This window comes from Nicotiana sylvestris, chromosome 3 (assembly GCF_000393655.2).
Source record: "Nicotiana sylvestris chromosome 3, ASM39365v2, whole genome shotgun sequence".
In the NCBI taxonomy this organism is placed as follows: domain Eukaryota; kingdom Viridiplantae; phylum Streptophyta; class Magnoliopsida; order Solanales; family Solanaceae; genus Nicotiana; species Nicotiana sylvestris.
This window is the reverse complement of record NC_091059.1, coordinates 162,631,136-162,701,995: the sequence shown is the minus strand read 5'-3', so window position 1 is coordinate 162,701,995 and position 70,860 is coordinate 162,631,136. Positions and strand designations below refer to the sequence as shown.

The 70,860-nt window shown below is 35.6% G+C and overlaps 7 protein-coding genes and 1 non-coding gene across 12 annotated transcripts; 5 read left to right on the top strand and 3 right to left on the bottom strand.

Annotated features, from left to right (window-relative positions):
* Positions 1–18,580: 18,580 nt before the first annotated feature.
* Positions 18,581–21,910, top strand: LOC104227134 (probable arabinose 5-phosphate isomerase). The gene is made up of 3 exons (XM_009779292.2): positions 18,581–19,401; positions 20,158–20,381; positions 21,519–21,910. Exons 1-3 carry the CDS (start codon positions 18,751–18,753, stop codon positions 21,673–21,675), a joined length of 1,032 nt encoding a protein of 343 aa, XP_009777594.1. The 5' UTR covers positions 18,581–18,750; the 3' UTR covers positions 21,676–21,910.
* A 1,496-nt stretch (positions 21,911–23,406) lies between these two features.
* Positions 23,407–24,150, bottom strand: LOC138888274 (uncharacterized). Its single transcript, XM_070170107.1, has one exon. It carries the CDS (start codon positions 24,148–24,150, stop codon positions 23,407–23,409), a length of 744 nt encoding a protein of 247 aa, XP_070026208.1.
* Positions 24,151–24,177: 27 nt separating this feature from the next.
* On the bottom strand, positions 24,178–25,779 carry LOC104227141 (uncharacterized). The gene is made up of 2 exons (XM_070170106.1): positions 25,054–25,779; positions 24,178–24,996 (listed from the first exon to the last, which is right to left on the bottom strand). The coding sequence occupies exons 1-2, from the start codon at positions 25,777–25,779 to the stop codon at positions 24,178–24,180; spliced, it is 1,545 nt and encodes a 514-aa protein (XP_070026207.1).
* A 10,035-nt stretch (positions 25,780–35,814) lies between these two features.
* Positions 35,815–37,020, bottom strand: LOC138888273 (uncharacterized). Its single transcript, XM_070170105.1, has 2 exons — positions 36,587–37,020; positions 35,815–36,532 (listed from the first exon to the last, which is right to left on the bottom strand). Exons 1-2 carry the CDS (start codon positions 37,018–37,020, stop codon positions 35,815–35,817), a joined length of 1,152 nt encoding a protein of 383 aa, XP_070026206.1.
* Positions 37,021–37,607: 587 nt separating this feature from the next.
* Positions 37,608–37,712, top strand: LOC138888900 (small nucleolar RNA R71). The gene has a single exon (XR_011406467.1). It is a non-coding gene; the product is annotated as a small nucleolar RNA R71 (small nucleolar RNA).
* A 3,099-nt stretch (positions 37,713–40,811) lies between these two features.
* Positions 40,812–48,195, top strand: LOC104227135 (uncharacterized). Of its 4 annotated transcripts, none has more exons than XM_070171127.1 (5): positions 40,815–41,146; positions 42,058–42,173; positions 45,252–45,408; positions 46,265–46,427; positions 47,596–48,195. In XM_070171127.1, exons 3-5 carry the CDS (start codon positions 45,274–45,276, stop codon positions 47,736–47,738), a joined length of 441 nt encoding a protein of 146 aa, XP_070027228.1. In that variant the 5' UTR covers positions 40,815–41,146; positions 42,058–42,173; positions 45,252–45,273; the 3' UTR covers positions 47,739–48,195. The 4 variants fall into 4 exon arrangements, 2 of the variants coding, with proteins under 2 accessions (XP_070027228.1, XP_070027229.1); XM_070171128.1 differs by having other exon boundaries at positions 40,815–41,161; XR_011406230.1 differs by lacking the exons at positions 45,252–45,408; positions 47,596–48,195 and having other exon boundaries at positions 40,812–41,146; positions 46,268–46,282.
* Positions 48,196–51,853: 3,658 nt separating this feature from the next.
* LOC104227136 (uncharacterized) lies at positions 51,854–58,969 on the top strand. Of its 2 annotated transcripts, none has more exons than XM_009779298.2 (12): positions 51,854–52,071; positions 52,141–52,225; positions 52,312–52,414; positions 52,525–52,674; positions 53,386–53,517; positions 54,189–54,315; positions 54,396–54,434; positions 54,530–54,604; positions 55,456–55,515; positions 55,953–56,017; positions 57,464–57,554; positions 58,496–58,969. In XM_009779298.2, the coding sequence occupies exons 1-12, from the start codon at positions 51,871–51,873 to the stop codon at positions 58,535–58,537; spliced, it is 1,170 nt and encodes a 389-aa protein (XP_009777600.1). In that variant the 5' UTR covers positions 51,854–51,870; the 3' UTR covers positions 58,538–58,969. The 2 variants fall into 2 exon arrangements, with proteins under 2 accessions (XP_009777600.1, XP_009777605.1); XM_009779303.2 differs by having other exon boundaries at positions 51,977–52,071; positions 52,167–52,225.
* Positions 58,970–59,802: 833 nt separating this feature from the next.
* LOC104227138 (CASP-like protein 4D1) lies at positions 59,803–61,646 on the top strand. Its single transcript, XM_009779306.2, has 3 exons — positions 59,803–59,971; positions 60,330–60,465; positions 61,321–61,646. The coding sequence occupies exons 1-3, from the start codon at positions 59,820–59,822 to the stop codon at positions 61,570–61,572; spliced, it is 540 nt and encodes a 179-aa protein (XP_009777608.1). The 5' UTR covers positions 59,803–59,819; the 3' UTR covers positions 61,573–61,646.
* Positions 61,647–70,860: the final 9,214 nt, after the last annotated feature.

Below are 70,860 nucleotides of genomic sequence, written 5' to 3'. Positions count from 1 at the left end.
GGATAGGTCTCGTACTTGAGTATTAGGCCCTAAGAATCTGCACTGATGCCAAATCCGGCGCACTTTCTCTTCTGGGAAGGCAGCTTTTGGATCTAACTCAATGACTTGCTGGCTCAGATCTTCATCGTGTGGGATGATCTGGTATTGGCCCAACTGACGTAGGACTCTGTGCGGAGCATAAGGCTGGATACTCCGAAGACCCATCAACAGCAAGAAACACACCTCAACCGACATATAGATTATTTCGTTGGCCGTGAGCCACCCGAATGTCCATTCGATCTTATTTGCGGTCAAAGATCTCAAATGAGCATGCCATGCTTCCGTACCATCCGGAAACTCATAACCCTCTACTCACTTTTCATGTTTTTCAATGCACTCAAGATCGGTCATACCGCAATTCAAGTAGCCGAGATGATGGCAAAGATGTTCCTCCATCCATATTTGTAACAGCATATTGCACCCTTCAAAGAACTTTGCTCCTTCTCGATAGAGAGTGAGAGCTCGATAGATTTCTGCCAAGATCAGCGGCACTATAGTCCTATTTGCCTTTTTCATCATAAAGTCGGCTATCCCTACTAGCCCCATCTCTATGTTCCCGTCTTTTCTCGGGCAAACCAAGATACCCAAGAATGCCACTATGAAAGCTAATCCTCTTCGAGATTCCCACTTGTCTTGATTTCCAGCGTGAGTAAGACCGGTATCTGGTGTTTCGAAGCCACGGGGATTCCCGTAACGTCGATACAGAAAGTAGAAGGTACAAAATCCTTTGGCCAGATTTCCGTCTCGGATGTCCCGGCTAATGCTTAACAAATCCAAAAATTTGTGGGGGGTCATTATTCTTGGTGCTACCTGGTAATGACTTCTGAGATTTCCCTCGAAACCGGCATAGCCTGTTATCTCTTCTAGTGTAGGAGTTAACTCGAAATCCGCAAAGTGGAATACATTATGTGCTGGGTCCCAAAACGGTATCAAGGCCTCAATCACGTCTTTTCTAGGCTTGACCTTCAAAAGCCCAATAAGACCGCCCAATGCTTTTGCCACAACTTTCCTGTTGTCGCCTCCCAAATCATGCCACCACATATGTAGCTCCAAAGGGATCTCTTCACGGACTGAGAAAGGTTCATTTTAATTTGTGCTCATCCTGCACATTTATTAAGGTGATTTTAATTAAAAGAACCATGACTCGTTTTGACTTAAGAGAAATGACCATTTTTCAAAATTTCCACAAAACATCCGGCCTTGCCAACACGGCCTTTACGCACTTCGAAAACGAAGATTTTAAGGCTGTGTCAGCTAACCAGCCAAAACCTTTAAAAGTGCCAAAAAGTGGTTGTTCTTGCAAAAACAGCCTTCCGGCGCCCTTTTAGGGACATTCGGCTATTTCTGACAAGAATGGCATCACCCTAAATATTTTCAAATTAAAGTAAAATTTTTGTTCTTTTGGCTACTTTCGCAAAAAGGAAATTGGACCCGATGGGGGTTGCCTACATATCTCACACCCTGTGAAAATCAAACTGGCGTAGTTCGGGCAAATAAAATAAACTATTTTTTATTTGAAAACAAGACTTTTTGTTTTCTTTTTTTTTTCATTTCATTGGCAAAGAAAACTATTTTTGAAAACACCAACTTTTGTTTTTCCTCTTTTTTTTTCCTTTTCGTTTTTGTTTTTATTTTCTCAAAAATTCGGCACGGTTTCGACACTATTTGGACATTGGTTTTTTAGAAGAGGCGATTAACTCTCTTCCGCCCTCATATTGCTATTTCTCTTTCCTCAACTTTTCCCAATATTCATAAGCCGATCAGTATGCAAGTTCGAAGCAAATAAATGCACAAGTAGCAAGTAGGATGCATCAGGATGGTCTTTTGTTCCGGGTGCACCTGTCCTAGACAGACCCAATCCCTTTGTTGAGCCTCCAAAGCCAAAATACACATGATGCAAACAAACGTTCCTACTAGGGATCCGGCATGAGGTATTGTTATACTAGGTTTAAACCTGGGTTTATTTGTTCTAGACCTGGCTTACCCGATCGGACAGCTCGAGCCGGGGGGCAGCGTACCGGGAATACAGAAGCTTCACCGGCTTTGCAACTTGTCCGAACTTCATTCTAAATTTGGGATATGACTCTAATAGAAAAGAAGTCACACGAAGTGCACACTTATTCATGATTTAGAAGACTCAGAGAGAAGAGGGATTTCGCAACAGTTTATATACAGTTCATGGAATATCAAAGCGGTAAAAGCAATCAATTAGCACATTAGGCCCAAATCATGTAACAAATTCAGATAATGGATAAAGCCAACTATAACAATTCATATCAACTCGAATTCTTGAACCCTGAACCAGAGATTCTGGGTTCGGTCCCCAACAGAGTCGCCAGAGCTGTCACACCTCCTTTTTAACCTACACCCTCGTAAAGGGTGTATAAGGGAGTTTTTCCAATTAAAGGACAATCGAATCGGGATTATTTTATGTAAAGATTCAGAGTCGCCACTTGGGATAATTTATGGTGTCCCAAGTCACCGGTTCAAATCCCGAATCGAGGAAAGGATTGACTCTGTATTAAAGTCCGCGAACTAGAAGTCCGAGTAAGGAATTCTGTTAACCCGGGACTTGTATTAGGAATTCCCGAGTTTCGTGGTTCTAGCACGGTCGTTTAACTGTTATATCCAGCTTAACTATCTGATTTTAATCAATTATGAACCCATGTGCCGATTTTAACTTTCTAACCGCTTTTATTTAATTATTAAAGAAGATTGAACGTCGTCTAAAACATGTCTTTAGATCGCACCACATGAAATGCACCCGCAATCCTAAACATATTTTATTCAACATTTTGGGATTTGATTTGGGTCACATGAAATGCACACCCTAGTTTAGGAAGATAATATTATTAAACTAATGTGCCTAAAGCAACTACGCGTTTTAACTTTACGAGGGCCATGGAAAATTCGCTAAATGGTACGCTTCGATTCTAATTTCAAAAGGTGTTTGAACTACTCTTTCGAGGGCCATAAAATGTATGTTTGGCTAATATGACACACCTCAACTAAGTAATGAGCGTAACTAATTGATTAAAAGACATAAGGGAATTCTACTTATTTTAAGCCAATGTTTGAGTTAAACTTTAATAACTAATGAGCTAGTAATAGACAAAACCAATGTTTGATTGTTGAAAGGCCTAGGCTAGCTGTAAGCCCAACGATGGGCTGCCCTTTACTTCCTGCCCAGCATGAGAGATAACTGGGCTCACTCATGAAGCCCAGATTGATAATTTAATAACAGAAGGGGAAGCTGATCGAAACTGGGCCAACGATGGCAGCCCAATTTCAAGATTTAAAACTAATACTTGAAGTAAACTACATTGTTATGGAGATTTAGAGTTTGAACAAACACCAACGACCTTGATCCAATGCAAAACACATTCTTGATGCTAAAATACATGCTGCAATGAAGTTACAGTCCCTGATTATCAACAGCTCATATGCAGGTCGTTTTATCATTGAAAGTCACCAATTTGAGTTTCCAGCAAGGAGAAAACAATTTAAAGTTTCAGAAGGACTTCATTTATTAACAATGGACTTGGAAATGCCTAACTCTAAACCTTGAAAAGAAATCAAACACAGGTTGATTTCACCTAAATCAAATAAGAGATTTTCCTATATTGCAACATAGCACACTTTGTGCTCAAAGAACAACCAATTTTATGCATCTTAAAGTCAGAACTACTACTAATCAACATTGAAACCAAATAGTGGCTTCAGTAGAGTATTACAGCCATTCGAATCAGCTTATCAAAATACAATAACATGCAATGAATTTGTTCAAACGCCTAAACCAAAATCTGGAAGAGGTAAATAACCACAAGTTAATTAACAAGACTACATGATTACAAAACCAAATGATCAAAAATAGACTGTCGTAAAACATGGTATCATCAACATTCTCATTTCCATTTCAATATGTCATTTGAGGTCGAATGAGTACCTGGTTACAGCAAAGATAAACAAAGAGCCGAGAATCAGCTTAAAGCAACACCAGGGTAGCAGGTATAGCGGCAGAGGTCAGCAGTGAAACCAAATCAAACAGTTTCCAAAAAATCCAGCAATTTCAACTCTTTAAACCATTTTACACAGATAAAACCAGAGTTCTTTGAAACTTTTTAAATTCCAGTTGAGACTCAAGGTTAAGGAGCAGATTCAGATCTAATTCCTACCCCAAAAGATGCAGAAATTGCAATGTATTTTCAGAATAACTCCTCTCAGTCGTTTTTGCTTTTCAGTATTTTTCACTTTCAAGTCTCTTGGGTCTGCCTTGAAAGGCAAGAAATGATGCCTTTATAGGCATGAAACAAGGCAACCTTCAGGGTTCAACTTTTTTATTTTAGTCATTTTCAAATTTTCCTTTTAGCTTAGGAGTCCTTATCCAATTTTCCTTTTTGTTTAACTGCCCCTGGTTCAAATTTCAATTTGTTAGGCAGTCCCCCTCCCCAGCTTCCTAGAAGCTTTCCAATTCTATTACTCATAGATTCCCTTCCCCAATTTCCCCAAACTACCCCTCGAGCCATGGTTATTTACTCTAAGAAACCGACCTAGCAGAACACCTATTGATACTTAGACAGACTGAATAGGCCACGGGTCAATTTGGCCCAACTATTCAACCCCAAATGAACCAGAATAGACCCAAAAATCCAACCCTCAATATCAAAGATCTATTCGGGCCAACTAGCAATTATCTGACTACCAAATAACTCAGAACAATTAAACTTTAGCCTAAATGGTTTACTAACTAAACTTTAACCAAACTAACAATTTGACAACTAACCTAACAAGACTCTGATTACTCATGCATGAATGGATAGATTCCGGAACAAATGAAGAATGATTCGAGAAGAGGAGAAGAAACAGAAAATTTGAAAACAAACGAGGGACAGATTAAACCAAAAGAAAGAAAGAGAAATACCTGAGAAAATTCGAAAAATAAAAGGGAAGCCTAGGTCTTCAGATCCTCAGATTTTCCGGCCAAATCTGAGGTTAATCGTGTGCTCTTACGAAGAACACAGGAATAAACTTAGATTCGGCACGAAATTTTGCCAAAACTTGACTTGGGATTTCTGGGGCTCATTTCTGATCTACGATTCGAGGAGCTGGGGCAACATTCGAGGGAAACGGAGTGAGGATTCAGAACAAGGGGGTCAGGGTGGTTCAGTGGTGTGATTTTGGAGGCGTTTGGAGGTGGCGCCGCCACCGGAGGCCGGGGATTTGGGGGCGGCTCAGCTAGGGTTTCGGGGTGTTTCTGGTGGGGTGTTGAGCAAAAGGGGTTCTGGGGGGGAACATGTTTCGGACACTTAAATACTCCCAGGGCTTCAGTTCTGAGCCGTTTGATCAAGGGGAGATCAACGGCTCAGATCACTACTTATTGAAACGGCGTTGTTTCGCTTGGGGGGAAGTCGGACCGGGTTAGGGTGGTTTGGGTCGGGTATTGGGTTGTTTCCATTTGGGCTGGGATGATTAAATTGGGTTTGAGCCCAGGTTTGGATTTCTTTCATTTCTTTCTTTTTCCTTTATCCAATTTCAAAATTCTTTTATTTTTTCAAAATTAAAATAAATCCTACATTAATTTATAATAATTTTTAAACTAAATTAACCTACCTAATTAGATTAATCACTCATCATGGTATTTACAATAATTTATTAAATCCTAAATTTAAAGAAAATTACACAATTCAAAATTAAAAAGTAAAAATGCAAAATGAATTATTTTTTATGATTTTCATTTTTATAAAACAAACTAATTTACTAATTAATCTAAAAATATAAGATTAAATCGCAACATATTTTTTGTATTTTTCATTAATTAAATAAAATAAACGTGCACAGGCAAATGCAAATAATTAACAGAAAATGCCACGAAATCCAACAAAATTGCAAACACTGAAAGAAATTGTTTTGTTTTGAATTTGTTGGAGTGATTCATATAGGGCAAAAATCACGTGCTCACAATTATTATTTTTCTCTCATTACTTTACTTATACAGCATTACTATTACTTATCTGGATGAACCAATGACTGTGACATGCAATGAGACAACGCAACAAACGAACATTGATTCAGAGGAAGATGACATACCAAAAGAGATTGCTAAAAAAGTTGAGAATTTTGAGAATAGACCTAAGTCCAACCTGGACGAGACAAAAGTTGTTAACCTGGGAAATGCAGAAAACGTCAAAGAAACACGAATCAGCATTCACTTATCGCCGTCAGAAAAGAAGGAATACACAGAATTTCTAAGGGAATATGAGGACATATTTGCCTAGTCGTACGATGACATGACTGGTCTGAGTACATCTATTGTGGCTCACAAATTACCAACCGATCCAACATGTCCGCTGGTAAAGCAAAAGCTTAGAAAGTTCAAGCTTGATATGAGTTTGAAAATCAAGGAAGAAGTCACCAAGCAGGTCAAAGCCAAGGTTCTCAGGGTAGTAGAATCCCCGACATGGTTAGACAACATCGTGCCAGTGCCAAAGAATGACGGGAAGGTCAGAGTCTATGACAACTACTGGGACCTCAATCGGGCCAGTCCGAAAGACGACTTCCCTTTGCCAAATATGCACATCTGATTGACAATTGCGCCAAGCATGAGCTGCAGTCATTTGTAGATTGTTTCGCTAGTTATCATCAGATATGGATGGATGAAGAAGATGCTGAGAAAACGGATTTCATTACGCCGTGGGGAATGTACTGTTACAAGATGATGTCGTTTGGGTTAAAGAATGCAGGGGCCACCTACATGAGGGCCATGGCTACTATTTTCCATGATATGATACACAAGGAGATTGAGGTGTATGTGGATAATGTCATCATCAAGTCCAAGAAGGCCACTGATCATATAGAAGATTTGAGGAAGTTCTTCAATAGATTGTGAAGGTACAATCTGAAACTGAATCCCGCAAAGTGCGCATTTGGGGTTCCTACTGGAAAATTTCTTGGGTTTATTGTGAGTCACCGAGGAATAGAATTGGATCCATCAAAAGTTAAAGTCATCCAAGAACTACCACCGCCAAAGAACAAGAAGGATGTGATGAGTTTCTTGGGAAGACTTAAATACATCAACCGATTCATAGCACAATCTACAATTATCTGTGAGCCGATCTTTAAGATGTTGAAGAAGGACGCCGCCACCAAATGGACCGATGATTGCCAAAAAGCCTTCCATAGAATCAAGGAGTACTTGTCAACACCGCCAGTCTTGGTCCCGCCTGAGCCAGGTAGACCCTTATTACTCTACCTTGCGGTATTGGATGGAGCTTTCGATGTGTTTTGGGGCAGCATGATGAAACGGGGAGGAAAGAGCAGGTCATTTATTATCTTAGTAAGAAGTTCACCCCGTACGAGGCCCGGTACTCTCTATTAGAGCACACCTGTTGTGCTTTGACCTGGTTAGCTCAGAAGCTAAGGCACTACTTCTGTGCCTATACTACATATCTTATATCAAGGATGGATCCTTTGAAATACATCTTTCAGAAGCCCATGCCCACTAGCAAGCTAACCAAGTGGCAAATCCTGTTGAGTGAGTTCGACATTGTCTACGTAACTCAGAAAGAGATCAAGGGACAAGCTCTGGAAAACCACCTTGCTGAGAATCTCATAGAGGGAGAATACGAACCCCTAAAAATGTATTTTCCTGATGAAGAGGTATCATTCATAGGAGAATACATTGCAGAATCCTATGATGGTTGGAGAATGTTTTTCGATGGAGCTGCAAACTTCAAAAGAGTTGGCATAGGAGCAGTCCTAGTATCAGAAACTAGTCAGCATTATCCGGTGTCCGCCAAACTCAGGTTCCCGTGCACCAACAACATGGCCGAGTATGAAGCTTGCATCTTAGGGCCCAAAATGGTCATTCACATGAATGTTCAAGAGCTACTAGTAATTGGAGATTCAGACCTACTTATACTTCAGGTACGAGAAGAATGGGCAACCGAGAACTCTAAGATACTCCCGTATTTGCATCATGTACCGGAATTGAGGAAAATGTTCACAAAGACGGAGTTCCAACATGTTCCCAGAATCCAGAATGAGTTTGTCGATGCATTGGCCACCCTAGCATCTATGATACAACATCCAGACAAAAACTTCATTGATTCCATTCCAGTAAAGATCTATGATCAGCCAGCTTATTGTGCCCATGTTGAAGAGGAAGTAGACGGAAAGCCTTGGTTTCATGATATCAAGGAATATTTGGCGAAAGGGAGAGTACCTAGAGCTTGCAAACCCTACTCAGAAACGCACACTCCAGAGATTGTCCAACAACTTCTTTCACAGCGGAGGAATCCTGTATAGGAGGACTCCTGATTTGGGATTACTAAGGTGTGTCGACGCAAAGGAAGCATCCAAGCTACTAGAGGAGATTCATGCAGGGACCTACGGTCCACATATGAATGGTTTTGTCTTAACAAAGAAGATACTCCGAGCTGGTTACTTTTGGATGACTATGGAAACGGACTGCATCCAGTATGTCCGGAAATGCCATCGTTGTCAGATACATGCAGACATGATAAAGGTACCTCAAATGAGCTTAATGCAACAAGCTCACCATGGTCGTTCGCCACTTGAGGGATGGATGTTATTGGACCAATCGAGCCCGTCGCTTCCAATGGACACAGATTTATCCTGGTAGCAATCGACTATTTCACCAAATGGGTCGAAGCAGCATCTTACAGAGCAGTAACCAAGAAAGTCGTGGCAGATTTTGTCCGCGACCGCATTGTTTGTCAATTCAGAATTCCAGAGTCAATTATTACTGATAATTGCTCCAACCTCAACAGCGACTTGATGAAAGCTATGTATGAAAACTTCATGATCAAACACAAGAATTCCATAGCCTATAGGCCGCAGATAAATGGAGCTATAGAAGCCGCCAACAAGAATATCAAGAAGATATTGAGGAAAATGATAGAGAAGCACAAACAGTGGCACGAGAAGTTATCATTTGCTTTATTGGGATATGCACCACAGTTCGCACATCAACCGGGGCGACCCCCTATATGTTGGTTTATGGTACATAAGCAGTCATCCCACTGAGGTAGAAATTCCTTACCTAAGGATCATACAGGAAGCCAGGCTCGACGACGCAAAATGGGTAAAAAGTCGCTACGAGCAACTAGCCCTTATAGATGGAAAGAGAATGCATGCAGTCTGCCATGGTCAACTCTACCAGAATAGAATGTCCAGAGCCTTCAACAAAAGAGTCAAGTCGAGATAGTTCACACCGGGGCAGCTGGTGTTAAAGAAAATTTCCCACATCAAGATGAATCCAAAGGGAAGTTCTCTCCCAACTAGCAGGGTCCATACATGGTTCACCGGATTCTGACAGGAGGAGCCCTCATACTCGCAGAAATGGATGGAGAAGTTTGGCCAAAACCGATCAATTCAGATGCAATCAAGCGTTACTATATGTAATTTTCATGCTTTCCTCATCAATGTAATTGAACTATGCCGGACCTGATTCCCGTTTAAGAGGGGATATGTAGGCAGCCCTATGGGTTCGTTCACAATTTAATAAAATTTTCATTTCCCTGAAATTGGAAACTGGGGCAGAGTTTTGAAGAGGACCCTCAAAATTCCAAAGTAATTTCAGCAAATCGCCACAGGCATCCGTCAGAAGCGTCAACTCATCAAACTGGGGCAGAATTTTGAGGAGGACCCTCAAAATTCCGTAGCAGGAGAGGTTGCAATGTCCTGAACTATGTCGCAGTCGTCGGTTCATCTAAAAATTATTTTAATTATACACTTATGTCATACTTTTACAAAACCATGCCTGTTTATTATTGAAATTCTTTGTTTAGCAATGCTACCCCAACGATACATACAGTATCACCATATCAAAGCCGAGCAGGCCAAGCAGATCTAGCGGGGATACGAACTAACCTCCCCGCCTTTTTTGCAAAACTCACGATTTTTCTTTGGATGCAGGCACTTGGATTGCAAAACCATCAAACATACTATACACTCACGAGATAAACGTTGTTCAGGGATACAACTCTCAGAACTGATGCATTTATTCACATTTGCTATCCACACACAATAGTGTCCCCAGCAGGCACAATGTCCCCAACAGGAACAATGTCCCTAACAGTCACAATATCGCAATCTGCTATCAGCTAAGAAAGCTTATTATCATTTGCCATTTTATTTCTTGCATAAGGCTACTATTCTGCCTTCTGAGACTAAACGTTGTATCCATCTGCATTTTTGCATTGCATAAGGCTACTATTCTGCCTTCCGAGACTAAACACTATCTCCATCTGCATTTTCGCATTGCATAAGGCTACTATTCTGCCTTTCGAGACTAAAACGTTGTCTCCATCTGTATTTCTGCATTGCATAAGGCTACTATTCTGCCTTCCGAGACTAAACGATATCTCCATCTGCATTTTCGCATTACATAAGGCTACTATTCTGCCTTCCGAGGTCAAGCTCTACCTCTATCTGCATCTACATGGCTGAAAGATCGCCACATACCGCATTGCATGGTTGAAAGATCGCCGCATGGCTAAAAGATTGCCACTTATTGCATCTCATGGGCTGAAAGATTGCCACACACTACAATTCATAGGCTGAAAGATTTCCAAATTATCCAAAGGCATCATCGTTCGGGGCACCATTTTCATAGCCCGAGAACACCATGTCATGGCCTGAGGATCCCTTTTAATCTTTTGCATATCATTATTCAAAGGCATCATGGTTTGGAGGCATCATCCTCATAGCCCGAGAGCATCATTTCATGACCTTCGAATCCTTTATTATACGCTTCATGGCCTAGGACATCATGGTCTAAGGACGTCATTCTAACCGTCCAAAGACAACCGTCATGGTCCGACGAGAATTTGCATCATGTTTAAATTTATGCACAATATATGCTTGTATTGATTATTTGCAGGTAAACTGGCGAGCAACAGCCATCTCAGCAGGAGTGATCCCGCTCCAGTTTCCACAGCCCTACCAAACCTAAAACATTCCCGAAAACCTACCACACATTGCGTCCGTTCTTGAAAAGTCTCGAGCGGCATACTCCACCGACGGATCCCAAACTACATATTGCCTGATTCTTGTAAGACTAGGGATATGTAGGCATCTCAGAAGCCAGGGCGCAGCCTAAACCTCTTCGAACCGTTCCACTTGGTCAAAATTGGCCATATCTTTATCTGACAACTCTTTCATCCTTCCCGGGTAAAGAGGGGCAGCTGTTGATACCCAATTTTTCCCTGTATATTTTTTAATATGCAAAATACTTTCAAAATAGAATATGTATGCATATATAAGTATGTCTAATTTTTGTTTTTTTATTATTATTTTTAATTTTTAAAGATTTTTAAACCAATTTATTCCCTTATTTTATTCATAAAAATCCAATAATATTTCCAAAATTGTCATTTTGGTAATTCATTTAATGGATTCTTATATTTATGCCAAAATATAGCTAAAATAATATTTGTACATTTTTACAAATTTATTTAGTATTTTTAAGGCTAAATTGCATATAATTGCAATATTAGCCTCTTTTAGATTTAATTGTGTTTATATCTATAAAAATTAAGTCCAGCATTTTTAATTTGATAATTATATGTTATAAATTATTTTAGTACTTTTAATTTATTTTTAGAATTTAATTTGCTATTTTTTATAAAATAAATGAGAAAAGTTGGCTATTTAAAAACTAGCCCAATTACCTTTCAATTATAGCCTAATTTGAACCCCAATTGGAACCCAATTTTACACCGACCCAATTCCCTTCAAATCCGGCCCTTTACCCATTTAAATGACCCACCTGAACTCCCACCTAATCCTAGCCGTTGATCGTGTAGATTAACGGCTCCCATTACCCCCTTCCTTTTTTAACCCAAACGCCCCTTCACCCTAATCCATTTCTTACAATACGCCGCCTCTGAATCCCCCTCCTCTCTCAAATCCTCTCTACAACAACATCAAACCCTAGCCGCCGCCACCTTAATCTACCCTAATCCATGGCTCTCCAAGATCATCTAAGACTTGTATCAGTCTCTCATGGCTTCTACGTGTTCGTTTCTGTGGTCTCATGACTAGATTCTGAAGGGGTTTGGTCCAGTCTTTGCTTGATGACTGTTCTCCGGTCGTCTCTGACCTTTCACCTGCCAGCCATGGCCATTCGAGTCAGACCCTTGACTCTCATGTTTAGATCGATGGCTTTCAAGGCCTTTCTCGTCACTTGGGGTTCTTCTGAAACCCTAATCTCTAAAAGCTTCTCGACTTTTTTCAGGTTCACTTTAGATCTATGCTTGCTATGAGTTTTTAAACGCCTTCTTGAAGCTTCTTTAATTTTGCTTTCAAAAAAAAAAACTTTTCATCTTTTTCCGTTTAGGGTTTTCCTTCAAGTTCTTCTTTTCAAAATCTTTTCTGAGTTTAGCATGATAAAAACCCTAATTTCTTTTGGGGTTTCTGAGACTATTTGTTAAATGTTTGTTTGATTTACTTGTTTATCATCTCTAGGCTCGATGGGTGATAAAAACCCTAATTTCTTTGGGTTCGTTCGAGTTTCTGAGACTATTTGCTAAATATTATCTGATTTATTTGTTCATCATCTTTAAACTCGATCGATGTTGAAACCCTAATTTCTTTTGGGGTCTATTCGAGTTTCTGAAACTGCTTGTGCGATTTATTTGTTTATCATCTTCTAAGCTTGAATGTTATTAAGGAAAAACCTATGTCTTTGGGTTTGAAATTGCTCGTTGGAATACCTGACTTGATTTGGAGTTCATTTGTTTCAGCATCTCTTTTCTTTATGTGATTCCTTTGATTCTAGGTTCTTACTATATTTGAAACTCGACTATGCTTTTCAGAAGGATTTTCGCACTTGACCCTTTGCATACTTCTGATACTCTATCTTTTTTTTCTTTTTTCTCTATACTACTGATTCAATGAAACTTGACCTACGTGACTATCATGTTTCGAATGTTTGCTGTCTACTAACTTTGTGTTACTATTGCATGATGTTTCTTTTGCCAATAGTTTGGCCTCGCATGTCCATCATTTGTGCACTCTATTTATACGCAGAGTCCCCTTCTTTAATTGATTCTCAATTTTGGGACTAATTTCAAAACTCCTCTTTTTGTGAACTCTAATTTTACTCGCCTGTTAAAGTGATTGATCCCTTTCCTTACTTATTGCCTTGCTGAATCTTTTCCCCAAAACAAGTGTATCTCTGTACTTAGACTCTATTGTGTACTCAATGTTTTACTACTTCCTTTTATGGTAATAATTAGTCGGCCTATAAACTAATTTTTTTTCCTTCTTTTAAACTTGTTAGCCCCGTTAAAAAGTGATTCCTCAATTAAAGGGGAATTACTTGGTTGATTGATTCTGATTGCTGATTACTTCCATATGTGCATTTATTGCCTTATTTCTTACATACTTCTAAAACTATAAATACCCACCTTCTTTTCTTTCAAACACACAAACACAAGGCATAAACACTTGAGTTCAAACACACACTCCACTAAAATCTCTCTCTTTTCTCTGTTGCTACTTGTATTGCTGCCTTACCTAGTCAGCTAAAAGCCAAGCCTAGGCTGTGGGAAGCTTGCTTATTTTTCTCTGCATTTGCATCTTACTGGTATGTTCTAATTAAGCTTTTGCACCAACGACATGTTTCTTTACTGTCTCTTCCATCCTTGTTTGTCTCCTGTTTGTATTTACCCAAATTCCATTATTAAACATGTTGTAATCTGCCCCTTCCTGTTCTGAGTTAATGCTTCTGTCCATTACTTATTATGACTTGTGAATCCTAAATCCCTATCCCCAAGGTGTTTAGTATCTGTGGTTGGTTTGGGGCATGACATCATTGGACATTGTTATGCATGACCCAAACCTGATCCCTCTGGGATCATAACCTCCATGTCTCCTCTAGTTGTTGTGTGTTCTAATTGGTTTATAGGCATGTCGGAACCTTCTATTGTTGTGCATACCCAAAGCTAATCCATGCCTAAGTACATGAGCTCCTTGCAATGGATTTCCAACCCTTGACCCCCTTTGTATGAAGTTATTAACTCTGTGTGTTACTAATTATTGTCTCCATATCACCCTTTACCCCTCTCATTTATCCCCTCAGTTTTAAGACTCTGTTCCTGCACTTTCACTATCTTCTTAGACTTAGGTTCTGCCTCTCTTGTGTGAGCCTTGCTTTGGGACCCATGAGTTCCCTCTGAACTTGGACACATAAGGGCTGACACTTCCACACTGCACTCATCCCAATCTGGTTCTATGAACCTGGGTGTAAGCACTACCCGGGGTCCTTTGAGACCCTTAGGGAACTCTAACACACCCAGGTCTGAGAAAGGCTTTGAATCAATGGCATTTGAGGTGATTTATTCCATAACTCAGAGAGGAAGTCAAGAATCAGACTTCCTATGGTTGTAACTTTTCTTTTGTACTTTTCTGATGTAATTTATTATCTAGTCTGTAATAATTTGTAATAAATATTGGGGTTGGCTAGTGAAAAAGGTTGGGTAATTATGCATATTTAAGGGTAGAAATCATGTGTATAGGATCTGCTGTTTAAATTCTACATGTTTTGAGTTCTGTATTTTAGAAATCACTTATAGGATCCGTTTGTTTGAATTATGCATTTGTAATTCTGCACGTTAGATACCATGTCTATAAGACCTGCTTTCATTAAATTTCTGCATGTTCTGCATCTAGAGAGTATGCCTATAGGACTTGCTTAAATTCTGCATATTATGGTCACATTTAGATACCATGTTCCTAGGATCTAAATGGTTAAAATCAAATATCGTGTTCATAAGGTTAAGAATCAGTACCCCTTTTAGAAATCATGTCTATAGAAATAAAATGAGCAATATTAAACATCCTTCCTATAGGATCTGCAATCAAGTTAAATTCAGTCTATTCTGAACCAGTTTTAAACAACCTTCCTTTTTTATCTAACGAGGTTTAGAAAGCATGTCTATAGGATCTGAATCGTTCGTTTTAAAACTGTTACTATTTTGCACTTTCTGAATCAGTAATAGATATCATTTCACCCAAACGCTTAGGCAAGCCTTAGGTGATGATAACAATAAGAATTGAATCCGCCTTTGTTAATTGCTACAACCAGCAGGCAGGCCTGATTCAGACTTCTTATCTGAGCTATGTAATAAACTAATCTGCTTCAATAATTAACTCCCCTTGTCTTTAGAATTTTAATCAGACCTTAAAAGTATGTGCAAGTCATGCTATTTATGTATTTTGTTTGAGGAGGTATGCATGAGCCTTTATCTGTTTACATGCTTCCCCCAACATGCAGTATTATATGTTTTGTATGTCGCCTTAGATTTTTATCTTTTGAAACCAAAATCAGCCTAATATTCCTCTCCTTTAGGAATAGCAGTCCTAAACTCCTCCAAGACTGATAGGAATTGGACAGGTAATAGCATGCAATAGTGACCGAGACTAATCTGCGCTTTAATATCTCAACGGGGCGGGAAGGGTAGATATGGATATGATGACTGGTGCGCTAATACCACGTGATCCCCTCTTTTGAGGGGTGTCATACCGGGTATCGCATTTATGTGATCCATATTAAATATAAACCTAGGACCCTCTTTCCCTTTATTTGCAAACTTCTTTTCAAAAACTCTTTTTTTTAATTGTTCTTTCTCTTATGTGTTTAAATTTAAATCCCCTAATATTTGAGTCCATACTTGTCTATTTGCTAAATTGTACAAATCGCAATCAACTGTCTGGCCGGGAACCACACTATTGGATCCTGAGGGGTACCTAACACCTTCCCCTTAGGATAATTTCAAGCTCTTACCCTATCCCTGGTTGTTCAAATACCTTAGAATTAAACCCTATAGGTGTCCTAATGCACCTTAAATCATTAGGTGGCGACTCTTCAAATGCAAACCCAGTTCCTAAAAGGAACGAGTTGTCCCATACCAAATGTCATAAACCCGATTTCGCGAGAAAAAGGGGGGACGCGACAGAGTTGAGCGATTTGAAGGTCTTTGTCTTCAATAGATTTCTTCAAGATTTCTATAGTTTGTTCCATCATGGCAAACTTTTTGTCCATGTTAGTTGCATCAGTCATTAAGGCGTTGACTTTCGTTGAATTAGAGAGTCCACAAAATCCTCAAATCCACCAAGGTTGGAGGCTGTTTGAGAAAGTTCGTCAAATAGTGAGAATGGGGTGTTGCCTCCAAAGATTGCAATTGCAGACGTCATATGAGATCTGCTCTTCTTTGCCATCTCCAAGGAGGCGAAGTATTCAGATCCTTCTAAGCTACTAGCCTTGAACTTGCTTCGAGTGATCGGGCCAACATGACTGAGCTCAACGGATGCGGCAGCAGTGACATCTTTACATGGAACATCATCACACTTCCGAAAGGCCATTGCAGCAGTAGATCTGAAGTTTGTAGTTTTCAACTTATAAGAGGAAGAAATGAAGGGTAGAACTGGTTCCACTAGGCGTGCCAAAAAATTTTCGCAGCAAATTTTCGTAGTACAAAAAAAACTGCAACAACAATAATCTGAAGAAAAAAATAGATTTTATTGATAAATATTTGTGAGTACAACTCTATGTATCCTTTGATTCTCCTCTCTAAAATTCTCCATGATTCGAGAGCTTGAGAAGCGTCTTTCTCGAATGTAGGACGATGCAGACCTCCTTGTGATGTATTTAATCGCCAAGAACGTCGAGCAACACCTTGTTGTTATGGTTTGATCTCCAGGAAGAACTCTGTTTGATCACTCATTTGTTGAAGAACTATGCACTTGATGATTGATCTCTCTGTTTGTGATTACCTTCACCAATTGCGGAATGCTCTTCTCCAATTCTAAATGTCCTCCAGAGACTTATGTAACCTCTCTATTTATAGTAGTCGAGGATGGACAGTCCAGCTACATATGAACTCTCTTGCTTGATTCTAATTGGCTCACATGTGAGTCATCAAACTTATCACACAAGCTATGTGATTGACCAAGACATGTCATATTATACACTTGGCGATCTTTGGTTGGTCATTGCTTTTTGACGGGGATTGCCACATGATTTTAACAGGCGATATCATCTTGTTGGCTTTGAATTTGACTGAACATGCCATGTCACTTGACACATGGCATGAGCTTGGGCCTTAAGAAAATTTAACCTTGGGCTTGAAATTTAAAATGGATTTATTTAATTTATGAAGTCCAAATTAATTATTCGACCCAAAGTAATTTAGAATTTAATCCAAATTTTGTAGGGACTAAATTCAATAAATTTTACATATCTACCTATATCTATCAACTTTTGTCTATAATCAATCACTGCGGGAACATAAGCAGGATTATTCCATGCACAATCCAAGTGTCAAATAGTGATTGCGTGAACATGTCATGAAAAATCGACCTGAAGAAAGTGAAGCCAATTCCAGTTGGAACATAAATTAGACCAAGCTGTGCGCAACTGTTATTACTGGGGCTCTTTTTGTGTCGGTGATTGGATTAGAAAACCATGATATTACGCCACGATTGGTTTTTAGCAAGATATGTAGGTAAATTTGATTTACAGCGTATGATTTTTTTTAGCTCTTTTACTGTTGTTATTCAACCCCAAGATACGTAGCAAGATATGTAGGGTTGCTCTGATGGTAAGCAACCCCCACTTCCAATCAAGAGGTTGTGAGTTCGAGTATTCATCAAGATCAATTACATAAAATTATACTTACCGTTTCTTAACAAAGATTATTTATAGCTCTTACTAGATCTGAGGCAGTGTGTGGTACTGTCGGTGTTCTCAAAAGATAGCCAAGATATCTCACGTGGATTGAGTTTTTATGGATGCATTATTGCTCTCTTCTTCTTTCTTTCCCTTTCCACGAACTATTACCATTGAGTCATCCTCGCTGTTATTACTATAAATAAATTATAAATATAATATGCTAGCTAGCACAATTCTACTATGCAAGTAGTCATACAACAAACAACAACAACGACCCAGTATAATCCCACAAGTGGGGTTTGGGGAGGGTAATATGTACGCAGACCTTACCCCTACCCCAAAGGATAGAGAGTTATTTCCAGAAGACCCTCGGCTCAAAAAAGCAATAGGAGATGATATATTAGTACCACAAAAAATATATAATAAAATAATAACAATATATAAGAGATATGCAAGTAGTCATAATATTTCCATTTTACAAAAATAGGTTGTGCCTTTTCCTTCTTAAAGAAGCCGTGTCAAATGGTTTTTGGAAAAGGTTAGTCCATAACTACTTTTCCTTTTCCAAAATCAAAGTGACAAAATTTTTTAACATAAGGAAAATTACTGATTAATTTGAATTTGCATAGTACAAACTCATTAAAGTAAAAATTATTTCGTACCAATTTATTATTTTTAGAATTTGAATTCAAAAACCACTCATTTTTTATTGTTTTCCTTTTCTTTTCTTTCACCTTGGTTGAGAGAGAAAAGAACTAGAAACCATTATTAAAGAGAAACACACTTTGATAGTTTCATTCTATTTACACACTATAAATAAATAAATGAATTCTGCTAAATACCAGTTTCCTCTCAATCCCCGCGTTAATTACTTAAACTACTCTCAACCGTTCGCAGTTGCTCCTGGCTTCTCCTCTCTCACACTCATTTACTCACAGAAGTAGTACTAGCTTTCAACAGAGAAGGAGAAGGAGATAACAGGAAAAAAACAAGACAAAAAAAAAAACCCAAAAATGGGGTCTCTTCCACCTCCATATTTGGACTTCTCTCATCATTCCTCAAAGCAAGATTCATCAATAGACCCAACCAAACTTCTCGATCTCTTCAAAGCCCAACAAAATTATCTCAATCACTTCTTTCAAAATCTTGATCTTACCCAAACTTTAACTTTCACCCAAACACTCGTTAATGCCAAAGGTACAATCTTTTTTACCGGTGTGGGAAAATCTGGATTTGTCGCCCAAAAAATCTCACAGACTCTTGTTTCTCTTGGTATCAAATCTGGGTTTTTATCCCCTGTGGATGCGCTCCATGGAGACATTGGCATTTTAGATCCTCAAGATATTTTGGTTATGTTTAGCAAGAGTGGGAATACAGAAGAATTGTTAAAGCTTGTGCCTTGTGCAAAGGCTAAAAGGGTCTTTTTAATCTCGGTTACTTCTGTAAAGCCTAATTGTTTGATGGGGTTGTGTGATCTGAATGTGCATTTGCCTTTGGAGAGAGAATTATGCCCTTTTGATTTGGCACCTGTGACCTCTACAGCTATACAAATGGTATTTGGTGATACAGTGGCGATTGCTTTAATGGGGGCAAGGAATTTGAGCAAAGAAGAGTATGCTGCGAATCATCCTGCTGGTAGGATCGGGAAAAGCTTGATCTTTAAGGTAAGGAATAGTAATAATATCTTGTCATAATTCATTAATTTTGATGTACCTTTGTGAAATGTGATTACTTTGTGGTGTATTTATTGTGGATTTTATGTAAGATCTTGGAAATATTCCCTAAATTGCGCTATTTAAGACTTGAGTTTGAGCATGGAAAATGTTGGAGCTTGTCTCACCACCCTCTCACCACTCTATTTATGTATTCTTTCTGTTTTGGCCATGGAAAAATGAGGGGGAAATAAGGATCATCTTGGTTTTATTGTGCCTTTAACGCGTAGGATCTGCTTAATTTGGTTTTGGAAGTCCAAATCTTGGGTGTTAAAAGGTTATTTAGGTGTTAATGCTTGTGTTTTATTGCATTACGGTAGGCAGTTGTAGTCGGTTGCAATTGATGTAAAGGGTGAATTTTGAGGGCTACTTGCATTCTGGTGTCTTCTTTGGATTTTTACCCTCTCAAAGAAAGTTTATTTCCCAGCAATCCTTTTAAAGCTGCATAATTGATTTTCTCACCTTCACGCAAAATTTTGGATATGCAATGATACTATTGATTGGCTAGCTGTGTTAGCTTCCAGCCGTCTGTTAAGAATTGCATAAAATTTTCATGTGTGCATCTGGTTGATTTGAGCCAAAATGGTATCTTGACGAGTAAATTAAAAGTTTACTCGTCAAGATACTCCTGAGCTTGCCATCTCTCAGGTGTTTGTAGAGAAATATCTGAATAGTTAAAAAATTGGTGACTGATGGATAACTTTGTAGGTGAGAGATGTGATGAAGAAGAAAGAAGAACTTCCAATTTGCAAGGAAGGAGATCTTATTATGGATCAACTAGTAGAGCTGACAAGCAAAGGATGCGGTTGCCTCCTTGTTATTGATGAGGAGTTTCATCTGCTAGGCACATTCACTGATGGTGATTTACGTCGGACATTGAAAGCCAGCGGGGAAGGAATCTTTAAGCTTACAGTAGGAGAAATGTGTAACAGGTAATTTCTTACTTTTACCTCTGTAGCATATTTTTACCATCATTATATCAGTTCCACTGAAAGACCTAATCCATGGGAAAAAGAACAAGCAGGAAAAAAGGCAGAAAGGAAGAAAGATATATTGAATAATTAAAGAAAAATTCCTCGACAAGCACATTTTGCTGTGGTAGAATGTGGTTGGACATAGATTAAAGATTTTCTCGTTATCTAGAAATAGATCTAACTTTTTTTTTTTTAATCTATAGTGCAGTACTTAATTTTCTTTGGTCGTCAAACTTAGGATCTTGGTATTATCTTTCCCTTTCCAAAATCTCAGTGGCATATTGTTCTAATGAGAACATATGTCTTTTTGCATAAAATCTGCTATAGCATTAGATGAGGGCAGGATGGTTAAAAATGATGCCGATTGATGGGCCAATCTTTGTGCTGCAGTTGAAAGGAAGTAAATGATAAATCACATTTTGGCTTTGTAAAGTACTGTTGTAAACATTACATAAGTCATCACTCCTGGGATGTTATTCAAGTTTTCTTCCAATAGGAGTTTGAATTTTGGGATATTTACCTTCTTCATTTAATCGAAGTAGGATGGTGTCCTCCCCCCCCCCCCCGGCGGTTGGTTCTAATAGTTGTAGCAGTAATGATATTATTAGTTCTTCCTTGATCATTTTAACCTTTGATGATACAGTCTCTCGAGAAGGAATTTGGATTATTATGGAGGTCACTATATGTGTCCTCTCATTATAAGAATTTTTTTCAGCAATCATAGTTTTCATCGAGAAATCATATTCGTATGTTATTGATTCAGTTTCGTTCCTTTTCTCACCATCAGAGTATGCTAAGCATAAATAACTTTGATATGGGACCATATTGGGAAAGCATGATGGTAATGTTTACGTGCTCAAGTGATAAACATAGTATTTGATAGAGAAATTGAAGAATATTCTATGGACAGTTCTTCCAGAGGTTATCAAGAAAGTTTGTCGGTTTATTGAATTCTATGTCTAATTTTAGTTACATTTTGAAGTTTCCTTATCTACGAGAGAATAAGAGATTTATACGTGTGAGGGAACAAAAAGTTACGAACAGTTATATTCTTGTGAGATTAAGGCATTTCTATAAATTTATTTGGTGTTTCAGGAAACCAAGGACAATTGATCCTGATGCTATGGCAGTTGATGCGATGCAGAAGATGGAGTCTCCGCCATCTCCAGTCCAATTCTTGCCAGTTATTGATCAGGATAATGTTTTGATTGGTATTGTTACATTACATGGACTGGTCTCAGCAGGCTTGTGAAGTTCTTGCCATTATTATCCACACTCTTTCCATCATTAGTTGTGTCATTAATTCTTCTTGTATATTGTTGGGTTTCTTGCCCTTATTCTTAAGCAGATATTCTTTACTCCTGTAACAATGATGAATATTATAGTCGTGTTATTAGACTTATAGATTGGGCTTAGAGTTAGACCTCTGTATCCCCTCTTCTGGCCCTCCATTCTCCTACTGTTATATATGAGCTACGATTTTCTCTCATTGGTTCCAAACCGCCGTATTGCATCTTTAATTCCTTTTGCTAATTTTGTTTTTCTTTTTGGTATCACGTGTTACTTACTGATAGGCTAATAGCTGATTCTTCTTTTTTTTTTTAAAAAAAAAACCTTTCTATTTTGTTTGCTTTCTTTTTCTTTTTCTTTTCCTTGTCCCTTTCTATCTAGGATTGTCTTTCACAATAACGTAGTAAAAATTGCACGGGCGCCCTATTTGGTCGCCCCCATTTAACCTATACTCATTTTTGTAAAAAGTTTTAACTTATACCCACTTTTTAAACAAATTCAGCCCCCCTTCTCTTCCTCCTCCACGCAAGAGATGCATTGTGCAGTTCGCCAGTAGATTAATTCTTTATTTTGAGATATCTATTTGTAATTTGATGTTCAGTTAATTAGGTTGGAGAATTCTTCCATGGCTTTGTTCCTCAACAACTGCAATAAAGAATCTTCCGGTGGAGATAGGAAAGAGAGGTGATGAGCTTGTACTGTGGAGCTCAGGAAAATGGGATAATGATGCTGAAGTTTCGTTGGCAGTGGAAATGGGACTCCTATGAGGCATAGCGATGGGATTATCTTGAGGCAAATTATCATTCTTAAAATACTCTAAGAAGGCTGAAGTTCGTCAATTACAAACAAAAACTTCAGCTTTAGAGCTGAAGTTCGACAGTTACAAATAAAAATTTCAGCTCTAGAGCTGAAGTTCGACAGTTGCAAAATAAAAACTTCAGTTTTAGAGCTGAAGTTCGACAGTTACAAACAAAAACTTCAGCTCTAGAGCTGAAGTTCGACAGTTACAAAATAAAAACTTCAACTCTAGAGTTGAAGTTCGCCAGTTACAAATAAAAACTTCAGCTCTAGAGCTGAAGTTCGACAGTTACAAAATAAAAACTTTAGCTCTGGAGCTGAAGTTCGCCAGTTACAAACAAAAACTTCAGCTCTGGAGCTGAAGTTCGCCAGTTACACAAAACAAAAACTTCAGCTCCAGAGCGTTCGACAGTTACAAAACAAAAACTTCAGCTCTAGAACTGAAGTTCGTCAGTTACAAACGAAAACTTGAAGTTCGACAGTTACAAAACAAAAACTTCAGCTTTGGAGCTGAAGTTCGCCAGTTACAAACAAAAACTTCAGCTCTAGAGTTGAAGTTCGACAGTTACACAAAACAAAAACTTCAGCTCCAGAGCGTTTGCCAGTTACAAAACAAAAACTTCAGCTCTAGAGCTGAAGTTCCTCAGTTACAAAAACAAAAACTTCGCCAATTACAAAACCAAAACTTCAGCTCTAGAGCCAGAGGCGGATCCAGGATTTAAGGGTTACCGGTGCCGACCTAATCGATTTGATCAACTCGAGCGTCGATTCGGGTTATACATCCTTTTTATTTATATAGACAAATAGATCAAACGAAAGAAAATATAATAACTATAACTAATTGACGCAAAGCATAAAACTTCCAACAATATTTTTAATATCATACACAATCTATTTACAATTGTCCTCTACGAGCTTTCATATTTTGAAAACGATCAATAATGACATCATTACTTATATTTGTAAATACATCAAGCTCTATGTAACAAACTAAACAATCATTTAAATATTGATCACCCATGTTGTTCCGCTCTTCATTCTTTATCTGCTTCATGGATGAGAATGCTCTCTCCACAGTTGCGGTAGCAACAGGTAAAATTAAAGTTAACTTCACAAGTAGATAAACATACAAATAAGTCTCCACAAGATTTGTCTCAACCAATGCTTTTGCCAAATCGCTAATTCCTTGCAAGTTGGAGAACTTGGGATGGCCAGCTCGCATATGAATTATGAAAGTATCTAGTTGATAACTCAAGTCTCGAATCTGTACTTCATCAAACTCATTTGGGTAACATTTTGCTAAAGCCATTATTCTACCTTTATCAAAATTAGCAAAAGAATTGATTGGATTCAAGCTAGCCATCCCAAGAAGCAATTCGCTACTCACTACACCAAAACGGTCATTAAGCTCTTGAAGTTGCACACCAATTACAGCATAAAAGATATCAACACGCAAGTGGTGTGAATAACAAATACCAGAAGACTTGCGCTTCGAATTTCCAGGAAAATAGGATTCATCCATCTTGGGAATTATAATATCATGCATATGACAAAATGAGGAAACATCATCTAGCAAAGATTCCCATCCAGTTTCCCTCATATCTTGCAATCTTTTCTTTGTAATCTTAAGAAACTCCATGGCATTAACAATATCTTGATCTCTCTTTTATAGGATCTTGTTCAACTCATTTGACATTGCCAAAACTTTCAACATCAAGTGAAGCATAAAAACAAATTTAAATGTTATTATCTCACTCAAAAGATATTTTGCTTGATTTCTCTCATTTGAGGTAGAACCTTCATGTTCAATCACTTCAAGCACACGAATAATAGATGAGAAAATAACAATAAAGTTATCTAATGTTTTGAAATGTGATCCCCAACGAGTATCACCTGGTCTTTGAAGCTCGCGTTCTTGATTTAGTCCTTGCCCGGTATGAATTTCACCAGACTCAAGTAATTGCTCCAGTTTTTCAGCTTGAAGATGGCGAAGCAAATCTCTGCGCTTAAAAGATACTCCAATGACATTCAACACATTAGTAACATGAAAGAAGAAGTCTTCGACATCCAAATGCTTTTTAGACATAGCTACAAGTGTTAATTGCAATTGATGAGCAAAGCAATGAATGTAATATGCCGATGAGCTGTCTTTCATAATCAAAGTCTTAAGACCACTTATCTCTCCCCTCATGTTACTAGCTCCATCATAACCTTGTCCACGTATTTGGGATGGACTTAGTGAGTGGTCCGAAAGCAAAGAGTAGATTGCTTCCTTCAATGAGCATGCCGATGTATCACTAACATGAACAAGACCAACAAATCGCTCTACCACTTCACCATTCTTATCAATATAATGCAAAACAAGAGCCATTTGTTCTTTGTGTGAGATATCTTTGGACTCATCAACTAATATACCAAAGTAGTCTCCATTCAAGTCTCCAATTATAGCCTTTAATGTTTCTTTTGCACAAGCATTGATAATATCCTTTTGGATTATAGGGCAAGTCAAAGTATCATTTTATGGAGCATTTTCTAATATTACTTTTCCCACATCCGGATGCTTGTCCCCATGCCATCGTAAGAATCCTAGAAAAAGGCCTTGATTTGTTGAAGATTCACTTTCGTCATGTCCCCTAAAAGGCAATCCATACAATAATAGAAGTCTTGCCACATCAATTGATGCTTCTAAACGCATTCGATACTCACTTTTTAACTTCTCGGAGTGCTTATCAAAAACAACTTGAATTGATTGATGATGATTTGATAAATCTAGAATCTTCTTGAAACATTTATCATAGACACTATTAACATCACCAACGTGTAAACGCAATATTTCAAGACCCTTATTCCAAGCCCTAAAACCATTTTTTGTATAAAATTCACCTGCACTTCCATGAATAAATTCATTTTTGAACAAATAACAACATAAGCAAAATGCCGCATCTTTCTTCACACTATACTCCAACCATTTAGAAAATTGACCATTGAACCAACTTGGAACAAATTGACGCATTCTTACTCCTATTAGAGTTTTGGGAAATTGATGCTTGGAAGGTTGACAAGGATCTTGTTGAATGTAATGTTTCCTTACTTCATCTCGTATTCTAGGGTTATAGTCAGAAATAGGTATTCTTTCTCCTAGATCGCCTTTAAGTGACCCCAAATCGAGTTCATTTATAAGATAGGAAAGATTGGCATTCGCTTGGATCAAGGATTGACAACTAGGACTTGGTTGAGAATGGTTCAACCTCGTGACAAATTTATCCATCTCACTTCAGTTCCTATAAAATAGAAGTTCATTCCAGTGAGAAATATAGACCAATTTCTAGTAGGTCATACCGTCAATAAGTTTTGTTATTTTAAATAACTCAACCTTCCCTAATATTTTTATCGTCGTTAAAATAGAGTTAATTGTGAATTTTCCTTGATCAAAATTATTTGGGATGTTCTTTCCACGATACTAAATTCTACAAAAACCATATAAGAGGCATTTGATTTTCAAACACACCCAAAGAAATACATAACAAAAAAATCAAAATAGTGACAATAAAGTTTAGCAAGAACACTAAAATCCAACTAAATACAAAACAAAAACATGAGCAAGAACATATATTTCATGGGGGAAAAATAGCCACATAGGTTTAAGAAATAAACATGAGGAGGTGAGGAAACTTTACAATGGTGGGCGTAGAGCAATGAAGGTGTGAAGCATCTGAGAGATAAAGCAAAATAAATGCTAAAGTCTAATAGAGAAGCAAGAAGCAGAAACAGTGGCATGAAGGTGAAGCAGCGAGAATTGGAGAAAAGGAAAGGGGAATGTGGCGTAAGGGATTTGGGGAGTTGGGGATTTGTTTTACCTTTTGAAAATTGGGATTTGGGAAAGATCCTCAAAAAGGATTTTAACTTTCTATATTAATTATAAGAGAATACTTTTATTATTATTTTATCTTATTTGTTTAATTTATACTTAATTAAATAAACAGAAAAGTCAAACATTTAATATAAAATATAGAAGAGTGTGTTGTGTAGTGTATTTAATCTCCTTAAATTGCAACTGAATGTAAGCCAAAAAAGTATTTGCTCCCACAAGGATTCGAACTCTTGCAACAAAAGGGCAAACCTTTGTCATTGGCACCTTTGTCACTTTTGTTTTATGGGGTGGCACTTTAAATATATATCCTATTTGTTATACATATTTACATATATACATAAAGTTTTCGCCGAAACTTGCGGGTGGCGTACCACCCCGAACCATGTACATAGATCCGCTCCTGTCTAGAGCGTTCGCCAGTTACAGAACAAAAACTTCAGCACACTTGCTACATCAACCCCGCATGCTGAAGTTATGCGAAAAAGTGGGTACGCTTGCAATTTTTTTTGCAAAGCGGGCACAAGTTAAAGCGTGATCCAAAAAACGGGTATAGATGCAAATACCCCAATAACGTACGTCACAAGGAAAAAATTAAAAGCCCTTCAATGTAATCTCTTTCTCTTCGTAACTATTGAGCATCCATTAATCCCTAGCATTTAAAGTTCTGGGTCCTTGAATATGGAACTGAATGAAGATATAGTAATGGATATTATCTCCCGCTTGCCTGTGAAGCTTGCAATTCAATGTAGAGTTCTCAGAAAGAGTTTTAATAGCAAACTTTGTGAACCAAACGTTTCTCAAAGTTATGCTTCCCGATGGTTTCAAGATCAAAATATTTCTAAACAAGTCATCTACTCATCTTCATTATCATTATCATTATCATCATCACGGTACGAATTATCAAACTAGTTCCATAAAGTCTCCGTAAACACTAGCCGATTCGGAAGATCAACGACTTCATCACTTAACGTTTCCGTTTTGGCCCCTTGCATGGGTCTCCTCCTTGAATTTCGGCAATTTAAGATTTTCTGTATTTTCAATCCTATAACAGGGGTGCACCAACTGATACCTTACCCAGAGCCTAGAAACTACTTCAGAATAATTGATGGTGGCGTAGCTAGGGATGACAATGGAGCGGTGCGGGGCGGATTTTGTTTGATGCGGGGCGGGGCGAGTTTACTCATATGCGGGTGCGGGGCGGGCGGGTTAAAACAGTTTTTAAAAATTTTAAAGTGGGGCGGGGCTTTAATGCGGGTTTAAGCAGCTTTGAATTTCATCCTTTATGAAACAAAGCAATAACTTCAACTATAATTTTACATTCTTTTTTACTAGCATGAATGCTATTTTGAATTATAATTAACCAATTTACATAAGTCTCAACAAAATGATATTACGTAAATTTGTCAAATTTTATGTGATACAATTTTCATATGAGGTGGAGCGCGCGAAGATTTTTTCTTTTTAATGTCATGCCCCTAGATTATAATATTATCAATATTTGCGACATGCGTGAAAACTGAATATATAATATAATAGAATCCATGTGTGTAATTTTTTAATTTTTCCTCCATGTGGAGTTTTTTCTTTTCGATTTTGAAATTTTAATTATTTTTGGCAAGAAGATCAGTTCATAGCTTCAGCTAAGCTCTCTACGCAATTTCCCAATTCACTGTCCAGAACAGTCTTCTTTCACTTCTATGTCTTTTTTGTATTCGTCGGTGTGTGGATAAAGAAAGTAAAACATAACTTAACTATAAAAATATGTGTACTGACACCTATACTACATCTAATATGGTATTTCAGTATTGTGTATCCTCCTATATCTAATCTGGCATCACAAAATAAAAATACTCTGTCTTTTTTAAAAAAAAAAAAAATATTAAGCGGGTCGGGACGGGTTGAAAACTAAAAAAATAACTATGCGGGACAGGGCGGGTTAAAATTTTTGTGGATTTTACCAAACCCGCCCCGTCCCACTGCCAACCCTAGGCGCAGGATTAGTTGTTGATTATCCTACATCAAATCGACATTATAAGGTGGTGACTATTGGGATGCTGAATAGATACAAAGGGTATAAATTTTGTGTATTTTCATCAGAAGAAAGTAGAGTAGTGTGGCATGAATTCCAATTGCGAATCAGGGGCGAATTTGTAGGCAAATTGACGGGGCAGGTGAACCCATGGTCTTTCCATCAAACTAGGTATTTGATGTACAATTTTATTGGAATTAGTCTAGTATTCTCTGCTGGCACCTATGCTTCAAAGAGGCTAAATGATACACTTGATTGAATGATTAGGACTAGGGATCAAATCCCATTTAAAAAAAAAAATTCCTCCTTTTTTAATGGTGCACTCATATTATAAAAATCCTAGATTTGTTGCGAATGGACGTTTATGATAACTATTTAGTCGGTCCACAGCCTGTTTACGTGCACGATTGCTTGCACTGGGTTAGAAGCGACGCTAATATCCTTGCTTTTGATACAAAGAGTAGTAGTACTGGACAGGCTAGAATTTTTAACGGTCCTGATGAGATCATCAAATACTTATCTGATGCATGGTTCGGGTTGGCGCAAGGTGCACTTACCCTAGTTTGTGTCTTAAGATTTACAGTAGTAATTTTTGGTTATGATTATGTAAGCCACAATTGGAAAGTTTCATACACTTTGGCCAACTTGATCATGGTTTTCCAATATGGTTTGACGGCAAAAAGTTGCTTTTCCTGGTTAGACGTCCGGTTGTGCCGCCGCATGTATATGGCTATCTATACGAGTATGATTCAGAGAGAAAGACGTATGAAAAAGTAGATGCACTACTTTTGGATTTGAATACTACTATCATCTTGCGACACTTTTTTTCCTTTGAACCAACATGAGCCAATGTCCCAAAGATAGTGCTTCCCCCTTACACGGTCAACTCTAAACATTTCCCAGCCATTACTACAATATTAAATGAGTTTAGATATCTTATTGCTAATTATAAACCTAGAGTTGAGCGTGTTCCAGGAAGAGCTGTAAACAAATTTCCCTGCATAAACTGGAAAATAAAATCGTTATATATAAATTGTCACACAAGGTAGGGGTAAGATCTATGTACACATTATCCTCCTCAAACCTCACAGTGTAGGATAATATTGGGTATACTATTGTGTATAAATTGTCAAGTGGTTCAACCTTTCAGATTTCTGTAATACTGGGCAATCTTTCCGGAGGAAGAAAAGTGGTTCTAATTAATAAAAGATTAGTTGCATATATATTATTTTGTTGTTTCTTTAATTCAGGCCACTATTACATTTTATAATGCCAAAATTGCCTTTTGGGTTGAAACTTCCGTCTCGATACAACTTTGAAGAATTAAAGCAAACATTCACTAGCCCAAATTTTCAATCATGTCGTACTTTTTACAAATATTAATACTTTATTTATTTTAAATAAATATTATTTTAAAAAATTATATTCCATAGCTACCTTTTAATTTTTATAGCCAAATATTTATTTATGGTCACATCCTACCCTTAAGCCATAAAATACGCTTTGTATTATTTTTCTCTCTCATTCTTTCAGATTTTTATCCACCCTCTCTCTCTCAACGCCAGTTTTCTCCATAAATACAAACTCATGGATTCTCTCTCATCAATTCCTCCATCGATCGTTCTTCCTCCAAGAAAACTTCTCCGCCACCACAACCATCAGCGACGAATCTCCACTCTTTCTTCTCACACCAAGCAAAAATCATTGTTTCCTCAATTCCGGATACCTAGAAGTTGTAATAGAATGAGGTCTATGGCTGTTTGTTGCAAATTGTATAATAGCTAAATCAGGATCGTTTTGTGCGGAAACCAATCCCTTCAACAATGTCGGGTCCATCTAGCCCATGGTCGCGAGCTTTGGTACAGATCTCTCCGTACACTTTCTCAGCCATCGAAATCGACATTGCCATTGGTGTTTCAGTGCTTGGTGCTACTTGGTAATTCTTTATTTATCTCGTTTATTGCTCTCACTAGAGTCAGAATCGCGGCCCTCTCAACGAGACGACATTAGGGTTGTTCTTGAACAAAGACGACGGAGATTGGGGCTGAGCGACTTGAAGATGTTGTTACCTTTTTTTTAAAGTGTATTTCAATGTATTTCATTGTCTTTTTTCAATTGTATTTCAATGTATCTAGCTGAATTCCATGTATTTCATTGTATTCACTGTCTCGTGTATTTCATGAATGTATTCATATGATTTTTTTAATTAATATAATTTATGTATTCAGATGTATATATGTATTCAAATGCATTTGCAATATGTATTAATATGTTTTTTGCACTATAGATGAATTTCGAATTTTATTGGTTGAAAATTCAGTATATTTCGCGTCAAATACAGATTATGGATGATGTAATTGAATTAGTTGAGTTATATTAGGATTTTATTATGTTAATTGATTCACTTTCCGTTTAAAAACAACTAAATAGACCATGAATTGCGCTATTTACGTTATTGTATTCACAAATACGTATCGTGAATACAGTCGAATACAATAATTGTCTAGCAGTAATCCGTTGTTTTATGCCGAGTTTTGCTACTGTATTTATTAAGACAGTAGCTTAAATACATCGAATACACTCTAAAAACCCTGAAAACATAGCTATAGGAAGTAATATGATAAATGATAGCTACAACTAGCTAATAACCACCAAACAATAGTGGTTTGTAAAAATTTCTCATATAGAATATACAAGTCTTGAGGGAATTAGAGCTCAAAGGCCGTCTCAATTTTACTAGGATCATGTCATCGGTTCGCTGTTCTCTCTCTTTTTTTCCTCTCTCTTGTCAAACGCCATGATTTCGTGAGATTTTTTTTATTTTTGCTAATTACCAATTTATAGCAACTCTGGATTGCTATAGACTGGCTATTTAATTTTCAAGTACAAATTGCCGATCCCTTTGTGAATTTTAGGATGAATATCAGTCATCAGACTTGATTCACCTCTTTGTAATTAAATTTGAATTAAATTTAAATCTAGTTCGATATAATTTTGTCGTGCGAAAATGGAATGCTAATAAGATTCCACTCTACACTAATATATACACTAATTAACAAGAGATTTGTCAGATAAGCATTTAGAGTAATAAATAGTATAATGAATGATTCTTATAAGATATAAAACTATCAGTATGTTCGCTGTAACTTAATGCAATGACGCTCTCTGTTTTTTTAGTGAATCTTTCTTTGGATAAATCAGCTTAATGAATTAAAATCAAATACACTTAAAAGAAAGGGACTTTTTCGTACATATACAAGATTCTAAACTTCTTTACCCGGATTTGTCTAAGTTTTCATATTTACAGGAAGTGACAAACATTTTCTTTTTACAAAATATATACAAATCCGATCAAATACAATTTATCTACAACTTAAATACACATTTTTTGTACAGAATCCGGTCAAAAACTACAATTTATATACAACTATGTAAATTGTAGATATTTTGTATACTGTTTCTACACTCGACATATAAAATATATACAATTTGTTTATGTCTTCTTTTTCGAGTTTCAATCTGAAATTTCAACCAAAACACCTCGAATCTTCACCAAATTATCTCAAAATTGAGATATAAACTCTAACGGATATTCCCAATCATTTGCAAGAACACCCAATCCAAACAAAAAACAATTTCATAAAATTTGATTTTCGAATTCAAACTTCGAAGCATTTTAATGGCCGTCAATGGAGTTTTTAATGGATTAACACAGTTTCCAATTCAATCTACTTGCTTCTTGTTGCTTTCAAACGCACACGCAAGTATACGTGGTCGACAAGTAATATAATGATAAGTTGAGTGTCGAACCCACAGAGACTTGTGTAAACTACTCACTAAATCACTCAAATTGTTATTCAATCCAGCTAAAATCAAAGTCCGATAATATGATTATATTATACTACAATTCTAAATAATAACTAAGTTATCAAATAACGAATTGATTGTTGTGTATTCAGTAGAGACAAATATTCTAGAGTTGTGATCGATTCACCATTCGGATTGTGTTCTAATTAACTCTCCCTCACATATAATTCACTCATGGTTTCTAATTAATCGATAAATACTCTCATAGCCTTCTGCCGAAGTACTACTCACCTATTCTCAATAGATTAACGCCTATATTCCTATGAAATCAATCTATTAAGAATGCATTAAGATCACGATATTAAATTAAGCACGGTGACTAGGTATATTCCTATCCTAATCACAAATCCGTTCCCCCTAAGGGTTAAGATCATGCTCTCTTCAATTCTTCTCTAATCTAAACATGGCTTTCCCAAGCATAGCATAGATAGTAAATAGAACCTAACTGCTGGCCAGACAATTAAGCAATTCAACACAGAATTGAAGAAACAACCATATATGAGTAAATTATAATCAAGGTCAAGTCAATATCAAACAACAATATTCATGGTTAAATCACAACCCCAGAATAATGGGTGTTTAGCCATTCATGATGTAATCAAACAATTGCATAAGTGTTGAATCAATTGGAAATACTAGAAAAAGATGAAGAAAACTGAGAATTCTTCGCTTCCTCATGATCCCGTGTGTATCTCTACTCCAAAGTGGCGTCTCTTCCTTCAAAATAGGTTTAGTCTTGCTTTTATATCAGTTGGGTAGGTCTTGGGCCGAAATAAACTTGTCCCGGGAAAAATAGGACACATTTCACGTCACCAACGCCCAGCCCGGCGCCAGACGCCCCATTATTTGTGCATACTGTTTTTGGCGCCACAGGTGGTGCTAGGCACTGCCTGTGGCGCCCAGCTGGCCCTTTTTCCCGGTTTCGTTCGTGTTGGATCAAAACGCGTGCGTTTCGCCCTTTTCCGTTTAGAATTTGGAAAAAAGTAAAACACAAAAGTTATAGCTCTTTGAGTTAGGTTTCCAACCATATATTGTAGAGCCAAAATGTAGTTCTGAATAAAAAGTTATGTATATTTTACTAGATAGTGCACAATATGCCCTCTCGAGTCTTCGTTTATTCTTAACTATCAAAGTTGACCCCTGACACGATCCCGACTTAATTCCTTGGGTTTTTACTCAGATTTCAAAGCTTCAAATCACTTGAATTCATTCCATAACATCTATATAGCTCGGAATCACTCCTACAAGGCATAAAACACATCGTTAGTGCAAAACATTAGCGATTAAAGCGCAAACTCAACTAAAGTGTAGTAAATTAGAGTGTAATAGTCGACTAAAATACATAATTATAGCCTATCATCAACACCCCATACTTAAACGTTGCTCGTCCTCGAACAATAGGACTATCTAATAAAAAACCCCAACTACGTACAAGTATCAATTATAAAGGAGCACTTTAACTTTTAACCACACACTATACCCTTGACTATGATCAATACCGGCACACAAGCATGAACACACAAAAATTTACATTCTTCCCGTTTAAGCAAGCCTAAGTATAATATTTCAATTCAATAATTTCCAATAACCTAATTGTCACCACCCAACCTCACAAGCCGACTTGCAACCATTAAGTACCCTCAATTTATGCACTTACCCAACAAGAAAGTTTACAACATTATCAATCATTCATGAGATCATGTGCCCTCACCAACAAATTGAGAGTGAATATAAATTGGTCCACACATTCAAATATGCTATTGAACATAATTTAAGGACATCACACAATTGAACAAAATTCGCTCACTCTCACAAAGAATTCATATGCATCCCGTGGTTATTCCATAAGCTTGCCCGTAGTGTATATCTCCACTAATTTAAGCTAGCCAAATCTAGGATCAATTAGGACTTTTAGGTTGTAATGTAGGCTAAGGGACGGGTAGAATATATTTAGAAATAGTGACTCACCCTCCTAAACACTTTAATACACTACATTTACACTTCAAGCACATATTCTTCTCAACCAAATCACTTGTCATATACAACATAGCCCTCTTTTCACTTAAGCACTTCTCTATTTTGTCACTAGCACAAATCAATTAGGACTGGAGGTGTGTATTTTTCTATATTATTTGAACTATCATATCTTTTTTCTCTCTTTTCTTGCAATTTTTCTTTTCCTTTCTCTCTTTTTTTTTTCTTCACACACTCCATACATTAAAGTTCATCGGATAGTGACTTTTGATTTCAACTTTAGTGCACCAACGAGCCCTTCCATGTTTCCACTCGAAAACTACTCCTCAATATCTCACCTTACTTCTTTTAGCGACTAAGTGCCTTAGGAGGTAAAGGTTCAATCAATATCAAATTAAGAACAAAATAGGGGTATGACTTGTATGTGGGTGCCAAAAGAAAGGTCTATAGGCTCAAAGGGGCTAGCAACGAAAATTTTTAGTTTTATGTGACAAGCACATCTATGATCAAGCAAGAAAAATGCCTACATCATCTCCTAGATTAGAACAACTCATAATTTCGCTTCAATTAACACACGAGGCAAGTTCTAGACTACACAGGATAACACAAAAAATCACGAATCCTCACACACACGTTGCACATGACTCAATCAAGACGGTTATGTTCAACTCTCAAGTCAAGCAAGCACAAATAAATGAGAAATTTAAGCAACATTGCACTATGCGGCATACAAGTCAGACAACTGAGAAAAGGCGTCACAAAACAGGCTATTTACTTTACTTAGGCTTTACAATTCAAACCAAATACACAGAAAAACAGAATGTATGTCATAGCCTAATGTGCCAACATCAACCATGCCAGTGAGTATCTCAAAACGACTCAGTTTCTTCCTAAACTACTCCTAAAAAGAAATTAAAAGTGTCCGGTTCGAGCTACATCCTTGGAAAAGAACCGGTGCCTAAAGAAAAACCAAGGAATACTATCTAGCTATAAAAATAAAATTAAAAAAAAATCTTTTTGGTATTTTTAAATCGGACTTTTATCCCTCAAGAAAATTGTCCAAAAGATCCATCGTCGGGGAAAATCTGAACTTTTTCTAATTTTTTTCAATTTTCGTTTTTATTTTTTTTTTTATTTTTTTTTATTTCCTTTTTTTAACCTAAACTATGTCTACTACGAATTCTAAAAGAAAAACTAAATAAAAAAATAGTTTTATACAATTACACTTCAGAAAGTAGTTTCCCCACCCCACACTTATATTATGTATAGTCCTCGATGCATGATCATAGAGAAATATTAAAATAAGAGTGAGAAATACTCCCTGAGGCCCTCTCAGGCCTAGCTCGGACATGATCCTCAATATTAAGGGTCGGGACGACCCCATACTTAAGCTCAAACATGCTCCTCGGCTTCAATTTTGGGTACTCAGACTTCCCCTACTCTGCAAAAAAAAAAACACAAAACACAGTAAAAAGAAATAATCAATAGATAAAAGATACACAGGTTGGGTTGCCTCCCAACAAGTGCATTATTATAGTCGTGGCACGACTCTGCTACTCTGCTCAGGTTGGGCGCTTTCTCTTCTTCTTTCTCGCATGAATTCTAGCCTTTTTGCGCGCTCTCAGAAGGTCTCCTCTTTCATCTCTGGCTCTTTTCTCAATCATCTTAACACGCACAGCTGGAAATACCACCTCCTTTAACTCAGTTGTCCCATTTGGATCACTATAATTCACATAAGGACTCTGCTTTATCCCCTTCGATTCTACCACAGTAATCATGCACAAGTCCTCATAATGCTTAGGAAGCTTAAGTGCCTTGTACACATTAAAAGTGACCTCCTCATCGTCAACTCTCATTTTTAACTTCCCTGCTCTCACATCAATAATTGCTCCACCAGTAGCTAAGAATGGTCGCCCCAAAATAATGGGCACTTCCTCATCTGCCTCGTAATTGAGAACAATAAAATCAGCAGGAAGAATAAACTTTTCCACTTGAACTAACACATCCTCAATAATTTCTTCGGGCATGACTAATGACCTATCTGCTAGCTGTAAAGTGATTGTAGTAGGTCTAAGCGCCCCCAATCCGAATTGCTTGAACAAAGAGGATGACATCAAATTTATACTGGCCCCTACATCACACAAGGCTCTACCAACTTCTTGTTTTCCAAGAGACAAAGGAATTGTGAAACTCCCAGGATCCTTCAACATAGGAGGAAGTTTACTCTGAACTCTGGCACTACACTCTTCAGTAAGTGAAACTGTTTCAAACTCTGCATGTCTTCGTTTGTTTGCCACAATATCTTTGAGATACCTTGCATACTTAGGCACTTACTGCAAAATTTCCACCAAAGGCAGATTCACGCTCACTTGGCTCAAAATATCTAGGAATTTCTTGTACTTGGCATCATCTTTTTGCTTCTGTAGTCTTTGTGGAAACGAAGGCGGTGGCCTAGTCTCAATTACTGGCTTGGGTCCTTTATCATCTTTCTCATTCCCCTCAACTGGCTGGAGAGCTAATTCTCCTTCAGGATGATCTGTATTCTTCTTTTTCTTTGGAATTTCTTCTAGGGCTCTTCCATTTCTCAAGGTAACCGCATTGACTTGAGCTTTAGGATTGGGCTCAGTATCACTTGGAAGAGCTCCAGCTGGTCTAGTGTTTTGAGCACTGGCAAGCTGTCCCATTTGATGCTCCAAATTTCTCACTGTTGTGGTGAGGGCTTGTTGTTCAGCCATCACTTTCTTAGAGAGGGCTTGCTGTTCAGCCATCACTTTTTCAACATGTCTTCAAGGTGACTTGTAGGACTCGTTTGTTGTTCAACCTGAGGTGGTCTATATTGCTGTTGAGGTGCTTAAGGCCTGTATTGATTCTGAGCGCCCTGGTTTCCACCCCAAGAGAAGTTTGGGTGGTTCCTCCAGTTGGGATTGTAAGTGTCACTATACTGATTTGTTTGGCCTCGATTTGCATTACCCACAAAATATACCGACTCTGGATTTACTGGGCATATATTGCTCATGTGACCCTCTCCACATACTTCACAAAATATTTGAACTTGTTGTACCTGTTGCTTGTTGATACTCAAGTTCATCTGGTTGACTTGATTGGTCAGTGTAGCAATCTGCGTTGATAATGCTAAGACGACATCTAACTCAAGAACCCCTGCAGACTTTTGCACTGTGTGTCTGCCCATCTCCCCTTGCCAATCCGGATTGCTCTTGGAGAATTTGTTCAATAATGCATATATCTCGTCAAAGATTTTCTCCAACACTTGACCCCCTGCTGCAGCATCTACCACGATCTTTGTTTCAGAATGTAGCACTTCTATGAACGTGTGAGCTAACACTTCATTCGTCTGATTATGATGAGGACAATCTCTGAGTAGCCCCTTGAACCTTTCCCAAGCTGAGTATAAAGATTCTCCCGCTTTCTGTTTGAAGGCCACTATCTCACTTCTGATCTTTGCAGTTTTGCCTGAAGGAAAGAACCTTGCCAGAAATTTTCTTGCCAAATCATTCCATGATGTAATGGAATTAGTTGGTTCTGCCTTTAGCCATCGCTTAGCCTCGCCCAACAGAGAGAATGGAAAAAGTGTGAGCCTCACACAATCTGGAGTGACCCCGTTAGTGATATAAGTATCACTAATCTCCAAGAAGTTCAGAATATGCTACTATGGATCCTCGTGTGGAAGACCCATAAATTGCCCGTTTGCATGAAGTAACTGGATCATGCTCTGTTTCAGCTCAAAGTGCGCAGTGATCCTGGGCTTCACTATACTGGAGGTGACATTAGCAATGCTGGGCATCGCCACCTCCTGAACAGCCATGGGTTGCTCCTCTGCCATGTCCACAGGAAATTGAACAAGTGCCTAAATATTATTCGTGTCCCTTGCTTCCCTCAACCTCCTGTGAAATGTTCTCTCAGGTTCAGGATCAAAGCCTTGAAGTCGGTCCTGGCTTCTGACCCTACGCATTCAATCAAAGTTCCTGAGATCTGAGCAACAATCAAGTAACGTTAGACTAGACTAAATAAACAATTAAAGCAAAAACTAGCAAGTACTTAATATTCAAGTCCCCGACAATGACGCCAAAAACTTGTTGCTTCCAAACGCATACGCAAGTATACGTGGTCGATAAGTAATATAATGATAAGTTGAGTGTCGAACCCACAAAGACTTGTGTAAACTACTCACTTAATCACTCAAATTGTTATTCAATCCAGCTAAAATCAAAGTCCGATAATATGATTATATTATACTACAATTCTAAATAATAACTAAGTTATCAAATAACGAATTGATTGTTGTGTATTCAGTAGAGACAAATATTCCAGAGTTGTGATCGATTCACCATTTGTATTGTGTTCTAATTAACTCCCCCTTTCATATAATTCACTCATGGTTGCTAATTTATCGATAAATGCTCTCATAGCCTTCTCCCGAAGTACTACTCACCTATTCTCAATAGATTAACGCTTATATTCCTATGAAATCAATTTATTAAGAACGCATTAAGATCACGATATTAAATTAAGCACGGTGACCAGGTATATTCCTATCCTAACTACAAATCCGCTCCCCTAAGGGTTAAGATCATGCTCTCTTCAATTCTTCTCTAATCTAAACACGGCTTTCCCAAGCATAACATAGATAGTAAATAGAACCTAACTGCTGGCCAGACAATTAAGCAATTCAACATAGAATTGAAGAAACAACCATATATGAGTGAATTATAATCAAGGTCAAGTCAATATCAAACAACAATATTCATGGCTAAATCACAACCCCAGAACAATGGGTGTTTAGCCATTCATGATGTAATCAAACAATTGCATAAGTGTTGAATCAATTGGAAATACTAGAAAAAGATGAACAAAACTGAGAATTATTCGCTTCCTCACGATCCCGTGTGTATCTCTACTCCAAAGTGGCGTCTCCTCCCTCAAAAATAGGTTTAGTCTTGCTTTTATATCAGTTGGGTAGGTCTTGGGCCGAAATAAACTTGTCCCGGGCAAAATAGGACACATTTCACGTCACCAACGCCCAGCCCGGCGCCAGGCGCCCCATTATTTGTGCATATTGTTTTTGGCGCCACAGGTGGCGCCAGGCACTACCTGTGGCACCCAACTGGTCCTTTTTCCCGGTTTCGTTCGTGTTGGCTCAAATCTCACGCGTTTCGTCCTGTTCCGTTTAGAATTTGGAAAAACTTAAAACATGAAAGTTGTAGACTTTTGAGTTAGGTTTCCAACCATATATTGTTGAGCCAAAAAGGAGTTCTGAGAAAAAAGTTATGTGTATTTTACTAGACAGTGCGCAATATGCCCTCTCGAGTCTTCGTTTATTCTTAACTATCAAGTTGACCCCTGACACGATCCCGACTTAATTACTTGGGCTTTTACTCAGACTTCAAAGCTTCAAATCACTTGAATTCATTTCATAACATCTATATAGCTCGGAATCACTCCTACAAGGCATAAAACACATCGTTAGTGCAAAACATTAGTGATTAAAGGGCAAACTCAACTAAAGTGCAGTAAATTAGAGTGTAATAATCGACTAAAATACGTAATTATAGCCTATCATCACTTCTAATTAATTTATTTTGTTTATTGATTCAAAAAATCTAAAAGAATGATAACTAAAATGATTCTCTTCATCAAAGTTAATTTCTTTCTTATTTATTTCCTCATTTTCATAGGATCTGAAACAAGAACTTTTCTAGGTACTAATGTTTTCTCTTTTTTTTCACTTAACATTATTATCATTTCTTCAGTTAATCCACGTGAAGATATTAATATAAGAATGCTAATAGGGAGAGAGATGAAGATAGAGATTGAAGAGAGAGAGCGAAGAGGGAATTCCTATTCAGTTCCTAATACAAAGGGATACTCATCAATACTAATTTGTATATAATTGGTAAATTATATATCAACTTGTAATTAAGTTAAAACCTAAACAGTAAGGATAAATAAGTTTCTAATGTAGTATATATAGGTAAAATCTCTAAAAAGAAAATATATAGAAGCCGTTTGGAAGCAGGTCAGGGTCGTCATGCCTGCTTCCCCAGGGCTACTTTAGTTTTTTTATAATTTTTCTAATAGCTAACACGTATACAGTAACTCTGATGGGTGGTGGGATATAGATGGTGTTTGGCTAAGCTTATAAGCTGGTCAAATTGGCTTATAAGTATTTTTTGGCTTATTTACGCGTTTGGTAAACACCCAAAGTGCTTATAAGCCAAGTGCTTATAAGCTAAAATCAGCCATAAATCATAAATTGATGACCAACTTATGGCGTTTTAGCTTATAAACACTTTTAATTTGACCAAAACCTTTTATTAGTTTATCCTTAATTATATTTTCTAATTCATGAAATATTTTTTCCAAAATAAATTTTCTAACTTTCTTTTCATTCCACATTCGTATTCATTCTTTTTAATTTATAGTATTTTATTAAATTTTAAGGATATTTTAATTATTTTAATCAAAGAATAAATTATCTTGCACTTTTCTACCAAATTATTATTTGAGCACTTCTATCTAAACACCTAAATAATTATCTTAAAAAAACCAGTTTTCAGCACTTAAAAATGCGTATGCTCGTATGCGATTAATCCATCCGTCTGTTCATCCTTTTTCTTTCTCTGCTTCATTTTCAGATTTCTTTCTATCTCCCAGCGAATAATCTGCTTCCGTCTCCCTTTGTTCATCCTTTTTCTGTCTCTGTTTCATCTTCAGATTTTTTAATCTGAACTGCACCGATTTTGCTGCTACTTTGGACATCATCAACTTCGGAAACCTACTTCACTGACTTTCGTTCTGCACTGTCTTTCTTGCTAAAATAAGGAAATTCACAGATTAACAAATTCTGTGGTTGGCTTGGTTTCCACACCTGAATTGGTTAGATTCCACTACGTACTGTTCTTTGTCATTGTTTCATATTTTATTGTCCCGGTTATTTCTAAAATTCTCTGCCTTCTGTTGTCTTTTCTGCACATGCAAGTTGTGTCCAGAAGAATGTGGCATATCTTTTAATTTTGAGCTGTAAAATTGGATTTTAAACCTAATTTATTTGGCTTTTTCCCACTGCTAAGCCTGAAATTCAACTAATCTTCTACTTAGAGAACCTACTCAAAGCTTATTTCTAATTAGAGATGTGAGTTGGTAACTCCAATTAGAAAAGCCCTAAATTTGTGTTTCTAATTCCGATTCGCTTTTCTCTGATGATAGTTTGGTTGATTTTAGTTGTTCTGTGGTTAAGAATGGTAACTCCAAACATTACACTTCCCGCATAGTTTAGATTTGTATGATATTGGCATTGCAACTGTGTAATTGAGTCGTCAGGTTTAAAGATATATGTCGTCGACAGTTTTTGTTTTCTTTTATTTAAAATTTGTCGTTAGTAATTCTAAATAAGAGTCTTACTTTGTACTCTAATTTGCCTTATCCGGTTAAACTATCTGAGTAATTTAGGAATTTCTTCGTCAGTCTGAAACTTGTGCAGGACTTTAAGATAATTAACTTCCAAAGCATTCATTCAGTTGTTTATGTGTTTATTTTGATCTGCCTATAGTTGGGGTTTGTTGCAGCATGCTGGATTTGTTGTCAGAAAAATGAAAAAAAAGGAACTTCATGTTTGATACAAATATATGGTGTTACATGAAGATTTACAACCAGAATCCTAACCAGAAAATTTGGTGTATCATACGCGGAATGAGAGAATTCTTTCATTAGTTTTCCTCCAATTGAGTATCTCCTTGTGGCCAATATAAGCTCAGCAGTTTGAATGAGTATTCTTTCGATTGATGCAGCAAGAAGCAGTCTATGGCTTGACAGATTTCGAGGAGAGAAATACAAGTGCACGTCTGGTTGCAAATCCTGGCTGTTATCCGACATTATTCAACTTCCTCTTATTCCCTTGATAAAGGTTTGCATCTAAGTTGAAAACTGAAGCCTATCTTTTATTGCCTACATTGTGAGTTTGTGAAGATTTCTTGACAATGGAAGTATCTGGTTATATAGGCCTCCTTTGTTGGAATCTGAAATTTAAATAGAATAATTCCTTCTTAAATTATAAGAAGAAAATAAGCTTCTCGGAAATAACCTCTTATTGACCTTCATCTCATAGTTAATAGTTAATCCACCGAGATTATAACTTTAACTGAGAGATTTGTCTCTTATACTGTATTGTGGTGTTGCAGATAAATAACCTACTGATAATAAGAATTGGGGATGTTGGTGGTTTAGAGCGGGCAACCTGTTTAGTATATGTGATGTTGCTTTTCTACGCAACCGCATCTAATTGGGAAAGAACTGCTACTCTAGAAGCAATAATATTTTTTGGTACTCTACATATGCTTATTTTATTCGCATTTTGGTTAGATAGTTCAAAGCTTGCTGGTAGAGGCAGAGAGGGGCATGGCGTCCTCTTATTTGCTGGTTTACACTGAATAGGGGTCTATAATTTATTGAATTTCCTTTATTTAATAACTTAGTGCCCCGGAACATATACTTTAAGGTGGTTTATTTGGAAAATGGTGAACACTCTAGCAGGAGAAAAAACTACTCCTGTATAATATGAGCTTAGCTTTAATATTCAACTGATCCTTTCCATTCGCTCAACAAGCTTGACGAAATTATAAAGGGAAAAGATAAGAATTGACTGTGATTAAGGGATTAAATTACTGTGTTAATAACTCGATTCATTTTAGCAAAAAAAAAAAAAAAAAAAAAACTCGATTCATGAATCATATTTGCACAGATGTTACATCAGCTACTTGGTAGTTTCGTGATACTCTACTAAAAGAGGTCTCAAAATTTTGAATGACTTTCGTGAAAACTACCTTCTTCTTTTTTTTTTTTTTTTTTTTATTTCTGTTTTTGCTGTTTGCTGTTTTAAATCTGGTTATTTGGTAGGAATAGGTTTTCAAATGAATAGGATGTTTACTGCCTGATAAGTTAACCAAAATTTTCTACAATTATATATACCAAAGGTACAAGTAGTTGATCATTTTAAGTCCTTTCTAGTAGTTAACAAACTATGTTATCGTGACATATATTCTTGAAAATGCAGAACAGCCAATATAGATGTAAAAGGCAGTGAACAAAAAATTGAAAGGAGTATAATTTGGGTATGAGAATGGACGTTGTGCGCATAATTATTTGACTACAATAATATATATTTTTAAACTTTACATGTTGCATAAAATATTAACAAGTGTAGGAAACTGAACACTTTGAATGTATATTTAGTTGCGCGTAACTTTTCGTCTCTCATTCTATAAGCCTACAATGAGTACCGGCTTACCGGATATTTGCAACAAAATTTAACACTTCTTAGCTAACTGACTAATATAATTGGATTTAATTTAATTTGTGGCACGTTGTTAATTTGGATTGCATAGACGGTGCGCGTTGGTTGGAGCGACTGAATTAACTTTTATTTTTCCCCTCTTTGGTTTCTTAAGTCGTGAAATATGAAAGAAAACACAGGAGATTCATGTTCAGCCAGTAAAGTTCTTAAAGCACTGTGAAGTAAAGCTTATTAACTCTCCCTTAATAGCGTCAATTGGACTTTTATTAGGACACAATGCGTCTGTCCAGTTGTGAGTATGAGTTTTCAGTTTACAACTTTCATTGTACTGTTTTTTTACAAGTCATTTTGAGTTCTTATCTGTTCAAATTCAGATGACCAATTTCATCTTAACATTACTAAAAATATCTTTTCACTTCTCTCTGAAGTCTTTGTCCTAACTATAAGGTTTACCCTCTTTTCTATGTACTGTTACTACATACATTTCTGTAAAAGTCATTAGTTATATTGGTATGACTTATTCATAATACTGGATTTATTACTTGTTGTTTTTGACGTGAGACTTGAATGCTACTATGCATAACGACAAGCTTCCTATTTCTTCAATTCTAAATTGTTCAATGAAAACATAGCATATTTGTTGACATTAGTCTATGGCTTTGATTTAGTACATCTAATTTCTTTCTAGCTAAGAGAAGTATCTATATTCTGAAAGAAAAAAAAAAGAAAATAAAGTATCTGGACAATTCTTTCCTTTGCTCCAATCGAATACAATGTTGGCATACTCTGCACTACAAATCACACACTTCATTTAGATTTTTCAGAAGTTTTTGCTTTGACAGCAAGATCAATCCCCTTTTTTCAGTCAGTATTTTGGCTATTACAATCCAATCTATAACGATATTCAGTTGATCTGTAATCAAAAGCAAATTTGCAACATCCTAGGTAAGAAATTTCAATGTTTGTGTAAAATTTTTAGTTGTCCAGAAGCCTATTTTTGTTGTAATTTATTTTTTAGTTTTTTTTTACTGTTAATTTACAGAGGAACATATCTGCTCTAAAAGGTCGAATTCTTTTCTGAAAAATTACAATTTCAGCATATATTAACGGTTAATATCCTCTGTGTATGAATCTTTTTTCATTTCAAATCAGATATTTATAGTTGATAAATTTCACTTCAAATAAGATGGATGCTTGATTGCATCTCACATAAATATCTGTGCTGCCTCAAAAGTCAAAGTAATCGGTTTTTTCTTAAAAATGTGATAATATCACTTTCGTGCTTACTGAAAATTCTCTTTGTCAAGTCGACTCTTGCTTAACCCCATATCTCCAGAATTTCCTACGTAAAATACAATTCATGGCAATTTAAGTGTTTCTGCTGATAAAGTATGGGTATGATGTATTCTTGCTGCTTATCAAGAACTTCACTTTTGTTCTTCTGTTTCGCATGTACTGTTTTAAATTTACTAGAGTTTCTTAGCTGTGCTAAGGATAGTAAACAACCTCCTAATTATGAAAATGTTCTCAAGTAAGTTCAACTTGTTATAGTGCTGTCTAGAATTTTGTTAGAAAACTCAGAGGTATGAATGTCAAAAGCATGTAAATTTTTCCTTTTGCATATGATGTTAGAGACAGAAAAATAGAAAAGCTCACCAAATTTTTTCATAACGTTTATGTTATCTTTGACAGGTAAAATGGGTCACAGGAATAAATGAGTACTTTGTGCACTTTTTTACTTCCTTCTTTAATGCCTGTTGGAACTTCTTCAAAGGCTTTTGATTGTGATTTGGTTATTATTCAAGCTGGTGTTGGTGGCTATGGTGCTGCTCTTTGCGCCATCAAGAAAGTAAACCACCTTGATGTAACTTTGTGGTGGAATGAGTTATTATATAGGTGTTGGTCTTTGATTCTGGTCTAAGTTGCAGAAGAAGACTTCTGAGAGCAACTAACTCTTTTTCTTTTGTTAAGATGTATAGTTCATGTTCAGCATATTATATACAGTATAATGCAAACAGTTGGGCCCGTGCTGCCCGTGCAAGCACGGGCCAATCCCATCTAGTAAAAGAAAAAGACTTAATGCAGTGAGATGGGTATTTCTGTAATTATAAGAGAACAGAAAGGGTTTTGTTGAATTGGCCCTTCTCTCCCCTACTTAACATTTGATAGTCTTCTACAGCTGTAGGCTTCGAGACAACAAAAAGTTTGGAAGGAATACCTGCTTCCCCCGACATAAGTGTTGTACTCGAGAACAATAATTGATTTTATCTCTCCTTCAGTAGTTGCAACAGCGTCTCACGCCTGTTTCGGATTCAATTGTGAATTGGTGATTTTGAGTATGTTTCACATAATGCCATCAATTTGTTTGTGAAAATGCCTCACTTAAGCTGCAAAATGTTTCACATAATGCCATCAATTTGTTTGTGAAAATGCCACACTTAAGCTGCTCAACTGACTAGATTAATTAGTATAAGCTTTTACTAAATTTAAGCTTTACTATATTGGAAAATTCATTTGTTGAGTCATGGTTCTTTTTCAAGAAACACTTTTGGTTTCTTTGCTGAATTTGTTAGCCATACGTAAAACAAGCTAGATTCCTAAATAGAAATTTGTTTCATAAGAATTTCCTTAGGTAATTGGCTTACGTTCCATTTAAAGATTCACACTATCAATTTATGAGATTCTTTACACACTATGTATTTTAGCAGGGCTTCTGGATAATGGCTTTGAGGCGTATGCTCGGGTATTCGGATGGAGAGTTAATGAGATCAGATGCAAAACCCTGCTCAAGGCTTATGAGACAAACAGCTGGCATTTTTTCAGTTGGTGGAGCATTAGGATTTTGGGTTCTTTGCCGATTGCACTATGGTTTGTTCAATATTTCTTCTTTGACTGTTTTTACTCTCCTGATGGCTTATCCTCATTCTTTCATTTTTTGGAGCTTTTTTTAAATTCAAGAGCTCTCAAGTATATAAGAATGAAACGATAATAGGAATGCACTAAATGAAGTTTTGATCTCTAAATTTAAAACACTGAGAAGATTTTTTTGTTTGATAGATCTCCAAATATTGAGTAGTGCGGTTGCTTTATCAAGTATTAAAAAGGCTTATTGCCAATTGTAGGTGTGTTGGTTTGAGAAAGAGAACTTAAAGGTAAGATTTGATTTTTGAAGATGAAGTGCTGCGTGAGCTTGTTGCTCCGCAAGTGGGTTGTTGAGAGTTTCTTTTACCTTCTTTTTTCATTAGTTTAACTTGCAAAGTTTTCTCAAGCTTAGAGTTGCTTCTCCTAGGCTATATGTCTTCCTCCAAGAGTTTCTGCCTTGTATCCTTCTTCCCGCGCTGCGTCTTCAACTTATAAACTCTTTAGGGTGAAACAATATAGTAATCTTCATCTATTTATTGGGGTAATGATGGGCCTAATGAATCCTTTTGTATTCAGTAGACTGGCGCAATATGTTGCTGTAGAGGCAAATGAGTCGGAAAGATAGGGAGATTGGCAGCAGAGTTGGGCTTGGGAGCTTGTCTGCTGCTCAGGCATGAAAATATAATGTAAGAAATACTATCTAAGGTTAAATAAGATGACAAACCGAAAGAGAGAGACTGGGAGAAGGGACAGTGGACTTGGTGAGCTCTTCATATAAGTAGGGCATGTTCAGTTCTTAGCGAGCTCTGATTATTTGGATCTTTTGATGCTAGAAAAGCTCTAAAATGCAGCAATAGCAAGAGACAAAGATCAACAGGATATTATGGACTTGGGAGTTTCATGTATTTAATGTTCTCAGTTTTGATCTCTGTGCATCACCAAAGTAGTCGATTGACTGCTGGAATGGCTTTTGGATTTAGTAGATGAAAGGATTGTTGCATCAATATCCTGCATTCTACAATTCTTTGTGCTTTTCTCCTCTCAATCCTATCTCCCTTGACTATATTGATTAGTACTGAGCTCCGAAGGGCATGCTGCTTTAATTAATTGTCACTCAAACTTTATCTTGATTATGCATGCCGATTCTTTTCTGATAATGCATTTGGTAATACAGGTCCTAGAATCACAGTTCCTAGAAGTCTTAGATGGGCGACTTGTGGGACTATTTCTATGAGCTCAAGCACAGCTTTGCTAGTTCGTCTATTTAGTCCTGAATGTGAACCACAAAACATAGCTGCCTACGACAAGAAGGGATGATGTTACTTTTCTTCGGAAATCAGTCTGTAAAACTGAAGAATGATGTCCTATTTAATTCGTGTGTAACTTTTTAAGGGTTCCCCAGTTAGGGATATATTAGATATGCCCTAGATCCAATCTCATGTTTGAGGATTTGAACATATTTTTCATGAATGTTATTTCATATAAAATATATATGGCATTTAAAAATATATATAACTTTTTAAGGATTCCCCTTCCACAAGCATCAAACATACGGCTGCAGCCGTGTTAGCCAGGGGAGAAGAACCAGCATTTAAATGCTGAAGTATTTTCCCACTGAGGTCCTATCTTGTTCGCTACTAACTGTTATATCAATTTTTGTTGTGTAAAAATGCTACAAGCACTAGTGAAGTGATGCTTAAACTGTCAAGTTTTCTCCTTCTAACAGCCAATTCTATGTCATATTCTACAAAGCGGAAATACCTATTTGTGTGAATGATTTATTCTTTGGCCTAAGTTTTCAAGATTACCTATTCAAGGAAATAGTTGATGGCTTGGATATAGTATTCATTCTAAACCAGCAAGTTACTTGGCATAATCACTTCTTTGTTTGACATTTCACAAACTAGTTCGTCGTCATCAGATGTTGGTTTTTTCCTTTGGTTTGGAACTTTGTCAAGGTGTGCTTGTTTTATATTAAACCAAATGAATAACGAAAATCCCAGATCTACGTAACTTGGATCAAAAGCTGACATTTTATGATCGCAGAGTGGTTGAAGATTGAAGATATGGGTTTGACTCTAATATATATAATGAACCAAAACCTACTCCTGTGGATGCCTATGGTTCTAAGTTCTAAATTAGAATACTGTTCAATTGCTCTGATCTTGTTGTAAGTTAAGCTTCATATTCCGAAAGCAAGGGATCACATGCTATTTGCGCTCAAAGAACAATGAAAGCCTAGACTTAAATGAAATATTCTCACTTTTTCATTCGTTTGTTTTGTTTACCATGACTTGCACACTGTCATTCCTTTGGTAGTGTTAAAATGAAGTGGTGATCTTTACACACTACCTTTTTTCCAATTCCTTCTACTGCTTTTATCGCTTTTTATTTATTTTATACACTTTTGAAGCCAAAAATAGTGCAGAAGTTACTAATTTCTAACTTGTACGACTAAAGATGGACCTTTTTAAAACCAAAATCCGATATTACTAGTTATTATGCTAGTATTTTTTACAATGACACTTAAGTTACTAAGGAAATGTAAAAAAAATTCTAGCCTCCTCCCACTATGAAATGGATTAATAAATTATGCTCACAGTTGACAGTTCAATGGTGAAAAAGAAGACGAAAATGGCATTTGTTGATTCTGTGGATATTGGAGTCTTACATTGTCGGTTTTTAGTTTTATACTTGAACTACAATTCCTGGACTTCAAAACGTGCTTTTTTTAATTCTTGAATTGTGGCAGTGTTGATTGTTTTAGCTAGTGTTTGGATATAGATTGGTTAAAACTTGAAAAAAATGAGTTTTTAAACATGAGATAAAAATTGATTTTTGACAGTTGAAATTGTGTTTGGACATGCATTTTATTTGAAAAGATATTTTTGGGATTTGAAGATTTTGTTTTTAAAACTTGCTAAAAAATAGTTAAAATTTGTAAACAAACAAATATTTGAAAATAAAATTTGTAAAAAAGCTCCCAAATTTTATGCCAAACGGGAGCTTCATACTTTGAGAGCGAAAGTTGTGAAATCTTATTATTAAGTTACATATAAAGGTATCTCACCCTTGGAACTAAAATTTAGTTTGATTGTAATTCTACACTTTGACATGATCTTACTATGTATTTTGAATAAATATAGGTCAAATACTATTCCATAAGTTGGACAAATGGAACATTAAGTCGCAAAATGCCGCAGATCCAATACTTTCAAACACGATGCATGCCACTGGTAGTAGTAAGTGATCAAACCGAACCAAAAAATCGCACCAAATCAAAAAGTAAAATCAAACCAATTAAAAATCCGATTAGATTTGGTTTGGTATTGAATAAAAAAGGGAATTTTTCATAAAACACCATCTTTTTGGTTTAATTAGCCATTTATAGATATCCTTTGTTATATTACGTGTTATAGATATCTTTTATGTTTTATACAATGTATTTTATGTATTTAAGCTGTTGTATTCATTAATACAACCAAAAACATAGGCGTAAAATCTGGAATTCCAGCTAAGTTTGACATGTATTTAGCTGTATTCAAGCGACATTAACATTAAATACAGTAACGTATTTGCGCTAAAAACGGAAGGAAATATAATCACTTGATATTCTCCTAATTTAACTCAACGAACTAAAACGATCCCTCATTAATCTGTATTTGAAAGATACATAATAAAGATTATAGCTGAATAAAGAGAAATACATATGAATAATACAGTTGAATACAACAAAATACACCTTAATTCATCTGAATAAAACACTTGAATACAACAAAAATACAACTGAATACAGCTGAATAAACTCTTGAATACAAAAAAAATACAACTAACTTCTGCTGAATAAAATAGTTGAATATAACTAACTTCAACTGAATACAACTGAATACAGTTGTATAAAATACTTGAATACAACTAACTTCTGCTGAATAAAATAGTTAAATACAATTGATTAAACCTGAATACAAGTGAATACAGCTGAAGAATACATTCGAATACAACTGAATACAAATAGGCTGGGTTTGTCAGCCCACTGCGTCTTCGACATGGACACTCCTCCAATTGGGCCCGAGGAACTGCCCGAAACATCATTAGAATTAGAATGATGAGAATTCAACCCAGACGATGATGGCTCTGAAAAACTTGAAAAGTGCCTCTCAATTGCAGAACTAACATTGCCGCAAGTGTACGGCTTTCCGGTGGGCGAAAAAACGACCGCCGCAACACGAGATTCGGTCAAATCGAACGGTGCTCGCGTGCTGTTGCTGGCAGCTCAGCCCGAATCTGGATCTTTTGTGAAGTACGCGAGTGTGGTTGCTCATATTCCGGCTCAGACAATGGCTGATGATAACGTTGGTGCCGCGGAGCAGAAAATTGAGAATTTGGGTGGGAGAAGAGTTAAGAAACTAGGGTTTGTGGGAGAAGAGAGTCTGGTTGTATGCAAACAGAGAGATTGTATTGGGATTTGCAGATACGCGGTAATTATGTGAGAGAAAATACAAAAAGCGAGAGAGAAAAATAATATTTAGCATATATGGTGCCTTAATTGTAGGATGTAACTATATTTAGATTTTTTGCTATAAAGGATAAAAGGTATTTATAGGATGTAATATTTTAAAATGGTATTTATTTAAAATAAATTAGGTACTAAGATTTTCTATAGGGTGTAAAAATTCCAATAAAAAAATCCGAACCAAACCGACATATAAATATATAATTTTTTTCATATACTTTTAAGACTTTTCATAGAATTTTCTTTTAAAATGTCTAGAAATATTTTCGGTTCTCTTGTGGAATGTAATATTTAGTTAAATATGAAGTGCTCTATTTTTATTAACTTTAAATAATGGGTTGTATGATCATTTTCTTATCAACTAATGGTGAAATGCATCAATCTCTTCGCTATTCCATATTCATATGTCAAGATCTATCAAATTTTTATATCTTTTTTGAATTTGAAGTGGTATTTCAATAATTTAAAATTAAATAGAACATATCATTGTATATATATCATATTGATTTTTATGTTTAATTATTAAATTCAGTTAACCTTAAAAGTGTACATCAACAAAAAATTATTGTCATACGACTAAAAAAATAAATATCAAATGTTACTAAAAATATTCTCCCATAAGAATATGTTAGTAGATAATATATTTGTCAATTTTTTTAATTTCTATTTACTTATAGAAATTTAACAAAGTAAAACTGAAATAATATTCATATAAAAAAAACTTGAAAAATCCGTCAAAATCAAACCAATCAAAATTAATATAGTAAATTTGGTTTGATTTTGATAAAAACTGAACCAACACGGTCCATGTAGTAGTAGTAGGTGCATCGCACAGATAAAGGGATCTTTTTTGTCATTCTCTGTGAATTTTCTCTTGAATTTGGAAAACTATAAGGGGTATTTCCGTCAATTGAAACCAATCCCCATTTTGGCCATATGCTTGCGTGGACTGGAGTCACTGGACTGAGGTTGGGAGCAGAGCAGTGTGTGTCCGCAACAATGGGTACCGCCGGAGCTTTCTACTCCGTTCCGTTGAACCACCAATTCCACCGGCGGCCACTTCTTTTTGGCCATTTACATCAAACTCCCTTTCTCCTCCCTATCACTTGGCCACTCATCACTTCCTCTCGGCACAAAGTAAGCTTTACATTCTTCATTCTCCATTTAGTTGAATTACTCTTTGCGAACTCTGTTATTTTTTCTTAGATTATCAAATTATATTTCCGTCGAAGCTCCGGCTCAAGGCTCCTCGTGAATCCTCCCCGTGCCTTATTTTCAAGTCAACATCAAGGTATATCTGTAAAGCACATTGCAATTTTCGCTTTATTACTGGTAATTTTACTGTGAATTTCTTATGAATTGTGAAATGCACTATAGGAGGGAGCGGCAGCAGTGAAGTTGATCCGGATCTTCGGTCCGTGCTTGAACTCGCGACTGATTCTGAACTCTATGAACTTCAAAGAATATTATTTGGTCCTAGGTAGTAATATAAATGTAACAGTATCGTCCTAAACTTTTAGTGTTTTATTAAAAAATAAGGTGCTTTGACATTTCGAAACAAATTTGCCTTCTTGCGTGGTTATGTTTCAGTTACTTCAGTCCATTGTTGAAGTCAGTAACAAAGAGAGATGAAATTGATGACATTATGATTGGAGAAGACCTGGAAGAGAGGGAAGAATTTTTGTCGATGCTTGAATCGAGATTTTTATACCTTGCAGCTGATGCTCGCTCCACATTGAGGTTTCTCTATTATAGTACTTGTTTAGAATAGTTGTGTTTTAGTCTGAACTTTAAAATTTTCTTCGGTCCAATTACTGAAAGGAGTTTGAATCAATGTAAAAATATGCTTAACTCAAATATAAATCACTCAGCTGTACATTATTGCCCAATCAACATAATATTTGGTTTTAAAATTGGGGGAAATCATGCATTAATCTCTCTCAGGGGGTTGGCGGAGGGTTCTTTGTTGCTATGACGAGTGGATAGATAATTGAGTTCTGTTTTAAAAACTCAGATGTGTGTTATCTTCATTATTCAAACTTGATTCGCTGTCATCAACTTTTAAGTTCTACATGCAAATTACATGGGTGCCTCTGGGAAGTATGAATTATCACAACTCAAGCTTTTGATAGCTAGCTCATTATTAAAAGATTCAGTGGTTGAGTATGTGGAGTTTAAATGGTAGTGATGTTTATTGGTTGCTTGTAAAGTTAGACTCGTGATAATGAAACCAAAATAACTGACAATTGTCACCCTATCATCTCTAGTTTGATGAAATTAGACTTTTTAAATGAAACTGATATGACTGGTGATCGTCACCCGATTCAGCACTAGTTTGATATACACAGTGTTTTGGCATTTCCTGATCTTCTACGTGATTCTTTTATTTTAGTTTTTTTTTTTTTTTGTTTTAACGTGGCAGTGATTGATGTTGTTTGAAATTCAATCTAGGGGTAGGAGACCATCATATAGAGAGGTATTGCTTGGTGTCAGGGAAAAATTAAGTATAAGGTGTTCGGCCAAATTGTCGACAGAGGACCTGGAAGCAGAGATTTTTCTTTATATGCTGCAGGAGTACTCAAGGTAAGTCCCTTTCCTTTTAATTTCTATGAGAACAAATGGTGTGGTTGAGGAGAGGGACTTATTTTTGTTGTTTTGTTATTGTGGATGCTTTAAGAATTTTTTTGCTAGTTATTTCACATACTCCCTCCGTCTTATATGGTATATGAAGTTTACAATGTTTATTTCACTTGTATTATACAAATGGTAGAGAGAAAATTTTAAGATAGTGATTGAAGAATTAGTTTGATAGAGAAATACTACACTATTTGATTAGTAAAATGAGTTTAAGTTCGTGAAACTTGTGAAAGTTGTATAGAATGACATTAGTAGTTGATTTCATCTTAAAAAGATGATGTTACTAATAGAATGTTGTAACTTTTGAACAGTTTAAGTTGTCAGAAAATAAAAAATGGGACATATAGATAGTTCTTATTGTTTTTCTCCACCTCGATTTACTTTTCCTTCCGATCAGTTCCATCGGATTTCGGCGCGCTTCAAGGTTGTCAGGTTGATTGACAAAATAATTTTCCTAATATCTCTTAATTCTCCAGTTTCTGTATAGGAGGTTTTCTCTACCTTTCTTCTTCTGCTAGGTCTCACCGAATCACACATAGAGATATTGATTACTTCTGTTTGTTTGGAAATATCGACTCTTATATGGACCTTACAAGAAGAATATATATCTTCCACAGTTCAAAAGAGAGCTTGGATGATTCTGATGGGCATGGTAGTCTAGAGTTTGGACTTAATAAGTGGAAGGTACAAGCTGTTGCCGCAATAAAAGCTGGGGCGGAAGGAGCCCGTTCAATAATATTAAAGGTTTATTCTTATATTGTGGAAACTTAAGTTCTTTTGAGCCTTTTGGTCATGCTTTAATTAACATGACCTTTATGTTCTAGGGTGGCGGGGTGCTAACATTGGGGAGGATATACAGCGGGGTAAAATTGATACCTTGTGATTTCTGGAATTTGCTTTCCTTATCCTGTGCTTTGATCCTGTTTGTAACCACAGACCGTGTTTGCTGTTTTTCTAGTTAGCCAGGAGATTTTCTGGAAAGATGCTATTGGAGGCTGCCAACTATCAGATAAGTAGGGAAGTCCTTAAAAAGGTGCTTAAAGGTCCTGAGTTTGTTGGAAACTGTAGCATATGTTAGACACTTTAAATGAGTCTCTTTGCTGTTCCTGAAATGTGCTCTGACATCTGGATCTCTATTTCTTTCACTTGAATTATGATCCTAAAATTGGCTAACTATTTATAATTATAAAAAAGAAGGTTGATTAACCATTTGTTTTAGAGGAAGTTATGTGGTCTGGGTTCTAGCGTCTTTTAAATCCACTTTTCTTGTTTAAGGATTTCATTCGAGTGGGAACACTTGTAAAAGTTATGTAGTCTTGGCATTGTGTTGGTACATCAAGAGCTGTTTTGGATACATCTGCTAAAAGTTAGGCTTTGTTGAATGTTAAGAAAGTTGCTAGGAATGTGCTTTTTGAGAAAGTTGTAGCAGGTAAAAGTAAAATAAATGGATTATCATTTGGTTGCATGCATTTGCTTGAAAAGAAAAGGAATTTAAAATCAAGAATTAATCAATTTCCTAAGCGAGTCCTGCAAATTTTGCACGACTTAATTTGGAGGATCCTTTGCAATGATTTTCATGACCATATTTCCCAAAATTTCCCGGTTATGAAATGCGTGAAAAAGTTTAAGGTTCAAGAAAGTTGACTTTCCAGAAAGTTCCTTTTCATATGTAGCAACCTAACGGTGTTGTAATGAAATCTCTTGGACGGAAGGAAACATACGAAAAGAGATGGTTCTTCAGAAATAGTGATTCTTTGGCATACCAAAGACAAATATTAATAAAGTCTGTCCTGCATTGCATGTCTTACTAGATAAGTTATAACAGTTGATTTGTGATTCTCTCACATGGTTTTCCTCGCTTCACATGGCTCTTGTTGGTTTTAGGGTGGAGAAGTGGCGGCTCTTAGCCTGGAGTCCAGATTGGCCATGCTGGCTGCAAAAAAGGTCTAAGAATCCTATAAATATACATTGGTTTGAGGGTTGCCCATTCTGCTTCACTACAGAAGATTACTGCCTATAGTTTTACTGGCATAAAGTCCAGCAGAGACCTCTATAGGAAGAGTGTCATCAGTTTATCTTATTCATGAATGATGCAGCCTCATACTCCTTAATTTCCTTAAGATTCTCCACACTTTCTATGCATTTGAAGAAAACAAATCATCCTGAAAGGCCATAACTGCTGAATTGTTATGTTAAATGACCTAACAACACAAGATAAATGAAAAAGAAAAATGTCGACTTAGAAAGACCGTATCAATTATAAATAACTGAAACCTTTTATGATGAAGTTAGTAATTTTCTTTCAGGCTCTGCTTCAATAACTACAATTTCTATAGAGTTCTAAGTACATGCTAACATTTCATTGTTATTGGTTTTGACAGGGCTTAGCAGGTGCTGCCTCCCGTTACTTTGGTCTAAGGAGCATGATGACATTTCTTGGTCCAATGTAATGTATTTGTCTTGGAAACAGTGCCATGTCTTTCCCTTTTTTACTTTCTCAGAAGAACAATTTGCTTCACTTGTTTATATCTGCAATAAAGATCACTTAGTTCTTCTCCTTGCCGTCCTTTTAGTTAAAGTTGCTGCTGCATTAGCGTCATTAGTAGACATTGCTCTATCATAGAGCACTCATCTCTTCTTCAATAAAAAGAGCTACTGGAACAACAATCCTCTTCCTTCAGTTGTAGGATCCATAGCAGACATCTTGCTCCCATTCATGTCAATCCACTATGCTCTGCGTATTTAGCTGGACCAGGTGACTCTTTTAGAAAACCTTAGGGGTGTCAAATAAATGGATTGAATCAAGTTGGGACGGGTTAAAATGGGTTGAGTCAATGAATTGGTTATGACTCAACCATATGTTTTGTAGAGTTTTAATGGGTAAATTAGGTTACCTTAATAGTCAAAATTGACTCCATACTTTTAGATGGGTTAGTTCGGGTTGTGTCCAAATTGACCTATCAATGAATTTGTGTCCAAAACAAGTGGCCCAAACATGTATGGGTTGGGCCGTTTTCACTTATCTGAGCTAAACTTGACACCACAGAGAACACCTAATTTGTCTTAATAGACAAATTATTCCACGTTGGAATGAAACGAATCCAAATGGAGTGGAATGAATATTGAGGATTCATAAAGCTTGCTCAGCTGGTCCGAAAGTTGAGTTGTATTTTGTAACTTATTCCATTTTATGCAAGTGCTTAGACTAACAACAGCTTTTTTGGTATCAGGATTAAGGATAAATGAATGCTTATATTCTTTGGCAAGATTGCAAAATCGAAACTGAAGCTTTCTATAACCAAGTACTTAACGGAGTTGTGGGGCGAAATATATGGAGAGAAGTCATAGGGTTATGTTGGATTTTGTGGTTATCAAATTTTCCTGCTCTCTGTCTTGCCGTCATATTGGATTTCGTAGTTGTTTGGGTCGAACTGGTTGATGCAAGTGACAAATGCTTCAACTGAAGTTGTATTCATTATTCAAAGGCAATAGAGTATACTCGTTAGTTCAACAGTAAATGATTGGATGGCGAAAGAAAAGTATAGTAAATGATTGAATGATGAATTATGGACCTTATGACCATTCTCTCTTGAAGGCTTTAGCTTATAAGATAACTCTGCATATTTTTTGCTATTTGGACCTTATGACCGTTCTCACTTGGAAAAGATGTTTCTTTTACGAACTATCTCTAGGTTTGCCTGTTAGGAAACTCCTTTTTAATATGGTTCACTCTTTTATTTAATTTCTTTCCTTGACTTTGTTGCCCAATTGCTGTCTCTATCAGTGAAGGTGAAGCAGTGAATTAAGTTCTCAGTTTTTCTGGTTTTATATACGTCTCCTCGTATTGTTCTTACACAGTCTGTGACCACATTGTATCTGGCATCTTATGCAGTCTGTGGGGAACACTTCTAGCAGATGTTGTCATTCAGATGCTTGGAACTGATTATGCTAGAATTGTCCGAGCAATTTATGCGTTCGCCCAGGTAATGTGCTATCATGCTTGAATCTCCAATTACAGGGATGGAGCCAGCTCTTATAAAATGGGAGAAGAAGTCATAAGATTGATCTATTTTGATTATTCCAGTTAGAGATTTGTGTGTTTGTTTAAAGATAAATGTGAGATTTACATCTAGTTTTATAGGGCCTAATTTACCTTAAATTAGTATAGGAATAAGATGGGCTGAATAGAGCAGAATTGATACAGAGGATTTATATAGCCTCCAACTAGTTGAGATTGAGGTGTGTTTAATTGATTGATGGAAGCATTTTTAAATAATTAAGTTCAGTATAAGATGGTAATATATATACTATCAAATCAGCAAGTTTACAAAACTTAATGCTGTATAAATTCAATGAGGAATTAAAGAACTTTACCGTTCTTTGTATTCTGGTTAAATTAAACTTTAAGGTTTATTTATTTTTTCATTTTTTAGTTCTAATATTAAGTCTGTTTAAGGTAGAAAAAAAGCATCTCTTTCATCTTCTCAGGTGTGCTAAAGTCACATGGGGTGAACTAGTTTGAATAGTAAGTAATCTCTTAAAGTTAATTTTATCATCTTCAATAGATATCATTGTTTCATAGCCTTTCTGGCTTTGGGACATTTCAAAGAAAAAGAAAAACTTTTAACAAAGGGATTCATGGACTCCCAACCATAAAGGTTCCACTGCCCTGTTCAAACCCACATGATCTTTCACCTTTGTTTGTTTTTTTCTTTTTAAGTTCTTATACAAGTTGCCCTTTAAGTTTATGTTATCTGCCTTGAATAGCTGAAGAGATATTTTTGGTGGTTACTGCTGCAGTATAGGATATAGGGCTTTGAACATGCACTGTTTAAGAATGAAATGTGATGGTCCTGTAATATTTTTCCTGCATAACTATGAGTAGGTAAGGTTCTTAAGCATCCTCGTTTTTCATTTACTTCAGATCCGAATCACCCGCACATACAAAACATCTGATGTTCAGTAAAAAAGCTTACTCAGAGTCAGAGATTGAACTCTAAAGCTTGCGGCATGTGGCACACTGGGATATTAATAGGGTATTTGGCTTGAAGGTGGTTCTCTACTTGTGCATATTAGCTACTGGAGAGAATGTTCCCTGCAGTGCTCAGAAGGGCTTGTCATTGTACATACGCTTAGGGTGGAAGATAAGTCTCTTCACTAGTTTGAGATAGGCATAAAGCCTCCTTGAACTTGTATTTTCGTAAATATTTAGATTACTGACTAAAGAAAACGCTGTTGTTAGTGGTAAAAATATGAAAAAAAAGACACCGAAACCGGTTGCTGTAAGTTTCTGTTGTGTATTGCCAGGGTTGTGTGAGGGTTGATGTTACTAAATTTTGTTATTTAATTGTTCTGGCCTACGTAGCTTGAGATATGAGAGCTTTATCACATTTTCATATCAGCTGCTTTGATACGCCTAATTTTCTTTGCGGTATATTGTGAGTTTAAAGAATTTCTTCGTTGTCGCATGCAATCAAATACAGGAAAAAGTTATTCACATTTCACACTAGAACCACATTAATATATGTAGTCAAGAAACATATTGAGGTGGAAATATGTTTTAATTGACCAAGATTAAGCAATAAATGTTCTTACAGGAAGGCATTTTTAGCTGCTCCACAAGGACATTAATACTCTTTTGGTATTGCAGTTCAAACCATGGCCTTTTGTAATATTTACTTTAGAATCGGTCTACTATTCATTCAGGATAGAAAGGGATCATTTGGCATTAGATAATGGAACCTCTACATCTCTGTCCAAAAATGTTAAAATTACCAAGTCAAATGGCGTCTAAATGCTTAAACTTCAATACAGCCGAAAGTATGTATAGCAAATACAAAAAGGAATGCCTGTTTATAAACGACAACAAGGTGTCTCATTTTGTTGTTTTCTTTCTTTTCTAACAGTTAGCATTATGTATGTATTTAGATTCGTTGCTTGTTCAGCGCTATTAATCTTATAAGTAAATTACAAAATCATCATAGATTTTTTATTCCCCTTCGAAGAAATTACGTGTTTGCTCGTTCAAACGTTTGTTTAAATTGGGAAAGGATTGTTTGTTTCCTGCTGTGATATTCACGTCCAGCTAAAATGACATTATTCAGAGAATATTTTTTGCGTGGCCATTTAGACCAATTCAGCGATGTTTAAGTGCTGGTTATTAGTGTATAAAAGGCTGTATATGTACTATTGAAAATATTCAAGTTCTCAAGAGTGTCAAGGAAAGAAGAAATTAAACAAAGTGAAGAATGGCAACTTCTAAGCGTACAATTATTAACTCAATTGCTGTACTGAGGATACTTACTCTAGCGTCGTGTGCGGCTGCCCTTGCGCTTATTGTTACAAACAATTTCAAATTAGATGGCGACAAAACCAAATTCAGTGACATCAAAGGCTTTAGGTGATGAATTTCTTTCTTTCCAGATTCAAGTGGCAAAGGAAAAATGTTCAAGTATTTTATTAGAATTAGATGGTGGGGGTTTTGTATGATAAATCTATTTCCAGGAATTATGTTCAGTTAAAATTTTGCATATCAACGAGTTAATTACACCTTTTGGTAACAATTACCTTTCTTTGTTCGTTTGTTTTTTAATATCTGCCATATTTTGAATAAAATCATACAGAAAAACAAGTAGACTAAGTTACAATAGTGCCTGGCAATGAGTACAAAAAATCAATTTAATTTTCTTCTTTGTTATTGTGGTAAATTCATAAATTAAAATTGTAAATGTTTATTATTTCACATCTCATAATTACAGGTATGTCTTAGCAGCCGCTGCAGGAGGAGTTCTGTATTCATTGATTCAGCTGCCTTTCGCACTGTATTATGCCGTCAAAGAGAAGAGGTTGATTAAGGGCGACTTTCTGCCGATGTTTGATTTTTACGGAGACAAGGTTTTCTTCTGTGAATTTATAAGCAGCTATTTATTGTGATATGCTTCTGTTTAATTACTACTCCATCGCTCCCAAATTACCTGTCATGATTTCTAAAAATAGTTGTCTCAAATTATTTAAATATCATTTTAGAAGTTCATGACAAAATTAATTATTTTTCTCCATTTTCTCTTAATAATAATTATTCTTGAAGATGAAGATAGCACATAAATAGAGTAAATATTTAGTGAAGAGAGATTATATCTTAAGACATAAATGGGGGTAAAATAGTCCAAAACTGCTTCAAATTAATGTTTTCTTAAGAAACATGTAAATGAAAAAAAGGGCAAATAATTTGTAGTGTACTAAGGGCTCTCTGGTAATTAATGCACTTGTAAGATGTAAAAATAATTACTCCTATTTACAAACTTTACTAGTGTAGTTCTTACGTAAACACCAAAGTGTATAAAACGACTTAAAGACTTTCACATTAACTTTACACACAAAAACGCATATTTCTACTGTGCTTTCACTTTACAGAAGTTATAGACTTATAGTCTAAGAGAATAAATCTGTAGATTTTGACTGCTGGGTATAAAATCTATGTTCACTTATAAAAATACTATTAGTGAGTCACTTTAATTGCTTAGAAATAGGCTAATAACAATCAAAAGTTGGACCAATCTATTTCACTAAATAGTCTCTCTTATTTTGTAAAACGTGTAAGCATCATAGTGGAATTGGTTTAAGCCAAAAGGGCAAAAGCAGAACATGCAATCTGTTTTAAAACTCATAAAAATCAGAGATCACACACACATTTCAATTGCATTCATTCTCTATATTTTAGTTACATGTAATTTTGAACGAAATTTGCAGGTGATAGCGTTCTTCTTGGCAAGTGGAGTTGGCGTAGGATTTGGTGTCAGTATTGAACTGAAAAAATTCATAGACCAATTAGTTGACAGCTTTGAACTTTTAGGGGTAGATGGACTAGAGGAATTTCAGGACAAGAGCCAAAAGTTTCTGGACAGAGGAATTATTGCCAGTGGAATACTCCTCGTTGGTTTTACTACCATGGCTATACTCACCATTTTTACTTCTGCCAATCGCAATGGAAGAGGCTTCTAGCTCTGACTAGATGGAAAATAAAAAAAATTCAATTCCCATCTTTTTCTGTAGTCATTTCATTTTGCGGTGTAATACTCTCTACTTTGATTTTTTAAGAACTACGAGAATTCATTTTGTTAAATTGTTGCTGGTATTGTCAGGTGCAAATGCATGTACACCAATTAGAAAATTATCTCCATAATTATTGTTAACAAAATTAGACCGCTACGTACTTCCAAAAAGTTACCATAAAATATACAATAGTTTTCATTAATGACTGAGAGCTGCTGACTTCAAGAATATGCACCGGATAAATGCATGCTTAAATAATAATTAATGCTTCTTATTTGGGTCAAAATCCATCTTTAGAATATTTAAGCCAAGTACTAGGGGAAGAGTTTCAGGTCGCGTTCTTCGAAATGATCCCAGAAGCGACGAAATCTGCGGTCGAAGAGCTAACGAGAGCCGAAGTCGAGAAGTCAACAAGGGTCGAGGTCGAATACTTTTGACAAGGTTATAATGGCTAGTTTCAAGATAGGACATTAAAGAGTGAATATTCTCTGCACTTGTACTATTAGAGTTTTCTTTAGAGATATGTTCCCTATAAATAGAAAAAGACACAGTGATAGGGGGGAGGATTTTCACTGAGATTCTTGTCTATACTTTTTCACTAGATCCGAGAATAACTCAAATTATTGCTATTGTCCATCACTCATCATTGTCAGAAAGAACATTCACTGATTCCATCCTTTCTTGGGTGACTCATCACATTCTATTTACTTAAATATCATTTTGTTGCTATTCATTGATATTAAATGCTAGATTATTACCTTTGACTTCTGGAATATTTATTGCATATTGCCGCTGCTGTCTAAATATATCTATATAGCATCTGTTGCTTTTTTAAGAACTCAATCTTAGGAATATAATTGTTAGCTAAGATATAAATTTAATTATTTGAACCAAGAACTGTATTTTTTGGTCAAACACTCCTCAAATTAGACTTGACAAAAACTCTGTGACAATGCCTAACTTCCTTCACCATCTAGTCAGGTTGTGATAATGACAAAATACTTTTTTTATGGGTATGAGAGGGATATATCTAATTATCTATTGTTCTAAGTTGGAGTAGCAGTCAGATTTTTACTATTATACGTTACGATGGAATGGATAAGATCACTTTATTTTTAATTAGAAATAAAGAATAATTCATTATAAAAAATATTTTCCCTTTTAGTGGACCTTATACCTGGCGAATTCAAATTAATTGGACCCCAAAGCGAGAACATGACATCGAAGGATAAACAAAAGAAGCAGGTAGATTATTTAAGCAAAATTGGAATTCCCCCTCTTTAGTATTATCAAATTATCAAGGATTTTTTATTGGGATTTTTTTATTCTTATACACTATTTGAAACTTTATTATCCTTAATGTCCATGTTTAGTTAATTACCCGGCATAAACAAGTTTTCTTTACAAAATATTTACAATCCACCTTAAAAGGCTCTCAATCCATTATTTGTGTCTTCAATCAAGGGATTTAGTTACACCCTTTTTCTTTTTCTCTCCTCTCTCCCCTCTTCTCTCCAGATTTTGTCTTTCTCCCCATATCTCGAGTAAACAATTTCCCAACTAAATCTGCTGATACCTGCTGATACTGTAATCATTTTTTACCTCTTTAATATTTTGTCTGTTGAATTTCTCTTTGTTTGTATATTGTACAATGATATATATCGTCATCTCGTCCTTTTGTTTCTTTTGCTAATTAACTATCTATCTTGTTTAGCGTATTGCAGGTATAGGATGAAAAGCAACTAACGGGAAATTTTACTGATTATTCAACGTAACTTACCATACTGATTATTCGATATGAGTGTTATTAATAACTTCACCCATAGTGTACGTTTACACTAATTTATATTCCTTTTTATCCCAAAAAAAACTTTGTTGCCGAAACAAAACAGATGTAAATCTACTAACTTCACTACAAAAGCTGTTGAATCTTCACAAAAATACTTGAAGAGGTACACAACAAAAAGAATTAACGAAGTAATGTTTATACCGACGTTGTAAATTAGCTAAATTAAATAACACTCCAGTCTTGTCATTTTGTGGCAGAGAAGGTATATTATTACCTTAATTAAATGACAAAAGAACCCTAAAAGTGAATAAAGCTGCATAGAAACGAACAAATTTGACCACCCAAAAAAAACCCTGATAAACTTGCACAATAAACAAAATCCTCTGACAACTTGCACACTTGTAGTTCTAATACTTGAAACAACAGAAGCAAACACCTATATTACATGTACTCGATTTTGAGTTTTGCAGATTGGTTGTGGTTACAAGGTTCCATTCAACTATCCACTTAAATAGTAGTATTTTATACAATATATCTTTTGTATAATTTGTATCTGATTTATACATAGTAAAAATAAATTTCATACAACTAATTATATATTATACAATTTATCTACAACTTATCTACAACTTTCACATATTATTTTTATCCAGTTAAATACAACTACAATAACATACAACTTACATACAAAATTTATACAATATGCCTTTTGTATATTTTGTATCTGATTTATACAAGTAAAAACAAATTTCATACAACTAATTATATATTATACAACTTATCTACAATTTTCATATATTATTTCTACTCAGTTATATACAACTACAATATCATACAACTTAAATATAATTTTTATACAATGTTGTTCAACTTTCATACAATAGTTAAATAAATAAAAGAAAAATATATAAACAACAGAATACAATTTTTCTACAATTTCGTAAATATAATGTATATCATGCCTTCTTCTTCTTCGAGTTTCAATATGAAATTCAGCCAAAACCAAGTCTAATCTTCACCAAAACCCCTCAAAATTGAGATATAAACCATATTCCAAATTGTTTGCAACAACACCCCATCCAAACAAATAATGATTTTTGAAATCCAAATTCGAATTCAAAGCTTCAAAGCTTTTTAAGGGCTATCAATAGTGGAATTGTTGCTCTCTTTTCCTTTGCTTTACATTACTGAAATTATGGATTGATAGATAGAGAGAGACATAGAGAGAATTCACAATTCTTTGCAACAACATCCAATTCAAACAAATAATGTTTTTGGAAAACCCAAATTCGAATTCAAATATTCAAAACTTTTTAATGGTTGTCAATGGTGGAATCGTGGGTAGATGCAAGATACGTGGGGGAGGGGAGTGGGATGTGGAGAGAGGAAGTTGGGGGAGTGAAAGATATGTTAGAGTAATTTTTGGACACTAATTATTATCATTAATTTCCTTAAAATGTACATAAATGGTAATTGAGTATATAAAATGTAATTATAGTAAAACTTGAGTAGGAAGGGTAATATAGTTTCATACAGTGTATTTGCTTAAAGGATTGTCTGTTTCCTGCTCTGACATTCTCGTCCGGCTACAATGATCTTAAATTTTGCGACGTTTATTAAGTGCTCGTCATAGTGTATAAAAAGATGTTCTCTACTTTTGGAAAAAATACATTTTAGAATTGTTCACAAAAGAGTGTCAAGAAAAATTATATATATCTATAAGCGAAAGAATGGCAAAGTCTAAGGTTATGGTCATCTCCATTGTTGTTCTGAGGATACTCACTCTCTTGACATGTGCAGCTACCGTTGCGCTTATAGTCACCAATAACTTCACACGTAAAGATGGCCAGAAAACCAATTTCACTGCCATCAGGGGCTTCTGGTGATAACTCTCTTCCTAATTCCTCTTGTTTTAACTTAAACTAGTTTTTATGAGGGTGCGTTGCATGTTAAATATGATATGAAAATATACAGAAGAAGAAAGAATTATATAAAAACACAGTTGATGTTATTCCATTAATGACCAACAAATGTGTTGAATCAAAAGATGTCGTATAAAGCATTAGAAATTTAGAAAGAATAATTAGGCTGTAAGCTAAATTTGAAGGAATGCAAATTAATCAACAGCTCAATCATAAGAAGTTTTGTTCCTCAAATCATTGCAAACACATGTTTTAAGCACTTCTCCAAAAGTTTCATAAAAATGTTGCTAGAAGAGTTACCATGTAAAAATTTAAGAACATATTTCGAGCATCATGAGTTTATTGGTGGGTAATTCTTTATTAGACGCATTTCAATAGACCATAAATTTTCTTGTCATGTCCTACCAATCAAAAGAAGCAAAAAATAAAAAATTTCTTATGGCTGTTATTTCTATTTACATATTTGAGATTTTGAGGATGAATATTCATCTATAGCTCAAGGTTAAAGTTCTCTTACAAATAGGATTGTGAATGGTTATTGTATTATATATATGCAAGCAAAGATTTTTTTTTATCCGCCGAAAGCTTAACTTCTTCCACAATCAAGAACTTGTAAGGACATGATTCTCATTAACAAACTATATGTAGTTTGATTGATCTATATTATGAAATATCACAATTTATAGTCACATTCACAAAACACTAAAATTGACTTTTCATCTTACTCGACATCCATGCACGTATTCATATTTAAGAATTTCCTTATTGAGAAATCTTCAGCACTGCTAGTGCCAATGTGTTCAACGATTAATTGTTCTAGAAGGAGGGTCACATCACCTCTTATAATTATTCATTCTCTCAACGAGAAGTAATAAATCACCAAATATTAAATATGGTCTTGCTTTTATAGGATTTGGTAGTAGGATCTTTTTAGTTTGATGTCATAAATATAATCTCATAAGTTTATGTTTACCGTCTTTATTTTTATTAATTTTAAAAATACTTGTAGCACTTAATCTTGAGAGTCGTTTTAAGAATTCGTTACTTTTTCACAAACGACTTATTAACATCCCCTCTTTGATTGGTAGCAGAATTTATCCAAAGCTTCTTATCTCCCTTACAAAAAAAAAAATACTATTCTTTAGGGGCATTTGATTTGGTATTAACATAAGATATTATTTTAAAATTTTGGTCTAATCTAATCTTTTTGGTGAACAATTGTGATAACTCATATAAAAATTATCTTTAGACTGACGTAATTCTTGAAAAATTATTTCAGTTTGACTTTTATAGTTTTAATTCGTATTTATATAATCATGAACCTAAACGTGCATCCGATTTTAGTTTGTAAAAAGGAATTAAAGTTCATCTAGCATTGGAGGTTGTTGCTGTGTGTTTCTGTGAATGAAAGATACTCAATTTATAGAGGTTCACAATCTTTTTCTACAAGAAAGCTAGGGATCTATCAAATATGGAAGAGAACCTATACGTTCCTTTTAGGAAAAGTTAAATAATTACGGTTAATATTATACCATTCCTTCAAGTAAAAGAATAAATTTGAATAAAGTAAAAAAATTAGGACAAATTCCTAACGTTATTCAACAGAGTTTGAGAGTTTTTGTACTGTTATTGTTGCTATGGGCAAAATACATATGGGCCAGTGAGTCCAAGAAGTAGAGGTGTACGTCGGTGGGGTTGATTCGGATTTTTTAATTACTAAACCAAATCAATTGTATCGAATTTTTAAATCTATCAATTAAACCAAACGATTAAAAGTCGGGGTTTTCCTCGAATTTTTCGATTTTCTCGAATTTTCTGAATTTTTTCCGGTAAAATCTTTATTGTTCAAATTAAACATATAACGTATACTCCAAATATTGAATTGAATTTCATTTATGGGGATCTTCGGTAAAGTACCAAAAAAATACACTATTTACTAACAGCTAGCCATTTTATGTTACCAAAAATAGCCACAAAAATTATCAATGATATACAACATTCAAAATACATAAGGTTTTTTTTCCAGTCGGTATTGTTGCGATTCATTGAAAATATATAGATAAGGTAATATACGAATTTTAGACGGAGTTTGAAGGTAAGTTAGACTAATTTGGAGTCAAAAATCATCACCAATGATATACAATATTTAAAAAAAAATGGGCAAAAAAGATTTTCTTCAATGGTTATAGTTGAAATTCGTTGAAAACGTATAGATAAGGCAATATACTAAATTTAAGCACGATTGAAGGTGATTTGGACTGGTTTGATATCAATATTCGTAGTTAAAATCGAGTTAAAAAAATTCTTCTGCAATATATGTATCAGACATGTATCATGCATGTATTTTACACACAGGTATATATGGATATCAATGTGATACATATTTGATATACATATGATACATATATCATCTTTTTCATGTTCATCTTTTACGTCGAATTTTCAATTCAAATCACCTCAAAACTCCACCAGATTATTCCAAATTGAGATTTAAACTCCTCAAGATATACCCAATCTATTCCAACAATACCCCCTCGAAATAAATTTCAATTTCAAAAATCCAAAATTCTGAATTCAAGCTTAAGCAAGCTTCAATGGTTGTCCATAGAGTTTTCAGTTTAATCTTTCGTCCCAATCCAACAAACTAACACTAAAGAGTGATTTCTAAATTGAATTAAGGTGCTCGATTCTATGAGTTTCAACTTAAATGAATTAAAACATTGCAATATTGCTCAAACCCAATGTCTCAAAAAGTTTTAACTACCTTTGTGCTTTAGCAAAATAGATTTGTGTTATAAAATGACATTTGGGCTATTTTTAGTAGATATTTTATTTTGGATTAGTTCTGATTAAATTTATTTATGAAGTGACAATTTAGGTAATTTTTCCTTCTTTTATTAGCATTAGTATCAATTTAATTTTGCTTCGGGCGTTATTTGAGTTACTAACATTTATGGGCTATATAACATATTGGACCATTCAAAAATTTTAATCCCAAACCTGAAATAATACGTTAAAAAAGAGAACTATGAAAAAGTTCAAGACATAAATTATATAACAATAAATATTTCTATATATAAAATATTTTAAAAACTTGTATACATATAATGTCAGGTTGGGTTAATTTCGACTTGTCTTTTTCTAGCTAAAATCAAACCAAATCAATTATGATAAGATATTTTTCACCAGCCCCTAACCAAACCAAACCAAATCATAGTTTTTTTTTTTTTGAGAAACTTTCAGAAACCACTATGTTTTAGTAGTTATTAGCTAGTTGTAGCTACTATTTACTATATTACTTCCTATATCTATGTTTTCAGGTTTTTTAGAATGTACTCGATGCATTTAAGCTACTGTATTCATGAATATAATAGCATTTTATGGCGTATTCGACTGTATTCACGGCGTGAAACATGGGATTATAGGTAGACAGATTATTGTATTCGACTGTATTTGACTTTATTCACGATATGCATTTGTGAATACAGTAACGTAAATAGCACAAATCATGGTCTATTTAGCTGTTTTTAAACGGAAAGTGAATCAGTTGACATAATAGACTCCTAATATAACTCAACAAACTCAATTATAACACACAAAATTTGTATTTCCAGCTATAAAAAAGATTCTCAACCAAAAAATATCCCAAAAACATAGCAATCTTCAGAGAAAATATGCTGAATATTTTTCTTAGCCGATAAATACAACAAAAATAGAGCAATTTGAATACATATATACATATGAATACATAAATTATATTAATTAAAAATATATATGCATACATTCATGGAATACAACGAGACAGTGAATATAATGAAATACATGAAATACAGCGAGATACATTGAAATACAATAAAAAAAAGGCAATGAATACAATGAAATACATGAAAATACAACGAGATACATTGAAATATATAAACAGAAAATTCAAGTTGCTCAGCCCCAAACTTTGTCGTCTTCATTCAAGAACAACCCTAATGTCGTCTCGTCGAGAGGGTCGTGATTCTGACTCGAAACACCATTGTTCCTGTTAACATAATACCCTCACGTGTGCTTCAAAAAACCTATTCTTTACAATTTATATAAATTATATTCTGGCTCTTTTAGCTTCTAATTAAAAAAAATAGAATTCACTCGTTTTAAAACTTCTAAATAGATAAAGATTGCAACTTTCCTGGCTTATAAAGTAGTTTTTCTTGAAATTGTAGCATGCGACGGAGTTTTCCATTGATGTCCAAAGTTTGTGCAACTTGAATTTGAGATCCTAGGAGGCTTGACGGAGTTCAAGAAAATTCAAGTTGCTCAGCGGCGGTGGTGAGGTTGAAGCAGCATCAGTAGTTCTTCGCCGAAAAACTCTAATTCTGAAGCAGAGTCTTCGACGGTAGTGAGGTTGAAGCAGAGTCTTCGCCAGAAAACTCTAATTCTGATGCTTTGCCGGAGAGTTCTGGTAGTAAGATGAAGGTGGAAGATGAGAGAGAGAGAGAGAGAGAATAGATATGGGATAGGGAATATGAGAAATTTGAGGGGATAGGAGAAATTTGAGTGGAGAGAGAAAAATAATACAAAGCTTATTTTATAGCTTGGGTAGGAGATAACCATAAATAGATATTTGGTTATAAAAAATCAAAAGATAGCTATGGAATATAATTTTTGAAAAGGGTATTTATTTAAAATAAATAAGATATGAACCTTTGCTATATGAGGTAACTATTTTTTTTTTGTAAAAATTGCACGGGGCACCCTATTTGGTCGTCCCCATTTAACCTATACCCATTTTTTAAATTTTTTTAACTTGTACCCACTTTTTAAATAACTTCAGCTCCCTTTCTCCTCCTCCTTCTAACTTTTACCTTTTATGTAGTACGTATTTATTTTTGGTGCTCAGCACACATTGAAACAATTTATGTTTACTTTAAATGTACATCTGTATTCTGTAATATAATACCTTTGAAGTTGTTATTCTACTCATAATAAGAATTTATGCTGAATACGCTTGTATATTGATAGTTCTTTATCTTTATCAGGTAGGTTTAGAAGGGAACTTGTTTAAAATAAAATTTGAATTCAAGAGTATTAATAATTCAGTAAGCAAGAAATAACTGGAGTTTAAAATTACAAAACGAAAGACAAAAAAGCAGAAGCTGAAGAAGAAAGAAAAGAACTGGAACAGACAAGCACTAGAAAGAAAAAAGAACTAAATAACTTCAGCTCTAGAGCTGAAGTTCGACAGTTACAAAACAAAAACTACAGCTCTAGAGCTGAAGTTATTTAGTTCTCTTTTCTTTCTAGTTGATCAACCGTGAAACAATAAAAACAGTAGTGATTGCCTCAGACTTCAGCTCTAGAGCTGAAGTTTCTCAGTTACAATACAAAAACTTCAGTTCTAGAGCTGAAGTTTCCCAGTTACAATACAAAAACTTCAGCTCTAGAGCTGAAGCTTACAAACAAAAACTTCAGCTCTAGCGCTGAAGTTCGACAGTTACAAAACAAAAACTTCAGCTCTAGAGCTGAACTTCAAGCCCGACT

Bases quoted from the DNA above. Each gene is read 5' to 3' on its own strand.
- LOC104227134 (XM_009779292.2), top strand. From the start codon at position 18,751: ATGGGGTCTCTTCCACCTCCATATTTGGACTTCTCTCATCATTCCTCA. The intron at 19,402-20,157 runs GTAAGGAATAGT...ATAACTTTGTAG, and splicing joins GGAAAAGCTTGATCTTTAAG to GTGAGAGATGTGATGAAGAA. The intron at 20,382-21,518 runs GTAATTTCTTAC...TTGGTGTTTCAG, and splicing joins GTAGGAGAAATGTGTAACAG to GAAACCAAGGACAATTGATC.
- LOC138888274 (XM_070170107.1), bottom strand. From the start codon at position 24,150: ATGGAGTTTCTTAAGATTACAAAGAAAAGATTGCAAGATATGAGGGAA.
- LOC104227141 (XM_070170106.1), bottom strand. From the start codon at position 25,779: ATGGATAAATTTGTCACGAGGTTGAACCATTCTCAACCAAGTCCTAGT. The intron at 24,997-25,053 runs GTAATATTAGAA...ATAATCCAAAAG, and splicing joins AGCATCCGGATGTGGGAAAA to GATATTATCAATGCTTGTGC.
- LOC138888273 (XM_070170105.1), bottom strand. From the start codon at position 37,020: ATGGCTGAACAGCAAGCCCTCTCTAAGAAAGTGATGGCTGAACAACAA. The intron at 36,533-36,586 runs GTAAGTGCCTAA...AAACAAACGAAG, and splicing joins CCTTTGGTGGAAATTTTGCA to ACATGCAGAGTTTGAAACAG.
- LOC104227135 (XM_070171127.1), top strand. From the start codon at position 45,274: ATGAGTACTTTGTGCACTTTTTTACTTCCTTCTTTAATGCCTGTTGGA. The intron at 45,409-46,264 runs GTAAACCACCTT...TATGTATTTTAG, and splicing joins CTCTTTGCGCCATCAAGAAA to CAGGGCTTCTGGATAATGGC. The intron at 46,428-47,595 runs GTTTGTTCAATA...TTGGTAATACAG, and splicing joins TCTTTGCCGATTGCACTATG to GTCCTAGAATCACAGTTCCT.
- LOC104227136 (XM_009779298.2), top strand. From the start codon at position 51,871: ATGCTTGCGTGGACTGGAGTCACTGGACTGAGGTTGGGAGCAGAGCAG. The intron at 54,435-54,529 runs GTAAAATTGATA...CTGTTTTTCTAG, and splicing joins TGGGGAGGATATACAGCGGG to TTAGCCAGGAGATTTTCTGG. The intron at 54,605-55,455 runs GTGCTTAAAGGT...TGTTGGTTTTAG, and splicing joins GTAGGGAAGTCCTTAAAAAG to GGTGGAGAAGTGGCGGCTCT.
- LOC104227138 (XM_009779306.2), top strand. From the start codon at position 59,820: ATGGCAACTTCTAAGCGTACAATTATTAACTCAATTGCTGTACTGAGG. The intron at 59,972-60,329 runs GTGATGAATTTC...TCATAATTACAG, and splicing joins AGTGACATCAAAGGCTTTAG to GTATGTCTTAGCAGCCGCTG. The intron at 60,466-61,320 runs GTTTTCTTCTGT...CGAAATTTGCAG, and splicing joins TTGATTTTTACGGAGACAAG to GTGATAGCGTTCTTCTTGGC.